This window comes from Triturus cristatus, chromosome 2_1 (genome assembly GCF_964204655.1).
Source record: "Triturus cristatus chromosome 2_1, aTriCri1.1, whole genome shotgun sequence".
In the NCBI taxonomy this organism is placed as follows: Eukaryota; Metazoa; Chordata; class Amphibia; order Caudata; family Salamandridae; genus Triturus; species Triturus cristatus.
Genome location: NC_140581.1, coordinates 1,132,820,325 through 1,132,892,413, shown reverse-complemented (window position 1 = coordinate 1,132,892,413; position 72,089 = coordinate 1,132,820,325). Strand labels below are relative to the sequence as shown.

Sequence of the window (72,089 nt, the reverse complement as noted above, 5' to 3'; positions counted from 1 at the left end):
CCCCGGAGTGAAACGTGTATTGACTCTGTGTGGGGTGCCGGAGCCTCCAGCAATCTATCAGACCAAATGTATCCAGGAAGTCTGGAAGCCATTTCTGAGCCCCCCCTGTGTCCCTGGGCGGGTATCTATCCAACAGTCCGGAACCCACAGCGTTGAAATCCCCTCCCACTACCAGCATTCCCCCCGGGAGAGTCAGCAAAGCCCTGCCCAGTTCAGCAAATGTGGAGGCCTGCAGGGCCGGCGGGACATAAACTGAAACCAAAACCAAAGTCCTTCCTTCCCACCGCCCCGCCACCGCCACAAACCTCCCCCTATCGTCAACAATGGTGGAGTCCACCTCAAAAGGCAGCGATGCTCTAACGAGGATGCCCACACCCCTGGACCCAGAAGAGAATCCCGAGTGTGCAATGAATTTATACCCCTTCCTATTCAGGGCATAGCACGTATTGCCTATGAGATGCGTCTCCTGCAGCAGGACAACGTCTGGCATTGAGCGTTTCAAAAATTGCAACACAATCCCCCTCTTGATGCGATCCCCCAAACCATTAACATTCCAGCTTATAACACTTAAGCCTCTACCCCCCATCCTCAAACGGAAAGAGGCCCACCCCACACCCGAGGCGCCACCATGGAACAGCCCTGAGGATAATCATCATGCCTTGCAGAAATAAACCCCCCAACAACAAACTCAAAATCCCAAAAACTCCCCCCACCCTGCACCCCTGCTGCAGCTTAAAAAGCCCCCCCAACTTGCAGTGTGCCTGTCGCCCTACAAAAACAAAAATCTACAAAAAGTACCCTAAGGGAGGAAAAGAGCACCCCTCGTCCTCCCGCAACCCTCCACAGTTACTGCACTCTGTTCAAATCTTCAAGTATGGTTAAATCAAGTCAGGTCGGCTTTGAGATATCAGCCCTGTCCATTCCGGCCGCTATCTCCATGCTCGGCTGTGTCGTCCCCGGTCCGTCGCCGGGGCAAAGCGTCCAGCCATTCGTCGGCCATAACAGGAGAGTCAAAAAAGAATGTCCGATCTTCATGCACCACCCGTAGTCTGGCGGGGAAAAGCATGGCATACTTCAGGTCCAGTTCCCGAAGTCTCCGCTTCACCCCCAGGAAGCTCTGCCTCTGTCTCTGCACATGCTGGGTGAAGTCCGGATAAAAATTCACCGACGCATTCTGGAAGGGGACTGGGCCCGTCACCCTCGAAGCTTGCAGGATAGCGTCCCGATCTCGAAAGTGAAAGAGCCGGGCGACAATCGGCCGCGGCGGGGCACCCGCCTTGGGCCGCCCGCCCGGCACCCTATGGGCCCTTTCCACCGCAAAAAACTTTCCAAGGCCCCTAGGCTTAAGATGATTGAGGACCAAATCTTCCACAAGCAGGTCCGTCGAAGCCTCATCCGAGGACTCCGGGACCCCGATGACGCGCACGTTATTGCGCCTGGACCGGCTCTCGAAGTCCTCCAGCCGGCGGGCGGCGAGGTCACTCTCAGCCCTCAGCTTCCGGACCTCGTTCTGCAAATCCGCGACATCATCAGCGAGGCCCGTGGTCTTGTGGTCCAGGTTCTTAACTCGTTCGTTTGTCTTGCCCAGGTCCGAGCGGATCAAATTGACATCCACCAGGATGGCATCCACCTTATGCGCCAGGGCCTCGAATTGCCTCCCCATCGAGGTCTGCATCCCGTCAAGCGCGCCCATGACATCCTGCAGGGATAGCTCCGGTGTCCCAGGCGAGTCCTCCTTCTGGGCATCCGGCGCCTGGCTCGGTCCACTCGGCGATGTTTTCAGGAGGGCGTAGCGGTCCATACTGTTGACTTGGGAATACGTTCCCCGCCTGGTGGACTTAGTCTTCAACCGATCCCCTTCTGCTTTGCCCGACATAATGGACTCCAGGCAATCCAATGCAGTGAAGACCGCTCCCTCTCAGAGAGAGGAATAAGGAGTGAGCAGGTCCGCCTTGTGCTGCCAGAGTAGCCCGCCGAGCGTCCCTGGGGTTATAAAGCCACCCAGAGCTCTACAGTGTCTGGGCAGACAAAGGGAACGAAACCGAAAGTGTAAGAGCGAGGGCCTCCGTCCGACAGTTCACACCTCACCAGGCCGTTGTTGATCAACTAGGAGTCGGGCATCCTGCCAACTCTAGCCCCTGGCATCTCCGGGAGTTAGGCCGCAATCTTTCGCCCGTCGTAAGTCCGGTTCCCGATGGGCGATCCGACCGCGGATAGTATCAATCGCCTCCCTGACAACTCAGCAACACGGTGCCATGCATACCGTCAGGATTAGAGACAGGATAGTCGACGGAGGGCGCGAGGGTCTCGGGAGCTCTAAGCTCACGCGGCCATCTTGGTCAAGCGCTAGGCTCCTCCACCCCATTCCCCCCTCTCTTGATCAGGCCCTTAACTATTTTGCACGCGCCTCGGGGTTGCGACTGAAACCAGCAAAATCCATACTATATCCATTCTTGGGGAACGTTCTTGATCCGGGCTACGCACTAGGGGGACTACCGGTGACCTGGCACATCGGCCCCTTTCGGTACTTGGGGGTCCGAGTTTATCACACTAAAGCCGATCTCTTTGATGGGAACGTGCTCCGGGCTGCCACGCGATCCGGTCTCAGATGGGTTTCTGGAAGACTCTCCCATTGGCGATCACTGGTAGGATCGCCCTGGTCAAAATGGTGGTACTTCCCCGCCTCCTATATTATTTTACCACTCTGCCTCTTGTCATCACTCCCCCCTTCTTCAAGCGATGGGAAAGGGTGGTGCGGGACTTCATATGGGGGCGTCACACCATAGAGTATCCATGGGAAAACTTTATCTGCCTACCGAGCTGGGTGGCCTTGCAGTACCCAACTTCGAGCATTATTACCTGGCCTCCAACCTGCAATGGATTGCCAGGTGGCTGTCCTCCCACTACTTACCAGACACAGCCTCTAGTCAGCCACCACTGCCGCTGAATACCCTTTTCAAATTTTCCATCCCTGCTCCAAACTCAGACATCCCGATACTCTTCTCCTTACTGTAGCGTACAAGTGCTTCTGTAGGTGCCATTTCCTAACTAGAACCACCGTCACATATGCGCCAGCTCTCCCACTACTGGGAACTCCACGGGGGACATCTACACGACGGCAGCTGAGCTACATCACTGGACCTCGGAGGGGATACAGAACGTGGGGGACCTCTTTCAGGAGGGTACTCTTATCCCATTCCGGGAATTCGTAGCGGAGGAGAACTTAAACCCTGGGCAGTTACTTTTACACAGAACACTCATAGCCTCATTGTCATCCATATGGGGTACACTTGATCAAGAACCTCCCATACACCACACATTACAATACCTTCATGTGATGGGGACGGGAGGGCATCTCACGCGCTGGTTCGCATCTTCACTTCGACAACACACTGAGGTGGACCTCACCTGACTTCGACTTCATTGGGAGGGAGCCTTGGGGAGGGCGTTCACAGATAGGGAGTGGGCGACCGCCCGGGGCAGCCCGACCCGCATCCCCCGCAATCAGCGTTTCAAGCAGATACAATTTTTTATACTACATCAGGCCTACCTTACCCCTGACCGAATCAACAGGTACTTCCTCCGCGTGGATGCGGCCTGTCCCCGCTGTCGACAATTAGATGCCGACATACTTCATATGCTGTGGAGTTGTTCGGTCCTGACTGACTACTGGAGCGATGTGACGGTCACCCTTACCTCCTGCACCTCCCGCACCATCCCCCAGACTTGGGAAGCTCATATATTACACCTTTTCAGCAGAATCAAGAAATATAGAGCTGCCACACGGTTCATGGACCTGGGTCTCATAACTGCCAAACGCTTGATCACCAAGCGTTGGAAATCCCCCCAATCGCCCTACCGACTTGCTTGGCATCGATCCTTGCTTAACTGGGCAAGAGCGGAGGGTGAGGCATTACGTAGGGAAGACCTGCTTGGCATTCGTATGTTCCCCCTGGCACCTCAATGGGACGCAATGGTCTCCACACTCCAAGGGATGGACACTGACACAGGGAACCCGACTACATCACAGAGGGCTATTACTCAGGGTATGTCTCCCACTAACATGACTGCAGACTGAAACCAACACCTGCACTGAGTTAGCCCCTCTGCCTCGGTACCCCACTGACACTGGCTCCTAGTGGCCCTAGGCCCCCCAAATACACTGGATACGGCAGCAGGTCTTGAAGCGACTCCCCCTTACCCTTCCTTTGCTTATGTTGTCCTCATTTTGTTGTACCTTATGTCCCTGGTTAGGTTTGAACTGCACCATATCTGCGCTACTCACATGCTACCCGATACTATGGACGTTGTCAGCACTGCTCTGCCTTTGTTGGGATATTGCCTTCCGGTCTGGTGTGCTCATCATGCCTTTTCATCCCTGTTTTCCGGATACTGTTGGATACTGTACACCATGTTACTGGCAATCTCTTTTCTCTCCTTCCATACCCGCTATATGAGCACTGGTCTGACTGTATGCGTTCCTAATGATGTGCAAAAGAAAAATGTTAATAAAAACGATTTAAACAAAAAACAGTCTGTTGCTTGTTGAAGTTCTTTGTACTGGCGTCGTTTCAGGCTCGCTGGGATCCTAAGAAAACGTATCAAAGTTCATGAACTAGCCAGAAGCAGGTCTGTCAATGGTTGGAATTGCATCAGGATTTGTTGAATTCACTGGAACCAGTTGATCACTTGTTACTTCGTGGTAGACAAGTGTATCTGGACTAACTGTTATTTGGGTCTCAAGAGGCAGAAGGTCCATAGCATTGTAGCTAAGTCCTCTATTTCTTACTGTCGAATCTTCAAAAGTGATGAGTCTCTCAGTTTGAACCTCTTGGATTGTAGCTAGAGGAGTATGTCTGCTACATTGGCAGAGTCCTCTTGGCCTACTATTTTGTATCGGCCACATAGTGTGGTTTGATCAGGTCGATGGACACAAATCTTTTCTCCTTTTAACCAGACAGGGGTGGCAAAGTACTGTTCTTGATCCGTGGTTTGCTAGGACAGTACTGGTTGTCTGTCAGAAGGCCCGAATTTCTTCTTTTCCGCGATCTTTTCTCTGACTAGATCCCCAAGCTTTGGGATCCAGACAGGCCTTGCTGGGACGGCCGGAGTTTTCTCAGTGGTGGTTGGCTTCAGGACCACGTTGCTTTGTTGTTTGTTGCATTTAAGTCCTGTGAAACAGCCAAACGATCTTTGATATCCAATTGTTTGTTTTCCATCACTGTGCCTTTCATATCTGGGTCCGGAACCAACATTCTAGTCCGAAACAGGACCTCATATGGAGTGACACCCCCTCGAGAACTTCTTGGCAAGTTGTTTAGTGCTCGCTGGACCCCATATAGATGTTTGACCCACCCATCACCCGAACATAATACCCTATCTGTTATAGATTGCTTTATGTCCTGGTTTTTTCTTTCCACAACAGAATTTCCCTCAGATGGAATGGAGAAGAATACCGCAATGCTACGCCCAGACTGGCCATGGCTTTTTTGTAAGCCCTAGAGCTAAACGCAGGACCCTGGTCAGAATGTAGTGTGCCTATTGCGTATGCACCGATAAAGACTCGCAAATCGTTTATAACAGTTTGAGCGTCAGCCGAGCGCTGAGACCACATCCATAGGAACCGAGAGCACGAATCTACTGCGACCATGATATATTTATAGTTCCCATCCCTTTGTAAGGGACCGCAGTGGTCCAGGTAAACACAAGCTAATGGTTTATCTGAAATTAACAGGGGCGTCTGCGCAGGACGTTTCACAGTAGAGACTTTCATCTTCTGGCATATCTCACAGTCCAAAACATAATTTTGAGTCTGTTTCCTAATGCCGGGCCACCAGTACCTTTGTTTTAATAATGCTACTGTGACGGAAACACCTGCATGGGCAGAGGCTATCCCTTCATGTGCTGCTAGGATTAGCCCTAGTCTATGTTCCATGTTTGGAATTACTCTATCCCCCACTCCAGGGATTCGAACAAACAGAACATTGTTCGCATCTATTATATATGAGTATTTGAGTGGAAACTTTATAGGTAATGCCGCACCGCTGCCTTTGCTTGTTGCATTGACAGCCAGCATTATTTCGCTGTCTATTTTCGTTTTTGAACGAGTGATTGCAGCTACGGAAGCCATTTGCACAGCCCCTTTCGCGGCTTCATCAGCCAATGAATTCCCTTCAACGTGAACGCCATCATGTTGGTGACTCAGCGTGTGTATCACGTGAGTGTTCTGTATTCCATTTCGCAACTGAACTACTTGTTCCCAAAGCAATTTGTGCTTGATTGTGCCACCTTTTGCATCTTTGAAACTGTTTTGAATTCAATTCTGTAAATATTCATTGTAAGATTGAACACAGTAAAAAGAATCGCACACTATTAGTGTGGGGAATTCGGGATCTGTATTTCAAGTGCCATCTTAAATTCTTGTAGTTCAGCTCGCTGAGCTGTACAATCTCCTAGAGATTGGGTGTTTGTGACCATTGGTCTGAATTTGCCATCTCGCATGCAACCTTTAACGATAGCACACGCTGCACTATAAGCTTGTTTACTCCCCGTAGCGGGTTGTGCAGATCCGTCAGTATAAATTATAAATTCGTACTGGTCAAGCGGCAGAATTTCAGTGGGCAGGGGACATTGGTGTTCATATTGCAGGATTGCTTGTGTTTTCAAATATGGATCAAACAACAGTTGCAGCAAGAGAATTAACCCATTGTATCCATCTCAGGTGTAAAGCTTTTGCATTTGGAATGCCAGCCTTTGTCACTGCCTCTAAGGCTGGTACAGGAGTCACGACCATAATGCGTTTCCCCTGTGCTAGGGCTCTTTCTTTTGCTACAGTGGTTTGAACTCCTGTCAGAATTTTTTCTGTAGAAGTGAATTTCATTTCTGCTTGTGTATACAAGTGTGATTTGTATGCAATAGGTACTTTTTCACCTTCGTTAAAAGTTAAGTAGATGAATCCGCACTGACTCGGAATTATTTGGATCACTAAGATGCATATGTTTACGCATGTTTGCAAGTGTTTCGTTGCTAACATATCTGTTTGTAGTGAACACAAAATTTCAGTGTGTTTTTGTGTCCAATGTGTGATTTTAAAATCAGGTTTGATTAATAATTCGTAGAGAGGTGTAACCCTTTCTGTGTAATTTAAAATGTAAGTTCTTCCAAAATTCAGGAAACCTAGAATCGACTGTAAATTCTTCATTGTTTTTGGAGGTTGGAGCAGCGCACACTTTTCTAAAAAGTTGCCTGCCAGGCTTTTGCCTTCACTTGATAGTTCATATCCTAGGAATAGGACATTGAGGTGGGCAATTCTTGACTTTTTAAAGTTGAATTTGTAACCCTCTGAGGCGAAGCCCAATATTATGGTGCTCACCCTGTTCAAGTGCCTGTCCAGGTCCTCGTCTGTTTGATATATGTCATCGACATACGACAATGCCTCGTCATCATAAGTTTGTAGTAACTCTGTTACCCTTGCTGAGAATAACCCCGGGCTGTTTTTGAACCCCTGGGGCAGTCGACAGAATTGACGCTGGGTCTCCATTATTGAGAAAGCGGTAAAATATCTGCTTTCTGGTGCAATATTTTGACAAAAGAAACCATTTGAAATGTTTAATGTAGTTTTATATTTTTTACGCACAATGTTATTCATTAATGCTGTACTGTGTGCATTTTGCACTGCAAATGTTTTGCAACAAGAATGTAAGTGTCTGTAATCCAAAACTGTACGATATGTATTGTCTGGTTTGGAGACAGGAAACAAAGGATTGTTCATTGATGAGGTGCATGTTTCAATCGCCCCCTGATATTCAAGTTGATCTAAATTCTCCCTGACCTGTTTTTTTTAGCTTCTTGTTTAACTGGGTACTGCCTTTGTGCAGTTGGTTGATTTTTTAACTGGATTTTATGGTGAGGTGAGTCCTCATCCCATCCTACATGATTTTTATACGGGGCTTGGGCTACTACCCATTTCCTGGCTAATGTATATTTTAAACGAACAGGAATATGGTTGGAGAAGGCAGGCATAATAATGGCCTCCCCATGTGGGCATTCCCTGACAAACTCTGGTAGCCAGTCCTTTACTGCTAGAAGTATATCATAACCCCTTGAAAGTTTCTCCCAAAAGAGTGCTTTCACTTTTCTTGGTATGTCTCCCTCCATCCGGAGTGTTATTTCATATAACCTATGTGGAGAACTAACCCTGGTGTCTACAGTCTCAACTTGTATGTCTTCACTCAAGTCCACTGTCTCCAGAAGTCCCTTCAGGTTCTGGTGAGCTATTGTAACTTCTGCTGCACTGTCCAGCATGGTCTGGGCCCACTCTCCATTCTGTAGTTGAGTTCTCAGTAATCTCGGCATGTCTGACCTTCAGACCTGCTACCTTTTTCTTGGAGAATTGAGGTTTTGCTTTATTCTTCTGAACGTGTTGATCGACTTTGGACTTCACACGTTCTTCCTTGTTTTCTGACTGTCCTCTTCTTTCAGATGTCTGTGAAGATATCTGAAAGGTACGAGAGGAACGTGTATCATTATCAGGTTTTCTCAAATTATCCCTATTCCTGAGGTTGTATCTCCTTTCAGCGGGCTCCTTCTGTGACGGAGACCTTCCTCGAGAATGAGAACGCTTCTCTTTGGAATGCTGTTTGCTATTTTCCCATTCCTTTTTAAAATTGGTAGAAGTGTTTTTAGGAAAGACCTTATCAGGACTTTCAGACTGTTGTGGTTTTACTGGTTTCCCTCCTAGACTGTCTCTGCCTAATTCCTCATAGGATTTTTCAATTATTCTGGCTAGTTCTTGAGGTTGTTCTGTTACATCATATTCCCTTAGTTTCTGGCGGATCGCCACTGATGCTGCTTCTCCTTTAATATTAGATAATATTATTGCTGACACCTGGTCGAAATTTTTAAGTAACTTCATACCTAAATTCAGAGCAGGCTCTGCCCCGTATTCGTTTTGAATCTGTTTCAGGACATCAGGTATTACCGCCATTGACGGAGCACCATGTGTTTTCGTGTAGATTGCAGCAAAGACTGTGCCCCAAGAGGTGCAGTCTTCCAGATGTGGTGTGATCCCCATTGGTAAACAAATTGTAAAAATTCAATGTTTTTCAAAAGGGGTAGTATTAGGAAATACTGCTTCGATTTGAGTAATTTTCTGAGCTAACCGGAATGGAATTTGTTCGCGTTTTGCGGGTAATTTACCCATGACTGAATGTAAAGTCTGTGGGGTATTTTTTAGTGTATTCCCCTGATAAGGGGCTGGATTTGGAATTGTTAATGGTTGTTGGACTGTGAAAGTCCGTATGACATATTGAACCAATTGTCTATATATTTTGATCAACTCCTTGAGTTGAGCAAGTAAATCTATGTCTGACATAGTTTCAATGTCAGGATGTGTAGCCGGCTAAAATCGTCCACGTTGCTCCTGGTCTACCTAGTGGACCGAGCCTGGTAATGTGATTGTAATGTTTTAGGGCGCCTTTAAACCAGAGCTCATGCTCCTAGTATGTGAATTTCAATATCCTCGAAAGGAATATATTCCTCAGGTGGTTCATCTTCTTTGTAGAAGTGAAACATATGTGTAACTGGATTTGATTCTGGGAATACTATCCATCAATAGAATACCTCTATCTGGTGAGATTCATGTGCCTCTATCACAAAAACTGTTCTACCACCTCTTGGAGTTAGACCATGTTTTACAAGTTTTAGAGTGATGGCTCTCCTTAAATTTGGTGGGATGTGTATAACACCCGCTTCGTTTTCATTTAAACCTGTAAGGTCCGCCGCAGCTGCATTGTTATCGACGACAGCATCTCTGGTGTCGGACATTGTTTAATGAAAAATTGCAGAGCAAGTTTCAAGGAAACAAAGATAAGGTGCACAATATTTTGCAACAACATATCCTTCAACGTTTAACAAAACCAAATAGCTAATACATAGGACTTTCGTTCTATTCAGCTATGGCGGATACTATCCCTACCCACTCCAGACGTCTTATGGAGTTTTATGAGTAGAGAGTCTCTGAGAAAAGCACGAGTGAGTTACTTCAGTATCAAACGTTAAATTAGTGCCTTACCAAACCGTTGGGCGCCATGTAGTGTAGTTCCTATATCCCTGATAGGCTCTGCGCATTGGAATAAAACACACTATAGATTTGACATAGGACTAAGGTCAGTATGACTCTATCGAGTATATTAAACTTAATTACTTGTGTGTGCCAGCTAACTCAGAGGTCACTAGAAACCTCTCGAAATTACAAGAAGGGCTTAGTCTCTGACAACCGCATAAACATGACAACTTTGTTTACCTTTAGAATCGGAACAGTCTCAGAATCGTGGAAACAATAGATAACAGTTTCACTCAGTCAATCGTGCATGCTTCGTTTCTACAGAGTTGCACAGAAATAGAGAGACGGGTGTTTTCAATAAAAAGGGTTTATTGAACAATCTTATTTCTCGTGCAAGAGATATGAATTGCTACAATCGTAAGACAGACTGCGGTGTACAATATGTTCGAGGTTAGCAGTAAGATAAAATAATACTGCAATAGCATGGTTTGTAGCTATGAAATATACTAATCAAAATACATACATAAATAACATAATGCTAAAATGTGATACTCATCTGATGCTTCTAAATTGTTCTACCCCAGTGTACCTAACCTAAGTGCAGTACGAGGTTTGAAGTAGTTAAAGTTTCTAAAGTATAGCTAGTCATATTTTAGTTTAGCTAAGAGTTGCCAAAAGTTTCTCTAAGTTCTAGTCAGCTCCATACCTGAGAATGAGAGAGGTTGGAATCTCTTTTCTGGACTCGAAAGTCTAACCCCCCGCAAGGGAAGTCAGAGAGCACTGGAGCTGGATTCTCTGCGAGGAGGATGACAGCATCAGATCAGTGCATCAGGCTGGAACTTGATCTCCTTCCGAACTTGCTGTGGCAAACCGCGTAGTCTGGGTCGGATCGAATCCGGACACTGCAATTTGCCAAGGCAAGTGCTGGTATATTTATACCTTGAAGGTGTCTAGGAATGCCAGTATTGACGTAAAAGTCGGGCAGAGGAACATCATGAATGAACCCCTAAGGAATAGATGTTCATGCATACTTAATGAGTTCATGGAGAATTCAATATTCAAGTTGGGGGAAATTCCTAAAGCTTAAGGGTCTGGTTTTCCAAGAAATCGTTGTGACGTGGATGGACGGATGTAGGTGGCCATGCCTGTATTTGGTTTGTACAGACAATGTCTAAATAAGAGCCGGCTTTCTATGGCCAAATAAGGGCAATGTGAATTGTACCTACATAAGGGCATAACTTGGGATACCTATAAACGGAATCTAAATCTACACACATTTATTGATTATTCTGTTAAATAGGCTGGATAGAGCGATTACAATGCTTTAGTGCTGGGTCTTTCTTATCAGACCCAGCACCCTCTTGTCTTATTGGCAACTCCTGAATCGCTGGCTGTCTCAAACCAAGGGAGATGGATTAGATGGGCAAAAATTGTTCCTGATGAGCACTTTTCAAGCATCATAGTTTAGAGTTGGAGAATTGTCTTAATCCCGATTTAAGTGCCAAAGATGTTATTTCAGCTTTTTTGGCCCTTTGTGCTGGGGTCAAATTTGCTCTTATGTCTGTCGGCCCAATATGCTCTACCCTCAACAATTCTCGGTGGTTCAACCAAGATTGTTCAAAGGCTTTAGGTGCTCTAAATGCAGAGCCTAAATCACGGCCAAGGAATAGGGCGATGATACAACACCAAAGAACCGTATATAAGAAGGCATCCTTCAAAGACCGCCTAGACAACAATGCACACAACAGCAAAGAGCTCTTCAACATCATAAAGGAACTCTCCAACCCCAGCTCCAACACCAACGACATCCCACCTTCGCAAGACCTGTGCGACTCCCTTGCCACCTTCTTCCATCGCAAGATCGCAGACATCCACGACAGCTTCAACACCCTAACCACCCTGACAGCCACTGAGACCCCGACCTCACGGCCACCATCCACACCGATCCACTGCTCACCTGGACCAACATAAACGACGAGGACGCCATCAAAGTCATGAACACCATCCACTCCGGCTCCCCGTCAGACCCATGCCCACACCACATCTTCAACAAAGCCAGCACCACCATTGCACCCCATCTCTGCAAGGCCATCAACATCTCCTTTGAGACCGTGACCTTACCGGAGAGCTGGAAGCACGCCGAGATCAATGCCTTATTCAAAAAACCCAAGGCTGACCCAAAGGACCTCAAGAACGTCCGACCCATCTCCCTGCTCCCGTTCCCGGCGAAGGTCATCGAGAAGACCGTCAACAGACAACTAACCTGCTACCTCGAGGAGAATAGCATCATGGACCCGTCCCAGTCCAGGTTCCGCAGCAACCACAGCACCGAAACTGCCCTCATCGCTGCCACCGATGACATCAGGGCCCTGCTGGACAACGGCGAAACCTCCGGGACCTGTCAGACATCTTCGACACTGTCTGCCACTGCACCATACACACATGCCTCCATAACGCAGGGATCCGAGACAAGGCACTGGAATGGACCACCTCCTTCCTCTCCGGCAGAACCCAGAGCATCCGCGTCCCCACTTTCCGATCCAAAGCCACCAAGATGATCTGCGGCGTACCCCAAGGTTCATCCCTCAGCCCAACATTGTTCAACATCTACATGGCACAGCTCGCTCATGTCACCCGACTGCACGACCTCAACATCATCTCCTACGCCGACGATACCCAGCTGATCCTCTCCCTCACCAAGGACCCACTCACCACCAAAACCAACCTCCACGAAGGAATGAAAGCCGTTGCAGAGTGGATGAAGAACAGCTGCCTGAAGCTGAACTCGGACAAGACAGAAGTCCTCATCCTCGGCTCCACCCCCTCAGCCTGGGAAGACTCCTAATAGCCGACTGCACTGGGAGCAGCACCAACACCCACCGACCAGGCACGCAACCTAGGGTTCATCCTCGACTCAACACTCTCCATTACCAAGCAAGTCAACGCCATCTCGTCCTCCTGCTTCAACACCCTCCGCATGCTCCGCAAGATCTACAGGTGGATCCCTACCGAAACAAGAAGAACGGTCACCCAGGCCTTCGTCAGCAGCAGGTTAGACTACGGAAACGCCCTCTATGCAGGAACATCGGCCAAACTCCTGTGAGGACTACAACGTATACAGAACGCCTCTGCACGCTTGATCCTCGACATCCTTCACCGCAGCCACATCACACCACACCTGAGAGACCTGCACTGGCTTCCCGTCAACAAGAGGATCACCTTCAAGCTCCTCACCTACACACACAAAGCACTCCACAACACCGGACCGGCATACCTCAACAGACGACTCACCTTCTACACTCCGAACCGCCAACTCCGCTCCACCGACCTCGCCCTCGCCACCATCCCCTGCACCTGAAGAACTATCCCCGGCGGCAGATCGTTCTCCCACCTCACCGCCAAGACCTCGAACACCCTCCCCATCCTCCTACGGCACACCCAGGACCTACTAACCTTCAGGAGGCTACTCAAGACCTGGCTATTCGAGCAGTAGCAGCACCCCTCCCCCCCAGCGCCTTGAGACCCTCACGGGTGAGTGGTACTTTACAAATGTTCTGATTGATTGATTGATTGAAAGATAGAAAGAAGTCCCTAAAGAGTGATATTTGGAAGGAATAGGTACACGCTACTGATAGCAATGATACAGTAGCATTGTGGAGAATCTTGAACCATCCCTTCCTGGCAGCAGACGTTTTAGTCGGTTTGGTTCCATTTATACCAGAAACCCAATGGTTTGCCCATTTTTCATCTATCTATTCATTGAATGACGGTCAGAGCCAACATTTAATGATAGCACTGAGGAGGCTCTATTGTTCTGTCTTTCTGTTTCGATTCCAGAAGTTATTGGTGCCAACAGCTGTCTGTCTTGTCATAAAGCTCCTGGCCCAGACGGTGTTCCTGTAGATCTTTTTAAGGTAGATAGCCCAATCAGGGCTTCCTTATTGACAAATATTTTAAACACCGTAGTTTCTTTTTGTCCTTTGCCCTCTTTGTCCCAGTCTATCATAGTCCTGGTTTTCAAAAAAGAAGATTGAGGGGATCCAAAATGTTATAGACCAATTTCACTTATTGACCCACAGTGGAGGTTTTGGGCCAGGTGGTGTTAAAAAGACTGACGGATTGGGCTGAGCAGAAATATCATTTCCAACTGTCAGTATGGGTTCAGACCCAGGTTAAGGACCATCTGGCAATGCCGAATCTCTATCTCTTGATTCAGAAATATATGGTGGCCAAGAAGGTGACTTTCAGGTTTTATGGACCTCTCAACAGCTTTTGATCGGGTGAACTGACCGAAGTTGTGGTTACTTTTATTGTCTTTGGGGGTGGAGTCAGCATTGGTCTCTTTTATGGCAGACCTTCACAGGGATATGTCGGGCACGGTTAGAGTTTCAAATGAGGGAGCCTGCACCAAGAGCTTTTCCATCACCTGTGGAGTGCGAAAGAGATGCATCCTGGCCCCATTTTAGTTTACCATCTATATTAATGGCCTGGACGTGGCACTTATTGAAGTACAGGGAGACCATACTAAGATAGGGTCGTGAGCAATTCCAGTCCTCCTAAATGTGGACTATGCCGTCCTTATGTCAAGGACAGCACTAAGAGTATGATTACGAGTTTGGTGGTCCATACAACAGCCAAAATCGCAGTGGTGTGCGGGAGTGGTGAGGAACTGCCTCACCAGTGGTCCAAATGCCATATTATGAGTATGAACTGGCGTTTGAACTGTGAAAGGACCGCCGCAGCCTCATCCACGATCCCTGGAGCGGCCGTATTGAGGCCGCAGAATGCTTGGTGGTGCCGCTGCGGCACCATCAAGCATATTTTAAGTTTCCTCACTGCAACCTTAACCATGGTGGTGAGACCACATTGGTAAGGGTGGCATTGAGGGAACAAAGGTGGCCCTTTGAGGGCCCCCTGGTGCTCCAGGCCCATGGAATGCATTCAGGGGGCACATGGAGTGCCCTACTGTGTACATGCACCGTCTTTCCTGTACGGCATGGACTTCACTGACCATGCTGTGCAGGAATGGGTTTCGACGTACCCATTGTGGTGCCTTTTTGAAAAGCACCTCTGTGGTGATGCCCACCAGACTATGAGGAAACTTTTAATCTGGCAGGAGGTCGAGTTTGGCACTGCAGGAGCAGGGCGGCGTGCGGCTCCACTCCTGCACCGCTGAATTCGTAATCAAGCCTTAGGTATTCAATGCCATTTATTCTCTTACGTAACTTTTATGGAGAGCATGAATTTGTCCATAAACTCTGCAAAATCATTCACAAGGATGCTGGGGGTCAAGTCTGTAAAACCGAGGAGTCACTTTTGTCAGAAAGTCAGAATTGCCCAGGTGGGTTCTTTTAACCCCTTCAGCGCTGCACGGATTCCCGCGCGGTGCTGAAGGTTCTGAGCGCGGGCGGGGCCATGACGGAACGGTTCTGTCATAAGCACAGCCCAACCGACGTGCATGACGGAACCGTTCCGTCACAAGCGTCGAAGGGGTTAACTACTTAGGCATTCTGTTTGATGACAAATCCTGCTGGGGACTTTCGTTTCTTTTGTAGAAGTCGGCCCTTGCCAGGCTGTGTGGAGCAGTTATGGATTTTAGCTCACGGGTGGGCAGGAAACCTGTAAAAGGCTTGGTTCATTAGTATAAAGGTAAATGTGATTCAGCGATTAGTTATGGCAGCAACCTCTGGGGGTATCAGGATTGTGATTTGATACAGCTGAAAGAAAACAAGTTTCTCAGGCAGCTCCTTGGTGTTCCATCGGTTACCTCTACCCTCGCGGTGCATGAGGAGCTTGGTATTAGTTATATCTCGGACCTTAACAAACCTAGACCTTTATTAAGCTGGATCTCGATTTGGATTCATAGTAAGCCCATACTTAGCAGAATGATTATTCTGGACTGCCTTTCCCTAGATAAACACAGGATTATTGCATAAATAAACTACATAAAACCTGCATTTTCAGCCTTCGTTCATTCCAGCCTTTTCAAACAGCTGGAAGGCATTATTGAAGAGGATTACCAGTGGGTTAAACATAATTTTCAAATGCGTTTTCCAGCCAAAAGTGAGGATACCAAGACACGTAATCCATCGGTTTGGGCTTCGTTTTTGATACGGACAGTCAACTCTTTGGAGCCTTACCTTACCTGTGTGAATAATATCTACCATCAACATCTTCTATCCAGGTTTCGGATGAACGCGTTTTTCCCACTGGTAAGTTTTCCTAAAGGTTGGGAGGCAGGTGGCCTTTAAGGCACCTTTGATGGTTTCTCAAGGCAGTCCTTGTTGCATGTCGTTATGTTTTGCAATTTTTACACTCAGCCTAGGAACAAGTACTTGATTCTGATCTTGAGGGAGACCAAGTTTTCCAAGTGAGACCGGCCATGCTTTTCCGTGCTATGCTGTTGAACGCTCGTACATGTGTATGTATGGGGCACATTTCAGGTAGTGTAGTAAAGATGTGCAATGCTTGCCCATAATGTATCATGCTTACATTGAATCAAGTAGTACCTGCGGATAGACCGCCTCACTTTTTATACATTGTGCTCTGTGAAATGGTACTTGCTGATAGATTGACTCACCTCCTACTTTTTTTGCACCCTGTCTGGTATGCAAAATGCATGCATTTGTTTAATTGTGTTTTATATCTTTTATGGTTATTTATTTAACTTAATAAATACATTTTCTTCTTCAGAGCCACCTCCAGTGGGGACACTTTGGTATGAAAAAAACTGAACAAGCTATTTTGGACAGATTCTATTGGCCTGGCATTCTTCAATAAGTACAGAAGAACTGCAGGGAATGTCCTATTTGCCCTACAAACAGCAGGCATAAAACCCCTAAAGTCCCCATGATGCCCTTGCCAGTCATAGAAGTGCCTTTTACTCGGGTGGGGATGGATATCATGAGCCCTCTATTACCCTCCAAAAGTGATTGTAGGTACATACTTGTTGATTATGCCACACATTTCCCCAAGGCTTATACTTTACGCCAATCCAAAACCATGAACGTAGCAAAGCAACCATTGTGTTTGCAAGGATAGGATTCCCAAAGGAAATCCTAACGGAAGTACAGCGTTTGTCTCCGGACTTATGCAACAAGAATGCCGCATGTTGGGAATAACCCAAATATGCACGGCGTTATTTCATCCCCAAACAGACAGTCTTGTCAAGGGATACAATGTTATGCTGAAGAGCACTCTTAAGAATCTACTGGATCTCGAGACAGGACAATGGTAAGACATTTTACCTTTGGCTGTGCTTGCTATATGGAGCAAAATCTAGAAGAGCACAGGCTATTCTCTCCTTTCGAGCTCTGTATGGTCGCCAACCTCGTTCTCTATTAGGCATGGCTAAGGAAGGATGGGAAAGCGAGGGGGATGGGACAAAACCCTGGCCAGAATATGTAGCCAGGTTAGAGACCTGTTAGAGCCAGTTTAGGAGTATTGTTAAGACAAACCTGGAACAAGCCCAAATGTTGCAAAAAGGGCAATGTGATAAAAAAGACTAAAGAAAGAGCTTTTAATGTAGGAGACCATGTTTTAAAAATGATGTCTTCGTTCAACCACAAGTTGCTAAGGCAATGGCAAGTCACTTACAAAGTACTTGGAAAAGTTGCCCATTACCTATTGCATGGAGGTGGACTGCAGTAGAAAAACCTCACAGATTTACCACATTTACCTCCTGAACAAAATGGGTAGAAACGATACCGGTGTTATCAGGAGTGACCCCAGAAGAAATCCCTAACTTTCTACAAAGACCAGTTAGTGGAATTCTCTGATTGAACTGGTGCCAAAACCGGATGTGTTTGTCTGGTTTTCCATCGATTTTAGAGAGGTGAATAAGATCTCCCAATTTGATTCCTACCCCTTTCCCCAAGTTGATGAGATGGTGGAGGTTAGGGGAGGCAAAGTACATCAGCACCTTTGTAAAGGGTATTGGCAGGTGCCCCTCAGGACTCAAGATAGAGAGAAAAACATGTTTTTAACACCGGGAGGATTGTATCATTTCAAGGTTTTACCTTTTGGGCTCCATGGCGCTACAGCCACGGTTCAGCATCTAATGAATACAATCCTTCAACCCCAAAGCCAGTACTCCGCTGCATATATAGATGATATCGTCATATACAGCAATACATGGAGTGAAAACCTGGAACACTTACAAGTGGTCCTACACACACTGGACTCCAGTAGACTGAAGGCCAATCTAAAAAAGAGTTTGTTGGCCATCAAAAATGGTGAAATATCTGGGATACTTCCTGGGAGGGGGACACATCAGACCTCAGGCAGAAAAGGTTACAGCCATTTCCAAGCTCCCCATACCTAGCACAAAATGTGAATTGCAAGCATTTTTAGGCCTCTTGGGCTATTACAGGCACTTTATACCTTGTTTTTCACAGATAACTTACCCTTTGACAGATCTGTAAAACATTCTCCAAAACGGAAATGGAGTTATGACATTTTTCACACCAGGTGTAGGTACATTCAATTCCCTTAAGTAGACCCTTTTATCTGAACCAGTTTTAATCAGTCCCAACTATACAAAACATTTTACAGTTTAAACGGATGCCTCGGATGTGGGCCTAGGAGCCGAGTTGTCCCAACGGTCATCAGTCGGAAACTGTTCCCTAGGGAAAATAATAATTACAAGTCCTTGAGAAAGAAGTCTTAGCCATGAAATGGGCCATTAATACTTTGTGTTATTACCTGGGGGGCCATGAGTTCACCCTCTCCACAGACCATGCCCAATTGGAATGGGGTTTCTTGCCTTACAACCATTCTGCTTCAATACCCTTCATCAAAACGGACTCAACAAACAAATGTGGACTATTTGTCCTAAAAACCCAACAACAGGTTCTTGGAGTCAAGAAAGTAAGGGAAGAGGGATGTGAGAGATTAAGCCTTTTAACCCTTCCCTTACCCATAGTTTGGCACACCGTCCTCGCGTTAAGCTCCCTCAATGCTAGGAACCATGCTAGAAAAGAGAAAAAAGGGTTAAAACATCCAATTCGACAGCGACAAAGGCATTAAAGGACTGCTGTCTCTTTAAACAGGAAGGCAGGGTTGTCATACTGAGGGACCAATCCAAACGACACTGGCACGACGAAAAGGAGGCTACAGACACGGAAGGGGAAGCAAGCTGGAAGGAGCAAAGGACTGAAAGCGTGGAGAACGATTCAGCCCTCGGAGAGAGCAACGCTAACTGGATGAGTGGGAGCACCGGAATCAATCGGCAAAGTGGGATGCAGCAGGAAAAGACGGCGAACAGAGAAGTAGAGACCGACCTGTCCCGGAGTGCGAGGAAGAAGAGACCTGGTGTGAAGACTTGTGGTCTGCTTTGAAGGATGCTGGGGAGCTGCTACAACTCTCCTGTAGCGGATGAGTGCCTGGGTTATTAGAAGCAGGGATTGTTACTGGGAAGGAGGAGGGAGGATGGGTTCCAGGGTTTTTTGTTTTTTTAAAAACAAATTTTATTATGTCACAGGTCAAGTACAGTGTAGAGCTCCTTAACCCAGGAAACATCTGCCATATTAGACATTGCAGATTATTGTCATTGACATGTAGTTTATAAATTATCATGATCATGGTTATGCAAAACAATACAACATAAACCTATTGAACCCCCCGTTGCACTATTCCACTAATGCATTTCATATGCCACCACATCACCCACCCCAACAAATAAATTCCATCACTATATAATTGGTCCCTCACCCAAGAGGCCCGCATGACAACATAGATACAGATGCATCCACTGGGGGAACTTGGTCCAGATAGAGACCCCAGTAGTCTGCCCATCTTTTCCAGATCTTGGGGTGCTTTTGCGGACATCCCCTGGACTTGAATATTGGGATCTCCAATCTCATACAAAAGTCCAGCTCATTTTTCCATGGCGAGAGAGAAGGTGGGGCCGATGCCTTCCACAGCCTTGCTATATCCCTTTTAGTCAATGTCAGCCCAAGCAGTAACAGGTGCCTCTTGTATATATTACCTCCTATATCCTCCATGATATGTAAAATTACTAATCTTGGTGAGGAGGGGAGCTCCCGCCCCAAAACTTCTGCAAGACAGGCCAGAACCCCTCGCCAGAATCTCGTGAGTGCTGTACAATGCCAGATTGTATGTATTAGGGAACCCTCCTTTAGGCCACACCGCAGGCATATCGGGGATGACACTAGCCCCACCCTCCACAACCTGAACCTGGTATAATAAACCCGGTGAAGGTATTTAAATGGGATAAGACGTAGCCGCGTTGCTATCGCTGCTCCCCTAGGGGAGGCCAGTGCATCCATCTAATCATCTCTGTCTTTTTGGCCAAGATCAGCCACCTATGCTTCTCTGTTTATCTAAAGTAGTAGGGCTGTTGGTCACCAGTGACTGATAGATTTTCGAGATTTTATGGTCCTGCAGATCGCCCATAAACACTTTGGCTTCAATAGAACTGAATTCAGGGAGAGACCGAAATGCTAGGGTAAATGGCGTGCCGAAATTAGAAGTATTTATAAAATTGACATTTCGGCATCTGATACTCTTGCTGAAGAACTTGGAATGATTTCAGAACAGAGCCTCGCATCACGTTTCCTAATGTAGGGATTCCTATATTATGCCACCCATGAAATCCGGGCAACGCAGCAAGCTGTGGCAATCGGCCATTGTGCCACAGTGGAGTTTCCCCAGTCAGCTTGTTCCACCACCCCATCCTGCAGAGGGACTGTTTCCACAACTGGAATACCACACAAGTGGCCGGGATAAAGAGTTGCGTAGGGGCACCGAATACAATATGGTATGAAGGGTAGACTCTCCCATACACCTTCATTCCACTGCATATGCGGGGTCCTTCCCATCCCCATACCACCATTCGTTCAGCACTAATAGGTGCGATGCCATATAATACGACTGGACATCCGACGTAGCCAACCCCCCGCAATACGTCGACTGAAAGCAAGTCTGCAGCGTGATTCTGGACGCCCCCCATGCCCACAGAAACTGACCCAGCACCGCGTTAACCTGGCGGAACCACGTTGGGAGTACCGGGTATGGATGGTTCTGCAGTTGGTAGAGCAGGCGCGGCAACAACACCATTTTAAAAATAGCTGATCTACCATAAATGGAGAGGGGCATGTGTGACCAGGTTTTCTGCTCCTCACAAACCCGTGCCCATATCGGGACAATATTTTTGTCCCATGCCTCCCTCGGCAGATCCGACAGGAAAACTCCCTGGTTATTTTACTCCCTCCGTCGTCACCTGCTCTGATGAAACCCAAGGCCCCAGTCCAGCAGTTCCCAGGGTTCCAGGTATTTTTTTAGGAGCTGGTTTGTTTTGGGTTATATTCACTGTGTTTGTCACGCATGGTCTATTGTTTTCTCACTATGATTGGTTGCAAGCCCTTAAACATTAGGGCGTGTCCCCTGGGCACTGGTATATCGATGTTGGATTGTTGTTATTCAATTGGATTCAATAAAGTTTCTTCAAAAGTTTTTTGTAGTTTATATTTCTTTAATCACGAAATTCATATATCATTTCGATGATGCATCGTATAATACGAGTTTACAATTCCCAATGCATTTCGGCGTGATGCCTTCTTCCGGGGAATATCTAAAAGTAAATGAATGAGGCGTTTGTAATACTATATCACCTTTTATCACTAAAGAAAAGTATTGCAGGCGTTCATTAGCGTTAATAGTGGTTAGTCTTTCTGTGCGTCTCAGTGGTGATTCATGTGGGGCGGTATTTAGTGGCTGTTAGTGTCGTAGTCTTAAAACTAGGTCCAAGATAATGTGACTATGGAGTTCAACAAAGGTGCTGCAAAAGAGAAATTTTGTGCGTGGATTTAAAAAGCTATGGGTGAGTGTTTAAAGAAACGAAGTGCAATCTTTATGCTAATGCGGGCGTGCGTCATAGTGGTGGTACAATCGAAAGTGTCTCCCATTATTTCGCGTGTGACATAAAGTAACGCTTGCTCTCTAAAGTTACTTACTTTCGACTTAGGAAGGTTTCTAGCGCATGCTGTGAACAGCCGTGCCGGGTGCCTCCGTCAGTGTGTGAACGCTGAGTCGAGTGTGGGTTAATGAGAGGTTGTGTGATAAAGATAGAGATGGGACTCGTTGTTTGAGAACTGAAAGTGAGAAAAGACTATGCGTGCAACATCAACCACATTTGACAGTCTGCAATGTAAAACATTCCAGGGGCGGCTGGTGCATAGGGGCGAATGGGGCGTTGCCCTACCAGCCTCCGGACGCATTGCCCCACCAGCTTCCGGACAAGGATCGGGGTCGGAGCGGGAAGACAATACAGACACCTTGAAACAGTGTTAGCAGTGCAGCCCAGCCTTGTACAAACACACACACCCTGCGCATGACGTGTGGTGGACGTTCGTTCGACTTCAATATCGCCCACGTCACGCATGTGCAGAGTGTGTCTGTGAGGCAGTGGTGAGGGCAAGCAGGCGCTACCTGAAGCAGCTGGTTTTCCAGGACTTCGGTCGAATTTTCGGCTCGCCCTGATCTGACGTAGTCACGTAGCTCAGCTCAGAACATTCTTCAAGTTCTAGGATCCCGCCTCCTCCCCTGACTGGATGACGTTGATACAGAGTCACCCTATGACAAGAGGCGGGATTTCAAGTACAGCTTCCTGCGCGGAGTTAGCATTTCCCTCCTTCCTTGAACCAGCTTCAACCCGGTCCGGGACTCCAAGAGAAACCCGCCGTGATCAAGCTGAAAACAGTGAGTACTACTTCGATCCGCCATGTATGACGTCACTGCACTATGATCAGTTCCACTCTTGAAGTTGTTACCAAGGACGTAAGTGATGGTGCATGTGTGATTTCACTGCACAAAGGACAGTTTTAAATGTGCATTTTTATAGGTTCATTTAGCTTGCGGTAGTGATGTGTGTCACTACAATGACGGATGTTCCACAATACGACGTCACCGCGGGAATGGCAGTTCTGATTGTACATTCCTATACGCTCACTTCATCTGCAAGAGTGATGTCACTGCAGTGTAGGACTTCCCATAGTACGACGTCACTGATCAAAGGAAATTGTTCAGTTTTCATTGTTGAGTTTAGTTCAGTCCCGTCCCCGTATGATGTTACGGTAGTAAGGGATATCTCACAGTACGATGTCAGCACACAAAGGGTATCTCACAGTGTAGTGTATATTGCTACACATCTAGTTCAGTTGCCTCTGTGACGTCATGGTAGAGAGACACATCCCACACAGGGGCGTATCTTTAAGGGGGGGGGGTGATTGGGGTGGAACACCCCCCTAATACCTACTCTGTGGGTCCCACGGCCTGCTGGTGGTCGGGCCAGATCATAAGGTACCTTCTGGTTGGAGTGTGAGGCGTATGATGTGTGTGACTGCTGTGCAGTAAGGACTAGGGCTACAGGCTCAGATCTGGGTATAAAGTGCACACCCCTGACTATAACACTAATACTACCGCATGACCCCGAGTGACTGGAAGCACGGCGGGTAAGTCGCGGTAGTGCGCCGAGTCACCCTTGTGAAGGGGTGTTCATTCTCCTTCAGAAAGCTGAAGTCGAGCTGTGTCACGCTGCAAGGCCTTGCAGCAGCACTCGGTTTCATCTCTGGCTTGCATGCATTTGTCACCTCATGGTGCCCGGGCCTGTCCCCACCCGAGTCCACCCCCATCGAGTATTGCGAGCCGCGACTGTAATAGTTACCGGTCCCAGCTTCTCTCCCTCATTAAACTGTGTGACCCTGGGCAAATCGTTTCATCTCCTCCTGCATCACTATTCCCATACGATACGGAGTGCACACACTACACCCTACAATAAAACCTCGGTAAATCTAGTTGGCGGCTCTTCGCACGCTAGGCTGAAGCAAGGAGTGACTCCGAGGTAGAGACGCTTTGTAGTTCTTCAAATGCAGCCGGCAGTCGCTCTGAGGTACTCCCCACAGCATCTTCCAGAAAATGCTATAATTCAGTCCCACCGATGCCATCTTTCACCAAAATAGATTATGTTTTGCCTTGTAGTGTGAGGTGAGGGAGGGAGGGCAAGACGAGGAGACGCACGTTACATGCATTTTTTTCTTGAATTAATGTCTATGAAAAGCAACAACATTACACCTGCCACACCCTTGCAACTCTCTTACGGAGGAAACATAATTTATGCTTTTTTATGGATAGGGCCACTGGAATTATGAAATTCTGCTGCTGCGTCGTTTTCCGCATAATGGCGACATAACTATTTTCTTGTCCCGCTCCGTGTAGTTGAAAACAATCGCCCCAGGATCACGGAGTTTAGTGACATAGTGAAGCCGGGATGAGAATTAAGCTATGATTGTTCCAAGGCTTAATGTGTCATCTCAGTTTGCTGTACTCAAATTAAGCACCCTGTACACAATATTTACTTAATGCTTTATTTAAATTTTATTTTTACCTTAAAACATTATTAGTAATGACGCATTTGTGATCCTCTAGTGCCTGCTGGTTCCACTCCTGGACATAATTTTAAAATATGCAAATCTGGTCACTTAAAATGCTATGAATGCCTTTTCTTTCACGATTCTGCTGCGATCACGCTGTTTAATGTATTGCTTTCTGCAGTTTGCTACTTTGCTGAGTGCTCCCCTATTTCCTCGTATGTCTCATCGACGTCAGTAAGCTGTTCTGTCCCTTCACTGACATCGGTGGGCTGGCCTTTACCCCTCGCTGGCGTCAGCAAGCTACCTGAATCTCTTTCGCTGACGCCACTAAAGAGAATTATTAATGCACCGGGAGAACACAGTAAAGGACACTTGTTCAGAGAAAAGGTGTTCAGACAAGGATGCCAAACAAAGATACATTGTGAGTGTGTCTGCAAGTGTGTGTGTGTGTGTGAGAGAAACCTCGAATGTGTGTGTGTGACTGTGTGTTGGTGCATGTGTGTGTGTTTAACCTCGAATGTGTGTATATTGGACTGTGCTTTTAGCTTTACACGTGTCTATATCTGCAGGTCTATATCGCTCGCCACGGTGCACTCCGACAGAAACTTTACGCCTCACCACTTTCAAATGTCACCAGCCACCACTGAAACATTCATCTGTGTAAGATAATTAATACACTTGTTAACTGTTCATGCAATTAGAGATAACATATAAATTCCATCCGGTCATTCATCCCATTTGGTTTCATGGAATTAAGTGTGCGAATCCAGTGATTTTCCCGTTGTAATAAAGTTTTGTGATTGTCTCTGCCTTCCGTTTTAGCAATGATTTCCAGGATGTTGAATTTGAGTTGGCTTATATGATGTCCAGCTTCTAGGAAATGGCTTGCCACTGTGGATTTGAGGTTCTGAGTCCTGATGTTGCTTTTGTGTTCATTTATACGTGTTTTAATTTTTCTTTCTGTTTGTCCCACGTATATTTTTCCACATGGGCATTTTAGTTGATATATAGTATTGGCTGTGTCGCATGTGGCTGTTACTTTAAGTTTGATGGTGTAACCTTTCATCGGATGTGTGATGTATGAAGCAGGAATGATATTGTTGCAATTGTTGCAATTCCAACATGCTAAAGTTCCTTTATGTTGGATTTGTTCGGTCTGATCTGTGGGGTTTTTTATAATCTCTCCCACATTTTTGGCTCTGGTGTTTGCGAAAGTTGGTTCCTGTTCAAAGATTTTATTAAAATCTGGTTCCACTTTCAATATGGGCCAATGTCTTTTAATAATTTTTTTGAAGCATTTGCTCATGGTAGAAAACTTGGAGACTATAGTAGTACGGTTATCTGAGGGTTTCCTTGAGGTTGACAAGGCAGTGGACCTGCTGATGGTGTTGCCTCTGTTTTCTGCTTCTTGTAGAATATTTTCTGGATATCCTCTTGTGCGAAAGCGTTTCAGCATTTCGTTAATGCGTGTTGTCCTGATGTTGGGGTCTGATACTATTCTTGTTATTCTGAGTATTTGCGTGAAAGGCATATTGTTTTTTAAGGAGCTGAGGTGAAAGCTGTCGTAGGACAGCATGTTGTTTTTGTCCGTAGGTTTTCTGAACAGATCTGTTTGGAAACCTTCACTGGTTTGTGTGATTTTTACATCCAAAAAGTTGATGGTGTTTAGTTGTGTCTCTGAAGTGAATTGTATTCTTTCATCTACCAAGTTAAGTTCACCCAGCAGTTTGTTTAGGGTGGATGTTGGTCCGTTCCATAGTATGAATATATCGTCTATGAATCTTACGAACATTTTTAGATGCTTTTGCCAAGTAGGATTGGTTAAGATGTGTTTTTCTTCAAACATTCCCATGAAGATATTCGCGTATGTTGGCGCGGCACAATTTCCCATTGATGTACCAGTCTTCTGCAAGAACCAGTCTGTCTTCCATTTAAAATAGCTGTGTTGTAATGTGAAAAACATTAGTTCCATCAAAAAGATTTGTAAGTTTGTGCTGTATTCACTTTGTAGAAGTGCTTGTTCTACTGCTTCCAGGCCACTCTGATGTGGGATGGACGTGTATAAAGATTTGACATCTATTGTACACATGAGGATAGGTTCATTTTTGTCTTTAGTGATCTTTTAAATTTATTGAGAAAATCCGTTGTGTCCTTGATGTACGTGGGTAGTTTAACAACGCTTGGTTGGAGATATTTGTCCAAGTATTTGCCCACCGGTTCGTGTAGGCTGTTTCTTGTGGACACTATTGGTCGGAAAGGTGGTTTGGTCAAATTTTTGTGTATTTTAGGTACCATGTATATGGTGGGACTTTTTGGGTTGGTTTGAATCAGAAATTTCTTGACTTTATCATTTATGGTGCCTGTTTCATTAGCTTTTTGAACGATGTTTTTAAGGACTTCATGGATTTGTTCCGTAGGATTGAAGTCGAGTTTCATGTAAGTGTATTCATCCGATAATTGGATTTCCACTTGTTCTTCATAATAGCTGGTGTTTAAGATTACCAATGCTCCACCCTTGTCGGCTTTCTGACATGTTATACTGGTTCTGTTAGCTATAGATCTTAATATGCCCCATTCCTTCTGTGTAAGGTTTTTGAATTTGTGACGTTTTTGAAAGTTACGTTTTTGGAGGTCCTGTTTCACTAAAGTTTCAAATGTGTCTAGACTTTTGTGGCTTATTGGTGCCATGTAAGTACTTTTAGTGGTTAGGCCCCTTAGTGGATCTTCCGGTGTAAAGGTAGTAGGTTCTACTATGTTTTCAAAATAGTGTCTTAATCGGAGTTTTCTCATCAATTTGAAGAAACTAATGTCTAATTCCAGACAGTTCGTGTGTGTTGTCGGAACGAAAGAGGTTCCTTTCTGTAACACTCTTGATTCAACATTAGATAAGTGGTAATCAGAAATGTTGATTACTAGGTCATCCTGTGTCCCCCTTTCTTCTGCTTGTTCTGTTTCGAGGTTGTCATTCGAGTTTGGGGGATTTCCTTTGTTTTTTCTGTTTCTTTGGCTCCTCCTGGGTCTTCCTCGTTGGTGGCACCTGCTTCTAAAAAAGAAACTGATGCGTTTGTTTCATTAGAAGAGGTAGCTGGGGTGGTCTTTGGTGATGTGTTTCTGGGTTGGTTTGAAATGTCGCTTTCTGACGAAGACGTGTCTGTGTTGAGGTTGTATGGTTTGTTTTGTCTTCGTTTGGCGTATATGTCTGCCCAGGTATACACTTCTCCTAATTTATAATCGATGGTGTCCCTTCTATATTTTCGAATTTTCCTTTCGTTGATTTCTTGGGTGTGTTTTGATAACTGGATGTTTATATCTTCTAGTACTTTATTCCAATCTTCTGGAGGGATAGTTGTTTGTAATTCAGATTTGACTGTTTCGATTTCTTTTGTTAGTTCCTCTAGTATGTTCGATAATTCTTCTATAATGAGGAGGATTAGGTCTAATGAACATTTGTTCAATATTGCGAACCAACGATCTTTAAACTGTTGGACGTTTTTGCATAATGATGGTTTCAATGGGATTCTTAATCCTCTCGGGATCCTTTGAGCTTTATGATATTTTATCATGGTACTTGCATGCAGTCTCTGATTGATTTCTTTTTTAGAAAGATACAGTAGTTGGCGTATGTTTTGTTCTTTAGTTCTCTTCGATGAGAATTCGGTGGCCTCTTCTTGTATTAGTGCGTATATTTTATTCGCAGCATCATCGGTGAATGCGAACGTTTCCGCTCTGAGGTCTGTTAGATTGGATATTTGTTCGTAGGCCATTTTGTATGGAGGCGTGCTCCGTACTCGGGTTCAGAATGGAGATATGTACTATAGGTGTGGTACGTGCACAGCTTATATGTTTGTGATCATATTTTATCAGGTTTTTGTAGAGGTAAGTCCGTGCTCCTAGGATGTCACTTCTCTGAACAAGGAGTGCGGGGATTCAGTATGATTGGTTGCAAGCCCTTAAACATTAGGGCGTGTCCCCTGGGCACTGGTATATCGATGTTGGATTGTTGTTATTCAATTGGATTCAATAAAGTTTCTTCAAAAGTTTTTTGTAGTTTATATTTCTTTAATCACGAAATTCATATATCATTTCGATGATGCATCGTATAATACGAGTTTACAATTCCCAATGCATTTCGGCGTGATGCCTTCTTCCGGGGAATATCTAAAAGTAAATGAATGAGGCATTTGTAATACTATATCACCTTTTATCACTAAAGAAAAGTATTGCAGGCGTTCATTAGCGTTAATAGTGGTTAGTCTTTCTGTGCGTCTCAGTGGTGATTCATGTGGGGCGGTATTTAGTGGCTGTTAGTGTCGTAGTCTTAAAACTAGGTCCAAGATTGTTTTCTCACACATGGCATATTATAGCGCACTACATTTCCCAGAAGTCATTGGGTATCATAAACTAAAACCCGGAGTAGGTTGTGAATACACAAAAACCAGGATACTAACAAATTATTTTTCCCCTTAGCCACAACCCGGAGAGCACCAAGAATTACCCTATAAATCTGATAGTGGGCGGTATAGCCCTTGAGAGACGACTGAGAGGTCATCTGTCTTTTTCTCTTATTTTTTTAAATATTTTCTTTTTCACCTTCCTTTACCTGTCACGAGCATCACAGGGTATTGTGAGAGGTTATCATCATTCCCACCCCATGTAAATACTTACCAGTGTTTTTCTTTCTCCGAGATTCCATGTCCCCATCACTCTCCGAAGACCTAAGAAAGAAGCACACAAGAAGATTAACCCATCATCAACTCTAGGAGGAGCCATTCCCACCGCATTCATATTTCTATCTGCAACAATTGAAATGAAAGACACCATTGCTAAACAAACCAAGCCTCCACGCTTACACATCCGCCCTGGTCTCTTACAAGTGGTGTCAGAAGTGGGATCAGGAAGTATGGAGGCTATGGTCAATAGAATGGCAAAAAGCCACAAGAAGCTGAAACGTGTGCCACGTGGCCGATAGGGACAATGTCGACATCACTAAGTTAGCATGAGCCCTGCTGCCATGATGCAGCTTTTGCGCACGTTACTACATGGCTTTCTTTTTGCAATACTCTTTTTTTTTTACATGAGAACCGTCTGCTGTGTTCGTTCTCTTCCTGGTCCTAGAGTTTAGTCTGAACATTGTGAGCAAGGTCGATTAACAATGCAACTTGTTATTCTGTACTTGTCCGGCTCTAGCACCTAGACAAAACATGCTAATGCAGCTGCCGCTGCTGGTAACTCGTACTTTGATATTATGGTGATGCATGGTTAGTAACACACCCTTGGAGAGGGACCTTTCCAGGGAGAAGAGCAACACGCACCTACGATGTAGAAATACCATCTATAGTCTAAGATATGGGGTCTGCTGACAAAGCCTAGAGATCTTCCATTATATTATAATTCTTCTTCTTGCCAAGGGGAGGGAGGTTGGGCACTGTAGTCCGTTGTCTTCATATGATGACATCTCCCTTTATGATATATGGCCTAGCTGCAATGCTTACTATATTAGCGTTATGCATTTTTCTGTTTGTTGTGGCACGTATACTTCATGTTAGAGCACATAGTTAAAATAAACATTTTAAACTATATTTGTGTCTCGGTGTCAGGGGTCGAGCTTCCTGCACCCTATTTATACGTAAAGCGGAGGATACTGTAGAAAACTCCAACTCCCAGAATACCTTGCTAGAGGGAGTATCTTGTATGCCTTCCCATGCTGCACCACAGTAGATCACATGACTGCTACCGGTGAACAACCTTTACAACGCAACTTTTACACCGCACTACCATTACAACGAAACTATTACAACGCGAAATCTGTTACAACGCATGCCATTACAACGCATGCTATTACAACGAAATGCACTAGATGGCGTGCTAACATTAGAAATAGTGTAGTTTTACTATCCAAACACCTTCCCTACTGCAACGTGGACTGGAGTTAGAATAGTAAATTATACATTTCTAATGTCAGCACTCCATCTAGTGTACGTCGTTGTAAAAGCATGCGTTGTAAAGGCTGGCGTTGTAACAGATCTTGCGGTGTAAAAAATGCGTTGTAACGGCATGCGGTGTAAAAGCATGCGTTGTAACGTCATACATCCCTGCTACCAGCATATAGGCTGCAGTCTTACAACCCCAATTGCTTGGCCTTGCTTCCTGCTTTTGGACCACGCCCCCTTGTCTGTTTGGATTCTACCCGGACCAGTTCCTCGTATTCTCCCCGTTTCCTGCATAGTAGAAGAATCACAAAACCAACGGATCATCACGTTTCCAGTCCCCGGTACCATGAGTTGGTTTGTGTGTTGAAATCCCTCATTGCGAGTCTTTGTATTGATTCGAGCGCTGGACGCGCACTGTGGAGAACATTCTTTGTAACGTGAGCGCGAGGAAGCGCTGTGAAGGTTTTTTTTTTTTTTTTTTTCTTTTTCATGCTGTTGTTTCTTTCAGCGCTGGACGCGCCCTGTGGAGAACATTCCTTGTAACGTGAGCGCGAGGAAGCGCTGTGAAGGTTTTGCCTACTTTCTGTTAATGCCGCGCTGGAAGCGCGTTTTTGAAAACTGAACCGGTGTAGCTAGCGCGAGTAAGCGCTGTTATAACCCTGATTGCTCCTGTTGATTTAGAGCGGTGTTCACGCTCTATTCCTTGCCAGTTGTGCTTCTCCCCACCCCGTGCTGAGACGCGTTTGTACCTCACAATGCCAGTGATCTAGGGATTGAAGGCTCAAAACTTTATTGGGACACTCAGTCTTCTTTTCTTAACCACGTCACGCACTGCATTCAATTTAACTGCATCAAGAAAGGACTATTGCTGCAAGCATCTACATTGCTCCCTGTGAATGATACAACTCTCTTTTTTCTATGGAGTCTGCTTGCCTTCCACTGGCGTTGTATTGAGACCCCATTCCTGTTTTATGAAGAGGCCTTAAGGCCACGTCCCCCGGTTTACTTACGTGAGTATGAGAAGGCATAGAAAATACTGAACTTAGTGGTGAAGTTTATGTGGTATTACTACTGACAGCTGCCTTGTTGTTTGTGTCTCCTTGTAGGAATCTTTACTTCCCTGCCTGATATCCCCGACAGAAAACCTAGTGGTCCTTTCCGTTCTCTTCGCCCTCTAGGGGGTCCATGTCTCCCTCTAGTGTGTGCACACCTATAGGGGTCTGGACCTTGTGAGAGCGTAGAGACATTATCTTCGCTCCCGTGGATCTTGGATTCTCTGTCGTCGGACCCAGAACCGGACAGAAAGGCCAAGCCCACGTAGTATAAACTTCCCCTGAGCGAAGATGGAACAGTCGCGCCTTGACAATTCTGACATCACTATGTCGGAGTTAGCGAATACTGTAGTCACATTGCAGACAGAGCTTAGCGAGTTAAGGAGAGAGAATCAGAGGCTGGTTACTGAATTAGGAATATTAAAAACACATACCTCATTAGAGACATCAGGAATAGGAACACTTCCCAAACAGAAGCGTAATTACATTCAGCCAAGTCATTTTCACATCCCATCCCCTCACCCGTCCGTACCTCTTGTATCCCCATCTGCCCCGGTTACTGTTTCTGTTGTCACACCACCCCACACTCCTCTGGCCATGCCTGAACGGTTCAATGGGGATAGCACTAAATATGCAGTCCTTATGAATCAGTGCCATCTTCAATTCTTATGTCGTGCAGCGGCGTTCCCTGATGATGCCGCTAAAACAGCTTTCATTATATCTTATTTGAGCGGGAACGCAGCCCTGTGGGCAGTCCCGTTGGTGGAGAACGACGATCCAGTACTCTATAATTTACATCAGTTCAAAGAACGGATGCGAGGTTTATTCGCCCGGCATTCCTACATGCAGGCCAGTGACAATGAGTTGCTGAACCTGAAACAAGGGTCAAAGGACCTTCTTACGTATATAACCACATTCAATCGGTTAGTCACTGAGACACAGTGGCCTGACGAGAAAAGAACATCCCTCTTTTATCGGGGGTTACGAGACGAATTAAAAGACATTCTGTCTCAGATTGTAGATCCTCCTGAAGACTGTGCAGCTTTTATTGATTTAGTGGTCAAATTGGACCATAGGCTGACGGAAAGGAAGGGTGAAAAGTCAAAAGGAGAATACTCCCGTCTTTTTCTTTCAAGGCCTGATAAAAAAAGAGACCAAAGATTCGAGTGAGCCTATGCAGATTGGTGGGGTCAGAGGCCCTTTAACTGTCGAAGAAAGAGAAAAAAGACGGCGTTTGAATCTATGCCTTTACTGCGGTAAGGGAGGGCATTTTGCCCGAGATTGTCCCGTGAAGCCTAAAAAAGTAGATAAACCAGTCAATAAATCAGGAGCAGTGTCGGTGTCGGAAAACTGAGAGACTTGGTAAGTTTGGAGATCGATTTCCCAAGTCCTTCAGTTTCCCAGATCTCGCAGTCTGTCTCTAACACGGTGTCTCCGGTCCCGAAACATTTTATCATTTCGGTGATCTTTATCCTGCCCTCTCAGCATAGAAAGTCTATGCCTATTCTACTGGATTCTGGGGCTACTGGGAATTTCTTGGATATAACCGTAGCCAAAGCATTGGGGTTACAATTCATCACAAAAGCCTGTCCTGAGAAGGTTCGAGCAGTGGATGGTTCCGAGTTGTCATCAGGGTTAATTAGACACCATACTCCTGATATTATCATGGTGTGTGATAATGGGCACTCAGAAATAATCTCTTTCGATCTCATTGATACACCCACGTTTGGAGCCATATTAGGAGTACCATGGTTGCAACAACACAACCCCCATATAGATTGGGTCTCGAGAACCGTAACATTACGGTCTTCCTATTGCATTTTACACTGTTACAAAGAAACGGCCTTATGGCAAACACCGGTCTGTTGTGCTACGACATCTGCTCTTTCCTTCAGTGCCTTCTGGTCACTCCTTAGTGGCATAGACTCTGTCCCCTCTGCTTACAGGTACCTCTCATCTTGAATACCCCTTTGGGTTCCACCGTACTCTTTTGCCTTCTTTTCCAGTGGCATCTTCACTGAAGTCCTCCATTGCGGTCTACGGCGGTTTCTGACATCACTTCGCACCTATGCACCCAGATTCCCTGGTGGAGGTATGCTGGTTCCTGGGGTATCGATGGGTGTGGTGACTCTCCAACCTTCCATCTTCCACTGGGTTTCTTCAGGGTCTGCTGGGAAGGGTCCTTCTTTAAAACTGCGACTTACTCATTGACTTGTATTGAGCATGCGGTCGTATTCCTACTCTGCACACGGCCTCTGTGGTGTTCCTGGGTACTTACCTTGGGTGGTTCCCTGGGTCTCTTTTCTACATCTTCTGTGCCCAGTCCGGACTTGAGTCATGGTTCGCATTCGCTATTTTAGTATGCAATTTGCTCTCCCACTGGAGACCACTGCGTATTTGTGCTACGTACGTATTCTTTTATCGAAGTATTGTATGTCAGGTGATTATATCTCTGGGTAGAAGATATTACAATGTGTTTATAATTAATGCATATTTTTATAACTACACTGTGAGGTTCTTTGCACTTAACCTACCCCAAAATGATTAAATACTGGTAAAATAAGCTGGTATACACTCCTTATGGACTAAGCCTGAAGGCTGCTCTCCACAGCTACCATTCCATTCCATTCCATTCTTTATTCTTTATTTCGGTTTGTACACCATAAAAGAACAAACACAGATATGTATAAACAATGCTAAAACAGTTAAAAAGGCTAAAAGTCATGATAAAAACAATTTTAAGTTAAAATAATTCTTAGGATTTAAACAATGATAAGGTCAATCTCATAGCCCAGTCCATGGATAAACTTTAAGAAAATTCATCCGAGCCCACCACATGGAACTTAAAAAACTGGATACCGCATAGACAATAAAAAGTTCAGTATTATATTTTGGAGCCTGAACGCTTCTTTGCAATGTGTTGTGCCAAGGTTCCTACACAACTGGATCAACCATCTGTGTCTGATTTTGTGATATGCCGGGCAAAAAAAGAAAACAAGGAGTTCAGACTCCTCTCCCTAGCTAAACGCTGAACACCCAAATGTAGTACCACTGGACCATTTATTGGTGAAGGAACCCTGGGAAGGCAGCCATGCCGAAATTGCACATACAGTTTCCTGGCTAATGCCGGTCGAATTTCATCTAGGCATGGCTCAATATTATACGTATCCTTCACGTCCAGAAAGTTTAATGTAAGAGATCCAATGGTAGACTCTTCATGGAGTTTATCAAGTTTGCCCACCCTAAAGCTGGTAATTAGTTGTTTACGTGGGATTGTCAAACAGGCTGAATCTGGATTATACCATAAATCGTCTCTGCCATAAGAACAGAGACCTTCCCTGATATGTGCAAACCATGGCAGCTTACCTATGCCGGGGAGTCTCAAAATTTCTAGGAGCTCAGACCTGTATTCGGCCAATTTAGGTGTCACCCAGAGGCGCCGCCAAAAGAGTAGAGGTCTGCAGCCAATTTCCTCTGCGATGGGTCTCACCCCTAGATCCACACGCAGTGGAACAAGTGGGGAACTCACTGGTAGGCCAAATAGCTGCCTAAGAAAGTTGTTCTCTGTTTTAACAATAGGTCTAAGGTGAGAGTGCCCCCAGAGTTCAGCCCCATATAGGGCAGCACTCCTAAGCTAGGTTTTATAAATCTCCATGACTGGACTTACTATCTTATGAAACGACTTTCTATAAAACTTGGCAGGCCACCTGCAGTCTGGGCCAGTTTAAAGATTGGACTTATCTATTTGGGGCCCCCAGCCATATTTTCAGTAAGTGTAAGGCCCAGGTAGTCAAATATAGATACCCGCTCCAGGGGAATAACGTTCATGCATGGGTTGGGGCGGGTTGATCTATTGGGGTTGAAGACCGTACATTTTGTTTTTTGGCTGTTGATTTCCAACCCCATTGACCTACAGAACTCACAAAACCTGTCTAAAATTCTCTGAATGCCCATAGCAGATTTGGAGAGGAGTAGAGTATTGTCTGCAAACATCATAGCCGGGATTGGCTTGTGCGCTAGTTTGAGGGCATCAATGTCCTTCAGTTCTCTCAGCGCACTGACCAGGGTAGGGGCAAGCACGCATCCCTGTCTGACTTTCCTGTTAATGGGGATGGACGACGTGAGTTCCCCATTCTTCCCATACCTGATTTGGGGGTAGTTACTAGTATGTAGCCTTCTCAGTATTTCTAAAAGATAGTAGGGTATTCCTAATTCACTCAAGACCCCCCACAATGCAACTCTGGGTACCAGGTCAAATGCACTCTTGAGGTACACAAAGACCAGATACAGGCTACCTCCTTCTAGATATACTGATTTCCAAGAAAGCAGTTGGAGCCTAAAAATCTGATCAATCGTTGATGTTTTTTCTCTGACACCGGCTTGCAAAGGGGTAATGGTCTTGTGTTCCTCCAGCCAGGATTGCAGGCGATCTTATAAAACCCTGGCAAATACTTTTTGTGATACATCGATCAAACTGATCGGTCTATAGTTTGTTGGTAATAGAGGTGATCCCTTTTTATATACCAAAAGGATCTCAGCACCTGGCCAAGTTGCAGAGAGGGCCATTCCCTGTAGGATGGCGTTATAGACCGCCCATAAATAAGGGCCCCAGATCTTGCGTTCAGCCCGGACAAAATCCCCTGGTATCTTGTCCAAACCTGCAGCTTTCCCTGGAACTATTCTACATAGGGTTTTTGTGACTTCTGCCAGAGTAATCTCGGGGATAGCTATTTCAGACATCGGGGGTGTAAGAATAGCTCAACAGCTACCACTTAAAGAGCTTTCTAAGGTTGTCTAAGACCACTAAAATCACCATAAGAGTTGCCTGGATCCGTGCAGGGGGCTACACTTACACAAGTGAGCACCATATACTAAGCCAGCCTCTTACATTGGTGTGCAGGGGTTGGGATTCAAAGACTGCATGGTTTTACCAGCTAATCTAGGTGTGGATTAATTGAAAAACCATCACTAGCATTTGGCACATATAATATTTTATAGACTAAGTAAGTTCTACTGAACTTGTAGATTGGTTGTTAAAGGCTTGGCACAACCCTTTCTCCAATCTTGGGAAGTTTAGTTTCCACTAGGGCACGGGTATTCATAGTTCGGCCCGGCAAGCCTTCCTTGGTGGCCCACGGACCTTGTAGACATCGTACCTGTGTTTTTTTATTTTTATTTAAAGAGTGTCAGCAAACACCACCGGTGAGGTGACAGAGGACAGCAGGGTGTGAGAGCCGGGTGAGGTGACGGAGGGCAGCAGGGAGTTAGAGCCAGGTGAGATGGCAGAGGGTGACAGAGGGCAGCAGGGACTGAGAGCCGGGTGAGGTGATAGAGGGCAGCAGGGAGTGAGAGCCAGGTGAGATGGCACAGGGTGACAGAGGGCAGCAGGGACTGAGAGCCGGGTGAGGTGACAGAGGGCAGTTGGGAGTGAGAGCCGGGTGAGGTGACAGAGGGCAGTTGGGAGTGAGAGCCGGGTGAGGTGTGCGTTAAGAGCCTGTGATGTGATGTTTCCCACCAGCCAGGGAGCTCAGGCCTGGTCTCTGCTCTCGCAGCACAGCGCACAAATGCTCGCCGCCACGTTGGCGCTATATATAATGGACGGGTGACTGGCACCAAAGGGGGGCTTTGATCTGACAGTTCGGGGGTGAGAGTCAGAATTAAAGCCGGCGACAGATGTGACCCCCCAGGCCCAGTGGTGGGACACAAACCCCGCGAAGCAGCAAATTCAGAGAGAAAACGAGCTGGCTTTTACATTACACAGGGAGTGGGTGGAGTGGGGGGCTGTCTCTGGGTTGGTGATGGAGACATGTAGACACAGTACGTGTGCACTGCCCGAGGCACAGAGACAGATAGAGATAGAAACAGATAGAGAGATAGAGACAGAGATAGACCTAGAGAGACAGATACAGGGACAGACTGACAGAGATACAGATAGAGGCAGAGACAGATAGAGGCAGAGACAGATAAGAGACAGACACAGATAGAGACACATAGAGACAGAGCCAGATAGAGGCATAGACAGATAGAGGCAGGGGCAGACAGAGCTAGATAGAGGCAGAGACAGGGACAGACTGACAGAGGCAGAGACAGATAGAGGCAGAGACAGATAGAGAGAGACAGAGACAGAGAGAGAGACAGAGCTAGAGGCAGGGACAGATAGAGGCAGGGACAGACAAAGGCAGAGACAGAAAGAGGCAGAGACAGACAGAGCTAGAGACAGAGATAGAGACAGGGACAGACAGAGACAGATAGAGACAGGGACAGGGGCAGACAGATAGAGGCAGAGACAGACAGAGACAGAGAGACGGAGAGGGAGACAGAGGGAGGGAGGCAGGGACAGAGAGACAGGGACAGACAGATAGAGGCAGAGACAGGGACAGGGACTGAGAGAAAGAGGCAGATCAGAGAGACAGAGAGGGAGACAGAGGGAGAGAGAGGGAGGGAGAGGGAGGGAGACAGAGGGAGGGACACAGAGGGTGCCAGAGGGAGGGAGACAGAGAGAGAGAGAGAGAGAGAGAGAGAGAGAGAGGGAGATAGAGAGAGAGGAAGACAGAGGGAGGGAGACAGAGGGAGGCAGAGGGAGACAGAGGGAGGGAGTCAGGGGGAGACAGAGGGAGACAGACAGAGGGAGAAAGAGGGAGATAGAGGGAGGGAGACAGAGGGTGGGAGACAGTGGGAGGAGACAGAGGGAGGGAGACAGAGACAGACAGAGGGAGACAGACAGAGGGAGACAGACAGGGGGAGGGAGACAGAGAGGGAGACAGAGAGAGAGGGAGACAGAGGGAGGGAGAGAGAGGGAGACAGAGGGAGGGAGACAGAGAGACACAGAGAGAGGGAGGCAGAGAGAGGGAGGGAGACAGAGGGAGAGAGAGAGAGAGAGAGGGAGACAGAGGGATGGGAGACAGAGGGCAACAGACAGAGGGAGACAGAGGGAGACAGACAGAGGGAGACGGACAGAGGGAGGAGGGCGACAGAGAGAGGGAGACAGAGAGAGGGAGACAGAGAAAGGCAGACAGAGGGAGAGAGAGGGATGGAGACAGAGAGAGAGGGGGAGGGAGACAGAGAGAGAGAGAGAGAGGGAGACAGACAGAGTGAGGGAGAAAGAGAGAGGGAGGTAGACAGAGAGCGAGACAGAGAGAGATAGTGAGAGAGAGAGAGAGAGAGAGATGTGTGTATGCCGGGTCTGGTGGCTCAGTAGATGAAGGTGTCCGCTGCAGGGGCCTGTGTTCAACCTCATGATCACAGTTTTTTTAGCTCTAGCACCGCCCCCATCCCCCACTGACCCCGCCCCCACCGGTGTGGCCCTCGGCCACAAACCACACTGAAAATTTGCCCACCGAGAAAAAGTTTGTGAGTACCCATGCACTAGGGTACGTGGGTGCAACACCACACTACACCTATCCCATGTCAGTGTTCCACCGTCTGCTAAGTACAGTGGACCCTATGTAGCCTTAGAAGGATAAAGGCAGGTAACAATCCCACAACAAAGCTCCTCTTAGAGCTACTTCACCAGGATGACAAGAATCCTGATAGGGTAGAAGAGCAAGACAATGTTGGCAGGGATGCTCCAGAAGAGGCGGTACCAGAGGTTCCCCCTAGTGACTTCGATTCAGATTATGACTAAGAGGAGTCTGGAAACTCCACACTGGCAAATTCCAATCCCCCAAGGAATATTCAGATGGCACTGATGGTATCCCCTTTATCCCTCCTGGGAGGGTTCTTAGTAGGCAGGGGAAGTCTAGGTCGCCCTCTGCCAAGTCCAATGCTTCACAATAATTCCATAGGGACCTCCATATCTAGCAAGAGGGAGGTCTCCTTGGAAAGGGAGTACCATCTGATGAAACTTGAGAGAGTTAGACTCAGGCAAGATCAGTTTCCCCTTGACAAGGAGACCCTGGAAGTACAGAAAGCTAGGGAGAAACTGGGACTACAGCAATAGTATACCTAGAATCAGGGAAACATCGTTTGACACTAGGAACCTGAACAGAACAGTTTCTCCTTACCAGGAGGGGGATAATATCCATAAATGGATCACTGCCTGGAGAGGGCCTGTAAAGTTCAGAAGGTCCCTCAAGGGCATGCGGCAGCTATCCTGTGGCTCTCCTTTGCTAAAATAACTAGAGACAAGCTCCTCACTGTTGGAGAAGAGGCTGCTGACAATTATTCAGTGCTGAAGACTGAACTCATAGACGGGTTTGCCCTAACCACTTAGCAATACAGAATTAGGTTTAGAGACACCCAGAAGGCACACACAAAGGACTGGGCACATTTCATTGACAGTGCTATCACAGCTTTTGAAGGCTGTCTTCATGGCAGCAAGGTACAGAACTATGATGGATTGTACAATTTGTTGATGAGGGAGCACATCCTTAATAACTGTCAGAACCAACTACTGAACAAGTACCTGGCCGACTCTGATCTGACCTCTCCCCATGAATTCGGAAAGAAGGCAGACAAATAGGTCCATACCAGGGTTAAGCAAAAAAAACAAGGTGGTGGATGTGACCAGAAGAAGCAAGAGTCTTCTAAACCCCAGGAGAAGGTTGGGTAGCAGGGCAAAGACAAAACTGAGTCTTCTCAAGGTTCTCAAAAACCTGCATCTGGGGGTGAGTCCCAAAACTCCAAGACGGGTAAAAAGAAACCTTGGTGTTATTCATGTACAGTAAAGACCCGTTGGACAACAGATGCAGATTGTCTAAAAGCCTAGGAACCTACTGCCACTGCCCATAATGCAACTGCTCCCCCTAGCACCAGTACAAGTGATAGTACAGCAACCAAGGAATTAGTAGGGCTAACATTGGGTTCTGAGGTGGATTCTGGATTAGTCAAAACTCCAACTCAGGCTGTTCTGGTCTATGATCGTGGCAAGGATCTTGCCACCTTATTGCTAAGTCCCACTAAGTTGGGCAAGTACACAAAACAGCCCATGACCAATGGCAAGGAAACTATGGTTTTCAGGGACACAGGGGCCAGTGTCACAATGGTGAGAGAGAAACTTGTGTCCCCTGAACAGATCATACTTGGACAGATGTACCATGTAACCAACACTAGCAATGTCAGGACTGATCATTCCTTGGCATTTGTGAATCTCAGCTGAGAAGGGGTAACTGGCCCTAAAAGAGTTGTGGTATCTCCAGATCTACCATTAGATTGTCTGTTGGGCAATGATGTCAAAACGTCAGCCTGGTCTGAAGTAGAGTTCAGGATTCTTGCAGAGATGATGGGGATCTCTGCCAGTGTCTTTGCTGTTACCAGGGCTCAGGCCAAACAGCTCAGCACTGGGGGATCACTGGATACTGAGAGAATGGACCAGATTGCTCATAAGAGAAGGAGCAGGAAGGGTAAAGAATTATTCTACTCCCAAACTCCCAGTGAGGATCACTTGTGGGCACAGGGGGCCCTTCCAGCACAGACTTGAGTTTGGAACAGCAATCCTGCCCCTCTCTTGAACAGCTCAGACAGCAAGATAAGGTAGCAGGGAATGCCAGTGCATCCCATAGGATCTAAGGGGAAGATGGGCTCCTTTTTTCTGAGGGTAGAGACTCCAAGCCTGGTGCCACCAGAAGTTTGGTAATACCCCAGAAGTTTAGAGGTTTTCTTCTCTGCCTGGCACATGCAATTTCCCTTGCAGGGCGTCTTGGGCAAAATAAGACTTGGGACAGGATTGTCCCTCATTTTCACTGGCCACATATGTCAGAAGACACCAAGGAGTTATGTCACTCATGTGCCACTTGCCAAGCCAGTGGGAAGTCATGTGGCACTACAAAAGCCCCCTTAATTCCACTCCCAGTGGTTTGGGTTCCCTTTGAGAGGGTAGGGATTGACATTGTTGGTCCATTGAACCCTCCAACTGCATCTGGACACAGTTACATACTACTGGTGGTGGACAATGCCACTAAGTCTCCAGAGAATATTCCCCTTAGAACCAAAACAGCTCCTTTAGTGGCCAGGGCCCTCCGGGGAATCTTCTCCAGAGTGGGCTTTCCTAAGGAGGTCTTAACAAACAGAGGTACCACCTTCATGTCTAGTTATGTCACAGCAATGTGGAAAGAGTGTGGAGTAAACTATAAGTTTACCACACCCTACCATCCACAGTGCAATGGGCTTGTTGAAAGGCTCAACAAGACCCTGAAGAGTTTGATGATGGGACTCCCAGAAAAGCTCAGGCTAAAATGGGATGCCTAACAATCCTGCCTTCTTTTTGCCTACAGAGAAGTTCCACAGAAGGAGGTTGGCTACAGCCCATTTGAACTTCTGTTTGGACATCCAGTTTGGGGTCCATTTTGTCTAGTTAAGGAGGGTTGGGACCAACCTCTCAAACCTCCTAAACGGGATACTGTGGACTATGTACTTGGCCTGTGTTCACGTACGGCTGAGTATATGAAGAAGGCAAGTAAAAATCTTGAGGCCAGCCCGGAGCTCCAGAAAGCTTGGTGTGACAAAAAGTATGTCCTGAATGTTTACCAACCAGGACAGAAAGTGTGGGCGTTGGAGCCTGTGGCCCCAGCTGCTCTCCATTACAAATTTAGTGGCCCCCACACCATCCTTGAAAAGAAAGGTGAGGTCACCTACTTGGTGGGCCTAGGTACTTCCAGAAGTCTCCACAGGGTACTCCATGTGAATCACCTGAAACCTTTTGTGGACTGGGCCTACATGAGCTTGCTCATTGCCACTGATGAGGGACTGGAGGAAGAGAGTGGCCCTCCCCCTGATGTCCTCTCTCAGAACCCTGTTGATGGGTCAGTTGAAGAAGTAGCCTTGGCAGGCAGCCTCACTGATCAGCAGCAAGCTGATTGCAGAAAAGTCCTCAATCAGTACCAACACATGTTCTCTCTGACACCCAGTGAAACCACCTAGTGTACCCATGAAGTGGACACAGGTGACAGTATGCCTGTAACGAACAACATTTACAGACAGCCTGACCATGCCAGAGAATGCATCAGGACAGAGGTCCAAAAGATGCTGGAATTGGGGGTCACTGAGCCTTCAGATAGCCCTTGGGCTAGTCCAGTAGTCATTGTGCAAAAACCTCACACCAAGGGTGGGAATAGAGGGAGGAGGTTTTGTGTGAACTATAAAGCCTTCAATGCAGTCAATAGGACTGATTCCCAACCTATTTCTAGGGGAGATGAGCTCATAGATACTTTGTCCACAGGCAAATATCTGAGTAGATTTGGCCTGACTGCTGGCTACTGGCAAATCAGACTAGCAGAGGATGCCAAGCCAAAAACAGCATTTTCAACCCCTGCTGGGCATTATCAATTTATTGTGATACCTTTTGGTCTGATAAATGCACCTGCCACATTTTAGAGGCTGGTGAACAAAGTCTTAACAGGTCTGGAAGCCTACAGTGCAGCATATCTAGGTGATATTGCTGTCTTTAGCTCCACCTGGGAGGATCACCCAGTTCACCTCAGAAATGTTCTGGAGACCCTGCATGTCGTGCTGCGCTGCCCATAGCAGCGCTTCAGGTCCCGCCCGTAGCTTCTTGCGCAAGCCCCGCCCACAGACTCCTGTCAGCTGGCGAAGGCGGCGCTTGAGGACAACATAAATGAGGGGTCCGTGAGGGAAACGCTCTTCGCGTTCCTTCACGGACTCCCGCCAGGCCTCACTTGCATTCCCCACTTACCTGCTTTCTTGATTCAGCGTCAGAGAAAGAAGACGTCTTTGGCGTTCCTCTTCTGGCGTTCCTCTGTGTGTTGCTGTTTCTGGGTTGCCGCTTCTTCTTCCAGGGCATAGTCCAGCCTCGGAGCTCCCTCGTTGACCAGCCTCAGTGTTTCTCTTGGAGCAGCATTTCCTAATGCTGCAAAGTTCCTAGTACCTGCATTGTTGAGCACTAAGGAGGTATTTAAAGAATCTTAGTTCTCGGCCAAAGGTAGGATACAAGCTATTTTAGTATTCCGTGGCAGTCCTTATACTTATCTGATTCTGTGCTCCTTTACTTGTGGTGGAGTGTATTCTCAGCCCTGAACTTGCTTTGCTTCACGATTGCTTCATATCTCGTGTTACAAAATAAATAGGAGATTGTTTTTTAACCACTTATCCCTGAACGTAAATACGCACTCCGACCCTGCACCGTTATGTGCCATTTGCTCCCCCTTCTTGGCTCTCCTGATTGGGAAAATAAGTTTTTAGTTTTTTTCCTAGTTTTCAGGCGATGGTATATTTTTTCTTATGGATCTGTTGAATTCCACTAGTGGTTTACGTTAAGGTTGGTATGTTTCACCCTTATTGTTTAAAGCTTAAATTCTGCAGTCCTTATGAATAATGAGTGTATGTTTGCTTTTTAGATACACTGCATGAGTTCACACTCTATTCGTTCGATACTCCTAGATACACCTGGCAGAGCTTTTAACAGGTAGAATACTAGGTTCAGTCTCCTAGTTCAATATATTATACTTACGCCTGTGTCTTTTCCTATTTGAAAACCTTCCGACACCACATCGGACAGACCTGTGAACTCGACTACTTTTCCCTTTCCTTGTTTTGTTTCCCCCTCTTCCCCAACTCTTCTCTTTTGCTTTGACTTTGTTGGGCGGAGGAGGTGGGTCCATTTCGCCTCTGCGTTAAACCAGGTGAGCCTCACAAAACGCAAAACCCTTTGTTTTATATTTCTGCCTGGGCGAAATGGCAGAACGCCAAATAACATTGGCTAATGTGGCACATATGATACGGAATTTGCAAAAAGAAACCCAAGCTTTGACACTTAGAATGGATGCCCTACAACACGCCTCTCAAACATCTACACCACCAAATCCGGTGCCAGGAACCCATGGTACTTTTTTCACATCAGACTCTTCTTCTTCTGGTGGTACGTCTCCAGTATATCATACTACAAACCCCTCCTCTATACCCTTAGCACCCTCAGAAAGCTTCCTAGGTGACTCTACAGAATTTGAAACTTTCAACAATCAATGCAAACTGCACTTCATGTGTAAAGCCTATTGTTTCCCTACAGAGCAATCAAAAGTTGCTCTTTTCTTGTCCTATTTGGGAGGTACAGTAGCTACATGGTCACTCCCTTTAGTGAATAGGAATGATCCCTTATTGTATGATTATAGGGGTTTTACGGAAGAATTACGTGGTCTGTTAGACAGGGATTCAGTTTTAGCAGTCTGTTGACACTGAATTATTGAATCTTAAGCAAGGAATCAAGGATCTTATGACCTACATCTCCTGTTTCAACAGGCTAGTTGCTGAAGCCCGATGGCCTGAAGCCAAGCGTAGTGCTCTATTTTACAAAAGTTTAAGGGATGACTTGAAATACATTGTTTTTTTTTCTGAAGATCATATTCAGAAACTTATTTCAGCACCGTCCCTTTTCCCTAATATTAACTTGAGTACAACCGCTAAAACACAGAATGAGTCTGAAAAACTCATAAGACTCCAGAAAAAATTGATCAGAACTGAATTACATGGTTATTTCCTTTTGGAAAATCTAGAAGCGGGCACCATCCCGTGGGGTCTCCAGGTAAAGAACGTCACAGTTATTTTTACTGAAGACCCAGAATACAAGGGCTTCATTTGTATTAGCACCAAATGCAGCGGAGATTTAATGGTACACTCTATTGAGACTGCTCAAAGGCTTTGCCGTACACAAGCAGATGAAATAGAACAACTGATACAATCAATCAAAGACAATTATACAGTCTCTGAGGCCAAGACACTCTTAGAGAAAATAGAAAAGGATATCGCCACGTTTAAAGACAACACCATAAATTTCAAAAAATCAAAATTTGAGCGTGACAAGAAATCCTTTAACCTAGAGACTGTTTACCCCTACTTGAGGAAAGACTTCTACACAAGAGAGGAATCTCGCAGGTTCCTTCCAGAATTTAGGGGTGGATCCAGACGCAAGTTTCTAATCTTCTCTGAAATGTCATCTGAGTCCACAGGAGAATTGGATGAAAGTGCAGGACCCTCAAACTCCAATCAGCAAAGAATAAACAATAATAATTTTTTAGGAGGAGGCCAAGAACAGAAGGGTAACCGATACAAACCCCAACCATGGGAAATGAGCACGAGACGCCAATACTACAAATCGTGAATACATCAACCATCGTCAACTTATCAACAAAAACATTGACACGTGACCAAGAAACTGTTTTAGAATTTGGCCTCAAATTCATCCCCAGCCAAAAGGAAGACCTAACTCACCTTAAAATGGAAGCGATGGAACTGTTTAGAAAAATCAGGCTCCATACATTTTTTAATGACAAAGAACAGTAATCCACTGGAGAAGTTTCTGGTCTCCACAACAAATCAACCTTCTGTCCTCCTCCCCACACCATTCCAAAGAACATCATTGCATTCAAACAAACAGTTCTATTATCTCTCAACCAATTGAATCATCAAAAAATCTTCGTCAAAAGCAACATGAAGTTGCCGCAAAGACTGGCCATTAAGGAATTGAAAGAGGATAAAGACATAATAATTAAACCCGCCGATAAAGGCGGAGCGACAGTGGTTTGGTCCAGAGAGGCTTATTCAGCTGAGGGACAGAAACATGTTTCAATCAAATGTGGTACAGAAGGATCCCCTCTGACCCGGTCAAGCAAATCCAGAGTGCGATTAAAATCATTGTGGACGAAGGCTTTCAGAATGGCATTCTGGGTCCCAAGGAACATGAATATCTCCTCAAAAAACATCCAAGGACACCTGTAATTTATTTTCTCCCAAAGATCCATAAGAGTGCCACTGCTCCTCCAGGCCGCCCGATGGTTTCGGGATGTGACTCCGTCCTAGAGCCTATTGCCAACTATGTCGATCTATTCCTCAAAGAATTTCTGAAAGAGGTTTCATCATACTTGAGGGACACTACACACTTTATATACAAAATTGAAGGTTTAGAATTTAACCCTGTATACCACAGAACGGTTACATTTGACGTTGTGTCCCTATACACGCAGATACCTCAAGAGGAGCCCCTTGAAGTGTTGGAATTCTATCTAGAGGGCAAGGAGCGACCCAGGTACCGACCCAATTTATCTTAGATCAGGCATCATTGGCACTGAAAAAGAATTATTTCAAGTTTGAAATGATTTTTTCCTCCACGTGAAAGGGACCGCCATGGGATGTCCCTTCGCACTGGAGATGGTGGTACTCTATATGGCAAGGTACGAGGAGCGGCACATATACAACAACAATCCATATAAAGATCATGTGATACAATGGCAATGATATATAGATGACGTGTGGTGTATTTGGGCAGGTACTGAGGATGATCTCCTCAAGTTCCATGTATGGCTGAATGATAGGAATCCGGATATTCAATTCAGTTTGGCACACAACACAACTAGCCTCACATTCTTGGACGTGGAAATACGACCTACGGAAGCAGGACTAATAACCACATTGTATACCAAGCCTACAGACAAGAACACTGCATTGGGCTTCAACAGCTTCCATCCCAAAAGTCTGAAATACAACTTACCGTATGGTCAATTCTTGCGGGTGCGACGGAATTGTTCGTGTAGTGAGGATTGAGATCCATTCTCAAGCCTTGACTGAAAAATTAAAGGCCAAAGGATATCCTTCAAAACTGCGAAAACACTCACGTAAGCGCGCGTGGTTTACACCACGAGAAGTCTTGCTTGAAAAGAATGTAAAAAAACAATGAACCGCCAAGCATGTGTTTCTACATTTGGGCCCCTCACTAATTCCTTTAAAAAAATTGTTAGCCAAAACTGGCACCTGATAAAAGATGTGGACAAAGACCTTCAAATACCTCTTTTTGCTCTAAAAAAGAATGCCAGTATTGACCAACGCATCATTCGAGCATCAGACGAACCTCAGAAAAAAGTGAAATCGATATGCCCCTTCTTCAATCTTCAACCAATTTCGGGACATCACAAGTGCGGCAACTGCCAGGCCTGTGGCTTGACACTAGAGGGGTCCGAATTCATTAATAAGATGCAACGATGGAAACATTCTGAATTCTCCACCTGCAAGACCAAAAACATAGTCTACACAACTGTGTGTCCGTGCGAGTCAGTCTACATAGGCAAAACCACAGAAGAAATCAGACAACGCATAACCCAAACATTGATCCAGATTAAAGAACAAAGTACCAAATGCTCCTCTTGTCAATCGTTTTCAAAATCTGGGCCATTCAGAAAAAGATCTTCGCTGTACAGTATTAAGTGTCATTAAACCTACTCATCGGGGTGGCGACCTTGAAATAATTCTTCTCCAGAGAGAGGTATACTTAATTATGAAATTTAATACTGCCTCTTCAGGCTTCAATGAAATGTCAGAGATAAACAGACTGTAAATTTATTTAATACAGCTAAGAAACAGTTTGCTTTTTCCCCAGACCACAAGTACCATAATGCAATGCGATATCCACATGACCAGAATCTACAAGTTAGGTCTCTTGAGACCTGTGTCCTACTTCCTGAGAAGTTTGTTTGACCCGGACACATCGGAGAGAGGCTGCAGCAGCTGAATCTTTCAAGCTCAGGCAAGTGACAAGAGTCTCCCTGGCCATGCTAGTGAGAGCGTTTTTCAGCATGCACACCCATTTGCTGATACATAGTTGCTATTTATCTAGGAATCAACCAAAATTGTTTAACTTACGAATTGCCATGTGTCCTCCATCGATGTTTCTGAATAAGAAGTAAGTGCAACATTGTTTCCACTGGCACGGACCACAGCGGTTTAAGTAACATTGTTAAAAATCGCCCAACTCCCTGCTCAGACTAGAACCTTGAATGCTTGCTTTTACAGGGTCATCACGGTGTGAAAGCTTCCCTTGCTATTACTTCCAATGAACTAGCAAACTTCGTACTTGGAGGCAAGTTTCAGTATTTCACATTTTTATCTTGCTTTTTAGTCTGCGAAAAATGGTAATTTACTTGTGAACACTCTCACATGAGCGTTTCTTTAACGGCACAGCCATTTGTGCGCAGTCAGCAGCATGGAGTTCATTTACTTCAATATCTGTTTTTCACACAACGCGCAGTCTGCATTTTATAATAAACGCGCAGTCTCAATAGAGTCTACTTATATCAGCAGTAGTCTTTCATACCACACTATCAAACTCTAATTCTGCTATTTACTACTTTCAGAAACACCAAAAAAGAGGATACAAGTTACCTTGCTGGTTCCATATTTTGCTGTTCAAATTACTTCCTAAACGGTAAGGAGAGACCTGCAATTATCTTCTTAACAAATATATATATATTTTTTTAACTGCTGCTCAATCACCTTTTTTGTAATTGTTCATGTCTTTCACAGTGTTTTACACAGTCCCGGTCCTGAGGATGAACCCCTAAAGAAATTCCGGGTTCTGAAACGCGTTGACTCCAGCACAGCTCGTCATAACCTTAAATTTGAGCTATTCAATCATATAGCACGCAAACAGGGCAATTCGCCTGTTGCGATCGGTTTAGACGGTTAGCTGTTTTTGGCAGGCTTCAGCTCTTGAAATTGATATCTGTTTTTACCGCCACATTTCTTGTATAATTTAAGGACTGGTTACACCAATTTGTTTGTAATATTAAGCATTGTGTTTGCAATTTCTTTTGTTTGTTCATTTGATATTTATGCTGTATGTACTGTTATAAATTGTTGTTCTCCTTGGCTTGATTTAAAATATTGAATTTTCATGTTAAAAAAATCAATGGACAAAAGTGTAATAAATACACCAAACCACTCTATTAGTCAAGGTGGTTCTTGCGAAATTGTCACTTATTGAAAGCACACACCTATACATCTTGTGGTTTATAATTATTGAAAGACATTTTAGTACAAGTCGTAGACCCTCCAGAATCCTGTGATGCTTTAATTGATTTAGTGATTAAATTAGATCACTGTTTGCATGAGCGGAAACGTGAGAAGGGACGATCAGAGACCAAGTTCTCTGCCTTTAGAGAAAAGAAGCCAGAGTCTGACAAACCTGTTGAAGACCCTGAACCTATGCAGATAGGTAGCATTAAAGGGTCCTTGAGTGATAAAGGCAAAGATGAAGGGATAATAAATTATGCCTATCCTGTGGTAAATCTGGACACTTCTTACGAGACTGCCCTGTCAAACCCAAAAGATGTCGAATCGGTAAACTAACCAACCCGAGCAGGGTGGAGACAGGTTGCTCGGGTAGGTCAGGTTTAATGGTCTCCAAATTTGTAACCCCTTCCATACTCATGATGGAATGGTTCCGTCAAGAGCACAAGTTCTAGTGTGCTCATGACGGAACAATTCTGTCATGAGCACATGCTCAGGAAATCCCTCTGCTGCAGACAGCAGAGGGATTTCCCTTTTTTTTGCCTGGGGAGGTGGGGAAGAGCTTCCCCAAACTCCCCAGGCCTATTTTTGTATTCCTTTGTAATGACAATCGCGCATGGCGCGCTATCATCATTGCAACGAAATCGAAACTGAAACTTAGTTTCAGTTTCTCAGTTTCGGTGCTTGTGGGGCTATCTCAGCCCTCCGAGCACCAAAAAAGATGGGAGGGATATCGTTGGAAAGGGGAGAATCTCCCCTTTCCAATGGTACCCTTCTATATATTTTTTTTTTTTGTAAAACCTTTATTGTTCACAGTTTCATCGTCTCACAGTGTACATTCACCTTCCAGGGTGTCGAGTCAGTTAGATATTGAGCACATTGTTCCAATCAGTATGACACAGCCATTTAGCCGGCAACCCGGGGGTCCGGCGGTGTTACTCATGGTGACATTCTTACAGGAAATTGGGTGTGTACACTGTTGAACGGCAGGTCCCTGTCGCTTTTTGGTGTTTGTCTATTGTTTTTTTATTTTATGTGGTGTTCCTTATTCGTGGTATCAGCGGCAGAGGGTGGCGCTGTGTTCCAGCCCGCGCCGCAGCCATCGCAGTCGCTGCCCAGGTCCCCATCCGGTGTCGTGCAGGACACCGCAGTTAGCCGCAATCGTAAGGGTCTCCGGTCAGCACAGCGTCAGTGGCGTGCTCGTAATGCGGGCCGGAGCGCGGCAAGGAGGTTTCGGTATAGCTCACAGAGACATAGGCGCTAACGTTTAAGTCCAGCGGCTCCAGTCTGCAGTTTCGCAATTCGAGTCTGTGTGTAGGCTACGTGGCGCATGTCCGTCCCCCCCATCGCTTCGCCCCTCAAGCTGTTGATTATCGGGGTACGTCTGGCATTCCATACAGTGCGCCCTTGGCAAGGTCTTGCTGCGTGCTCCAGATGCACCCGTCCCTGGCAAGGTGTGTGTGTCATCGCCGCTCCGCTGTCAGCGGGCGGGGCACACTGAATAGGGTAGCGCTTCGGGGACGCCGGACGGCGCATCCACTGTCTGTTATCTGCGATTAGGTATGGATCCGGTCAGGGAACTTGACTTGTAAACAAACTGTTCCCTACGCTTATGCGGCGATAGGGATAATAGGGGTTAGGGTCATATATTCAGGTGGGGTCAAGGGGGGGGGAGGAGATCATCCTGCGCATGAGCGGGGGGGGGGGGGGGCTAGCAGCTGGCGGGTGGGGCACAGCGGGGCCGCGCGGGGAGCAGCAGGCCGGGGGAGGGAGGGGAGGCGGCCTCCAGGTAGGTTGGGATCCCAAAGCGCCGACGCCTACCCCCTTTTTTTTTTTTTTTTTCTGGGTGCGCAGACTGCTCCGCGGCATTGAAGGGGGAACAGCAGGGTGGGGTGAAATGGTCGTTACTTCCCGTCGGGGCCCTCAGCCAGGCATGGTGCGCGCTGCTTCAGATCTCGGCAGCAGCGTGCTCTGGGCACGCGTGATATCCGTACTGCAATAAATCCCCGGCAGTAGTCTCACTTAGGGCGGAAGTAGGGCCCACCAGGGGCGGTCAGGGAGGGGGCGGGAGCTAGCCCCGCCGCAGTTTTAGGGCTGTCGTTGCCAATCAGCAAGGGAGCGGCAGGTGCAATAGACTCAGGTTATCCCTCGATCTCGGCAGGCCATCTGGAATGCTTTGAGGAGGTCATCCCAATGCTGGGCGATAGGTAACTTCCGGAGCCCCGCTGTTTCCTCACGAGAGAGCACCGCACTCTCCGCCAATGCCCAGTTAACGAAGGAAGCTTTCCAGTGTCTGATGTGTGGAGGGGTCGTGGCCTTCCAGTGTTTAGTGAGCAAGCGTTTGGCCGTGATAAGTCCCATGTCCCAGAAGCGTGCCTGTACTTTGGTATCTTTTGTACGCTTATACAACCCTAGTATGCTTGCTTCCCATGTACGCGGCAGTTGCCCTTCAGCGCCGCGCGCGAGTAATGTCAATACGTCGTCCCAGTATGTCCGTATTTCAGGGCAGTGCCACAGCATGTGTAGGAGGTCCGCTCCCGGTAGCGAGCAGCGCTGGCAGGCTGCGTCCGTTCGCGAGAAGTATCTATTAATCTTGTCGGGCGTGAGGTATGCGCGTTGCAGTATGTGGTATTGTATAATTTTAAAACGGGGGTTTCGTGGGATGTTAGTTGGGCCAGCCAGTATCAGTGCCCATTCTTTATCTGTCCAGTCTCTTCCCCGGTCGGTTGCCCAGCGTTCCCTCAGTGGTAATGTGGATGGTTGCGGATGTGCCTGCAGTGCTTGCGCTAGCCAGTGTATGAGGTGTGAGCCATTGCACATAATATGCAAGTGTTGTATGAAGCTGTGCATCGGGGGCTCTACTGCCATGTCGCCCCAGGAAGCAGTGAGCGTGCGCAAGAGGGAGGCATGCAGCAGGAACTGCCCCGCCGGGAGGGCCGTGTCCTCAGCCAGGTTGGCGAATGTGAGTAACTCGCCGTCTGCGTAGAGGTCACTCAGCGTATCTACCCCTGCGCATTCCCAGCCAGCCGAGCAGACTTCTGTAAGGGGCCCCGTCGGACCAGGCGTGCCCAAGAGTGGTAAACTCGGGGCATATGGCGTGGTCGCGCGTGTGATACGAAGGCACCGTAGGAAGCACCTATGCGCCACCGCCAGATATATCTGGGAAGGGCATAGCGTGCGGGTTAGCGGGTGGAACAGCGTATTTATTTGCGTTCGTGTCCAGGCAGCTGCGTTCGAGGCGGTATCCTCGAGTTGCTTGCCGCTCAGCCATCCCGCCACCCACTGCATCTGCGCCGCGAGGTAGTATAGTTCCATATTAGGGACCGCCAAGCCCCCGAGTCCGTAGGCATGTACAGCTTGATCAGCGCCACACGCGGCCTCCCCTTGTTCCAGATCAGGCCGCGTAGCAGCGCTTCTAAGTCGCGGAATAGCTTGGTGGGAACATACACGGGCATGTTCGCAAAATAATAGAGTAGCCGAGGTAGCACAATCATCTTGGTCAATGCTACGCGGCTAGGCACGTTGAGGGGTAAAGTGTTCCAGAAGCCAATTTGCGCTTGGATAGAAGCTATCGCTCGGAGGAGGTTTCCCTCCAAGACGTCCGCTGGGGTTCTGTATATTCTTATCCCCAATTAGCGGAAGGTGGTGGGGTACCACTGCAGCCTATCTCCGCCCAGGCGGATGTCACACTCAGGCGTGTCCGGACCGAAGGGGTAGGCCCCCGACTTGGACCAATTAACTCTCAGGCCCGACATCTCCTCAAAGGTGTGGAAAATGCCGGCGAGGGGGGCGGGGATGGCAGTTATGTCTCTGACGTATAGCAGTAAGTCATCTGCGTACAGTGACACCGCATGCAGACCATCCGCCAATGGGATTCCCCACTCCAGCCCGTGCGTCCTTAGAGTCGCGGCCAGGGGTTCCATGGCCAAAGAGAACAGCAATGGCGACAGCGGGCAGCCCTGCCGAGTGCCTCTGCGGACCCGGATGGCAGCTGAGAGAAGGTGACCCGTGCAGACTCGGACTGTCGGTCTGCCATAAAGCAGGTCGACCATGGCTCTGTACCCTCCCCCTAGTTGGTACTTCTCCGCAACTGCTGTCAGGTATGGCCACTCGACCGAATCAAAGGCCTTCTCCAGGTCCAGTATCAGGCATCCCGCTCTGGGCCATTGTTGAGTGGCGTATTCCTGCACCCGAAAGAGGCGTCGGATGTTGTAGGAAGTGTGGCGTGTGGGGACAAAGCCATTTTGGTCGCGGTGCACCAGGTTGGGCACGTGGGGGGCCAGCCTTCTGGCTAACACGGAAGCCAAGATCTTATAGTCCGTGTTTAACAGCGCCAAAGGGCGGTAAGAGCCCACCTGTGTGTTATCCTTGCCAGGTTTAGGAATAGAGACCAGCGTGGCCTCATGGAGCGTTGGGGGTAGTGCGGCGTCTTCCGCTGCCGCATTGTGCATTCTCAGCAGTTCCGGGACGATGATATCCGAGCCGGCCTTGTAGAGCTCAGCTGGAAGCCCATCCGGGCCCGGGGTTTTGCAATTTGACAGGTTAAATATGGCTTCTCGGAGCTCATCCGACACGAGCGGGGCTCCCAACTCATCCTGCTGCGCAATAGTCAGTTGTGGCAGTTGTAGGGGGGAGAGGTAGCCGGTTATATCAGGATGAGGGACTGGTAGGCGGGAGCGATATAATGCTTCATAGTGGGCGATAAAGGCGTCGTGTATACTAAGTTGCGTGTATACTAAGTCCCCCCCTGCCGTCTGTATGGCCTTTCCAATGGTACCCTTCCATAGTGGATCCCTGCTTGCTTGGGGATCACCACAGGAGGGTGATCCCCAAGCAGGGATCCACCCACTAGCACCAGGGAGGGGGCAGCGGTCCCTTGGGCAAGGGCCTTTGCTTCTCCCATTTTCTTTTGGGCACAACAGTCTTTCTGCCCCCCCTGTGGGGCAGAAAGCCCACTAGACACCAGGGATTTGTTTTATTGACGTTGGGGTGGGGGCTGCTCAAAAAGGACATGGCAATGCCCCCCCCCACACACAAATGTCAGTCTTTCTGTCCCCCAGGTGAGCAGAAAGCCCATTAAAAACCAGGGATTTGTTTTCATTGATGTTGGGTTGGGGGCTACCCAAAAAGGGCATGCCAATGCCCCCCTTCAGAGAAATGTCAGTCTTTCTGCCCCCCCCAGGGATCAGACGGGGGCAGTAGCCCCCAATCCGCCCCCAGGGGGGGAGCAGAAAGCCCACTAGACACCAGGGATTTTTTTATTGACGTGGGGTGGGGGCTGCGCAAAAAGGGCATGGCAATGCCCCCCCCACCACAGAAATGTAAGTCTTTGCAGTTAGCAAAAAAAGGGTCTGTTTTCACTGTGAAAATGTGGTGTGTCCATGTTGCGTTTTGGGCCGTTTCCTGTCACGGACACTAGGCCTACCCACACGAGTGAGGTACCGTTTTTCCCGGAAGACTTTGGGGAACACGGGGTGGGGGGAATTTTGTGGATCCACGCAGATTCCAGAACTTTTCACCACAGAAATGTGAGGAAAATGTGTTTTTTTAAAAAAATGTTTAGGTTTGCAAGAGATTCTGGGTAATAGAACCTGGCAACAGCCAGTCAAGTCACCCCATCCTGTATTCCCCTGGGTGTCTAGTTTTCAAAAATGTATTGGTTGGCTAGGTTTCCCTAGGTTTCAGAGCTAGGGTGAAAAATCTACAGCTAGGCACTTTACAAAAAAGGGTCAGTTTTCACAGTAAAATTAAATTGTGTGTCCACAATGCGTTTTTAGCTCTTTCCTGTCGCGGGCCCTAGGCCTACCCACACAAGTGAGGTACCATTTTTATCGAACGACTTAGGGTAACACAGAATTGTAGAGCAACTGTTATTACCTATTGACTTTCGATGCATTTCTGCCTTCCAAACGAAAGACAATGTGTAAAAAAGAAGTCAATTTGAAAAATGACCGATAATTCTCATGCTAGTATGGGTACTCCCAATTTTGGAAATGTGCAAATATCTACTGTTTATAAACTCTATATTTTGTTCCGATTTCAGAAATACATAGGTGTCTTTCATACCGATTTTTCCATGTATATATTTTCCCAAATTAATTGCTATATACCCGGTACATAATAAAAAACAATTGGAGGACGCTGCTCAGTTATTGGCTCTGGGTTCGTCGTTCTATATATCCCCACAACCAGAAAGGTCGAGTGGATGTAACGGTATATTGCTTTCAAACAGCTGTCCTATTTAGAAGAAGTTAAAGGTGAAAATGTTGACACAAATGGCTGTTTTTTTCAACTAATTTTCAATTTTCCCTATATTCAACGGTTAGTTTCTATAAAGAAACCTTGAAGGATCTACACAAATGACCCCTTGCTGAATTTAGAATTTCGTCTACTTTACTAAAATTTATAGCTTCCCAGGATCCATTATTGCTTTCATACCCATTTCTACCATTTACTGGAAAGAGGTTGAAAGCACAAAAAATAGCAAAAATAGTCCCAGAAAAATGCCAAAACTGTGTAACATTTTTTGGTTTTCTGACAAAAGACTGCTTGTCCCTGAAAGCTGGGAAGATGGTGATTTCAGCACCACAACCCCTTTTTTGATACAATTTGCAGGGAAAATCACCAGACACTTTCATCTGTAGCCCTTTTTTCCCATTTTTCAAAAACAAAACTAAATTTACCTGTATTTTGGCTAATTTCTTGGTCCCCTCCAGGGGAATCCACAAACCCTAAGTACCTTTAGAATCCCCATGATGTTGGAAAAAAAGGATGCAAATTTGGCGTGGATACCTTATGTGGTCAAACAGTTACAGGGGCCTAAGCGCGAACTAACACAAATAACCACAAAAGGGCTTAGCACAGGGGGGGGAAAAGGCCTAGCAGCGAAGGGGTTAAGTCATAATCAGATACCCTTTCCAATGCACCATTGTTTCTTTACAGCTCAGTTGAGCTGGGCAATAATTCTGTAGAAGTGCAAATTATGCTTGATTCAGGAGCAACAGGTAACTTCATAGATTCTACATGGGTTGAGTATGGAGATCTCAATCGAACCAAAAAAGACAGTGGAAGTTGTTAAAACTATTGATGGAAGTCACATGAAATCAGGACCTGTTACTCAATCTACGAAAAAATTAGGCCTCTGCATACATAACAGACACTTTGAAACCATCCAATTTGATGTAATTTCTTCACCGCAATTTCACACAATTGTAGGTCTCCCTTGGTTGATGAAACATGACCCTGATATCAAATGGCGAGACCATACCATGGCTTTTGCCTCTGATTATTGTAAAGTCCATTGTCTAGAGAACAACGCCCCATTACAACACATAGCAGGAATTATTGATTCTTGTTTACCTGAATTGCCTGCCTGTTATGGTTCACTAAGAGAGGTGTTCGATAAAGAAAAAGTCTCTGTCCTATCACCCCATTGTCCATACAACTGTCGCATTGATCTAGTACCTGGAGCAAAAATTCTGTGCATTCGTATATATGCCTTGACCAGTGCTTAATTTGTAAAAAATGAAGTACAGGTGCTCAAATGTTTGTCAGAGGTCACACCCACTTTCCTCAGCTCCACCAACTTCCTCTGGAATTTTGTGTGAAGAAAGGGCCAAATTATGCGGCACAATCGAGCAAATTATGTGGGAAGAAAAGGCATTGACTGCACCTTATTAGTACCAGTTTAACACAAAAATATAGCAATAAGCAAAAGAAAGGTGGCCAGTCAAACTTTGCAAAGCGCCTTCAACTGCTCAGCAACGTGTTGTTTGCATGTTTGATAACTTGTGAACCAATTGCACTATGAATATTTTTTTGTGGAAATAGGCAAATTATGAAGCAGATAACCAATACATTATGTGGCAAAGGCAGCAAATCTATACATAGGTGAAAATCTCTGCTTCCTCACAATTGCATAATTCCAGTAGCCCTGCCTTCAGGTAGGTTAATATGTACTAAACAGTACTGTAATTGGAAGGCTTTCCAAAGTCAACCTGGGAAACCGTTATTAAATTTCAATTTAAACCACACCATAACCTTTTGGAAGTTGCCTAGTAGACACTCTTTGTCCATGATAAATACAGAAAATAACATAAGGAGCAAAATATCAGCAAGATGTCTATATCTGTATTTGCCGACTTTGTTGCACCAACATTAGAACGACTTTAATCACTCACTGAGCCTCAGACACCGCTTCTGGATTCTTGAAGGAAATATGCAAATGCACCTGCACCGGGAGAGCCCTGGCCGAGTCAGTAGAACAACAGAAAGAATTTGATCATCTGAATTTGCCATACATGCTTGCAATATTACGGCACATTGGATTCGGTGGGGGGATGTCACAGGATCTTCCTATTTAACACTATACCATCAGCAAGAGTTAAGACAGGTAAAATAATATCACTTTTGCAGTGTCCCGTGGCACCGCACAGGTATGCCAGTTATCAAAAATGCTAATTGCACTCGTCTGGAACCCCCTGTCAACAGGCTGAGAAACAAAGGGGCAGTGAGAGGGTTACAATACTCAGATGCAAGCAGGCCTAGTCTCAAATGCGAAACACGCTCATTTAGGTATGTGTATGTATGCATTTACAATAACATCGAGCGAAGAATACGAACCGAAAAAACGGGGAGTAAGACTGCTCTGCACTCGCTGAAAACTTGTTTTAAGTGCAGGAACAAAACAAAAGAGTGACGTGACAGTCACCTTCCGGAGTGCTTTGCCAGGATGAACGTATGAATTAGATGGCTTCCTGGTATATCTGAACTGGGGAGCGTGAAGACATCGAATCTTCCTTAATAAACTGACATTTTTGATCACTCAAGGGCCTAGGGGGATTTATTCATAAAGATTTTGAACACTTTTAGGCAGCAGCACTGTAACATTGGACGTCTGATTTTGTTGCTGTGGGCCGATTTTGGTTAAAAATAAATAGGCCCAGTAACAAAACCAGCCTATTTCAAAACCAGCCCAGCTCCCGCCCTCCAGGCTCCCGGGGTTGGTAACGGGTTACTACTTACTCGGTTTTGTAACATTACTGCAGTTACAGACTGGTCACTGCCTTACTGGAGGCCTGCTGCTCTGCTGCACACTGCATACTACACAACGACTCATAGTGCATTCCCTCCCAACTGCAGTGTGCTCATGATGTTAAGGCAGGCGGGGGCGGCGTGGATTCTAGAAAGGGTACGGCTTTACGCACGCTGTCACGGCAGCCCCAGAGGGCCAAATCCAGACAAATCAGCGTCCCGCCCACAAACACTGACTGAAAGCATGAATTTTATTTGTTATTGCCGAATGCCGAAGCACATTTCACTGGGGAGACAGAGCATGAGTGAACAACAGTTGATTAGATTTGCGTGTCACAATGACACACGTGCAGTCAGTCAGTCATTGATGTGAGTTAGCAGTGGCAGGCACTCCGTCTAGACCCGGACCTGATAAATATGTGCCGGTGCTAAGCACCGGAAAGCACCGGCACAAATTAAGCACTGGCCTTGACAGAGAAAGAAAATCTCTCTTTGAGAGAATACTTGGATGACATGTTTCAGAAGGGATTCATTAGGCCATCTAGATCAGCAGCATTGTCTCCTCTTTTCCTTATACCCAAACGAGAAGGAGGTCTTTGGTGTTGTATAGACTACAGAACCCTTAACTGTATGACGATGAAGAATAGATAACCTCTGCCTCGGATTCAACACTTACTCAATCAGGTAAAACAGGCTACCACTTTCACCAAGCTTGATTCGAGAGGTGCCTATCATTTAGTTAGAGTAAGAGAGGGAGACAAATGGAAAACTACCTTTCGTACTAAGTTCGGGCTTTGTGAGTATTTGGTTATGCCATTTGGGCTGTGTAATGCCCCTGCAGCATTTCAATTCTTTATTGATGAAGTATTAAGGGAGACATTGGATGTTAACATCATTACCTACATAGATGACATTCTAATCTATTCTTCATCATCCGAAGAACACATCGGACACGTGAAGAGTGCATTAGAACGCCTCAGAGATAACAACCTGTAATTGAAATTAGACAAATGCGAGTTGCATTTTTCAGGAGTCACTATTTTGGGCTTCGTGTTTTCAGCAAAAGGAGTGACCATGGATCCTCAAAAAGTTGATGCCGTCACAAATTGGCTATCTCCTTGCTCTGTGAAGGAAGTGCAGAGTTTTTCTGAGCTTTGCTAATTTTTGTAGACGTTTCATAAAAGGATTTGTGTCTTTGACATCCCCTATCACCAAATTCCTGAAAAAAGGGGTACCTTTTTTGTGGACACCAGCTGCAGAAAAAACCTTTTCCTGCCTAAAAACTCCTTTGTTCAGTGGGAGACAGGGAATTATTGGCAATAAAACAAGTCTCTGAAGAATGGCGTTAATACTTATTAGGAGCCTTACACACAGTTACTGTTATCACAGGTCATAGAAATCTACAGTACCTGAAAGCAGCCAAGGCATAATCCATGAGGCAGTTATGATGGACCCATTATTTCAGAAAATTTTGACTATATCATACAGTTCCAGGCGGGCACCAAGCATGGCAAAGCAGACGCCCTATCCCGATATGGTTACAACGTGTCTGAAGATCTGATTACACATGACCAACCCTTCATCTTGAGTCCTGAATGCATACTGGGAGGTACCTTTTCGTAGGAATCATTTCTGAAAGAAGTGCTTCAGGCACATAAATATGAGGAAATTAAAGACCTTGAATTCAGACACAAGGGAATTAGAAACCACAATCTTTTGTACATTGAAGGAGACCTAGTCCTCCCTACTAAGGTTGTACAGTTACAAGCACTCGAACTGTGTCAAGGACACCCAGGTCATAAAAAGACCCTTGCCCTGCTCAAAAGATACTTTTGGTGGCCATCTATGACTCAAGACACACATTTGTACGTTCAACAATGCTATGTCTGTGCTCAGAGTAAAAGTTCAAATCAGGTCTCGGCGGGGCTTTTAACTCCCATGCCCACGCCGCCTTCACTTTGGCATTCCATCTCCATGGATTTTATTGTAGAGCTGCCACCCACTAAGCAAGGGCATACTGTCATAATTGTGGTTGTTGACATGCTATCTAAGATGGCATACTGCATACCTTTGAAAGACTTAAATCCAAAAGGTCGCACACTGCTAACCTACCTGCGTGTTACCCCAAAGAACTGTGGTCCCTGTAGTCAGCGTCGGCGGATACACCTATGCTCGTGTCGTGAGTGCAAGTGTGAATAGCGTTAGCCATCCCTGGACACGTGTTTCGAGGTAGTTGCCTCTCGTCAGCAGGGAGTAGGAAAGAGTGCAGGGTTGCTGTGTAGGCTGCTAAAATCATTATCAGGTATGTACCTCTCGTAGCAACGCAGGTGCGTAACCTGAGCCCGTCGACTCCCCGGCTCAAAGAGCCACTAAATAATTAAATCTAAAAGGTCGCACACTGCTAACCTACCTGCGTGTTACCCCAAAGAACTGTGGTCCCTGTAGTCAGCGTCGGCGGATACACCTATGCTCGTGTCGTGAGTGCAAGTGTGAATAGCGTTAGCCATCCCTGGACACGTGTTTCGAGGTAGTTGCCTCTCGTCAGCAGGGAGTTTGAAAGACTTACCTGACTCTAAAGAACTTGCTCTTATTTTTCTCAAACACGTGGTACGTATTCATGGTCTTCCTTCTGTTATTATATCAGATAGAGGCACCCAATTCTTGTCAAAATTTTGGGAAGGGTTAAACACTTAGTTACAAATAGATGTACGACTCTCTTCTGCTCATCACCCCCAAACAGATTGTCAAACTGAAAGGGTCAATCAGTGCATTGAACAATACCTAAGGTGCCAATTATTGCACATAGATAGTGACTGGGACACTTTTCTTTGGACGGCAGAGTTTGCATATTACAATGGTGATCATACCTCCATAGGTGTATCCCCTTTTGTTTGTAACTACGGTTTCACCCCTGTTGTGGCCTGGTATTTCATCAGGTTCCTACTGCCACTCCTGCTGCCTTAGACCTTGCAATTCGGCTCCAAGATATCCATACTGAGGCCAAACAGAATCTGGAGGAGGCAAAAAGTAGGTATAAGGACGATGCTGATCACCATCGGAGACCACCTCCTTATTATTCAGTTGGTGACAAAGCCTGGTTGTCTACTAGAAACATTAAAGTCAAAGGGATGAACAAATTTAAACCCCGCTTTATTGGTCCCTATGCTATTTCTAAAGTAGTAAACACTGTTGCTATGAAGCTTGACTTGCCTGACTTCTCAAGAATCCATCGCGTATTCCATGTGTCTTTGCTGAAGCCTGTAGCCCCTGGTACTGTTGTTCCTGCTCAAATCCCCCCCCCATTCTGGTGGACGATGAACCTGAGTACGAGGTTGCCTATATTGTGGACTCTTGTAGATTAAGGTGTAGGCTACAGTATTTGATACATTGGAAGGGCTGTGGGCCTAATGAACAGACTTGGGAACGTGCTTCTCATGTTCATGCTCCTTGATTAGTGCGATTGTTTCACAGACGCTATCCCAATAAGCCTAAGCCTGATCGTGGGGGGGGGGGTGCACTGTTGTGCTGCGCTGCCCGTAGCAGCGCTCCCGTTCCCGCCCGCAGCCTCTTGCACAAGCCCGCCTGCCAACTCCCATCAGCTGGCGAAGGCGGCGCTTGAGGACAACATAAGGGAGGGGTCCGCGAGGGAAACGCGCTTTTCGTTCCTTCACAGACTCCCACCAGGCCTCCCTTGCATTTCCCGCTTTCTTGATTCTTCGTCGGAGAGGGAAGACGTCTTTGGCGTTCCTCTCCCAGCATTCCTCTGTGTACTGTTGTTTCCGGGTTGCTGCTTCTTCTTTCAGGCAAAGTCCAGCCTCGGAGCTTCCTTGTCGGCCGGCCTCAGTGTTACTCTTGGAGCAGCATTTTCTAACGCTGCAAAATTCCTAGTACCTGCATTGTTGGGAACAAAGGAGGTATTTAAAGAATCTTAGTTCTCAGCTAAAGGTAGAATACAAGCTATTTCAGTATTCAGTGGCAATCCTTATACTTATCTGATTCTGTGCTCCTTCGCTTGTTGTGGAGTGTATTCTCAGCCCTGAACTTGCTTTGCTTCATGATTGCTTCATATCTCTTGCTACAAAATAAATAAAAGATTGATTTTTAACCACTTAGCCCTGAACTTAATTACGCACTCCGACCCTGCACCTTTTTGTGCCACATTTTTTCCCTTCTTGGCCTTCCTGATTAGGAATTTTTTTGTTTGTTTTTTTCCTAGTTTTCAGGCGATGTTATAGTTTTTCTTATGGGTCTGTTAAATTCCACTAGTGGTTTACGTTAAGGTTGGTATGTTTCACCCTTATCATTGTTTAAAGCTTAAATTCTGCAATCCTTATGAATAATAAGCGTAGGTTTGCTTTTTAGATGCACTGCATTAGTTCACGCTCTCTTCGTGCGATACCTCCTAGATACACCTGGCAGGGCTTTCAACAGGTAGAATACTAAAGTAACCAAACATCTATACAGCAGTCTCCTAGTTCAAAAAATCATACTTAATCTTGTGTCTTTTCCCATCAGGAAACCTTGCGGCACCACATCGGACAGACCAGCGAACTCTACTCCTTTTCCCTTTCCTTGTTTTGTTTCCCCCTCTTCCCCACCTCTTCTCTTTTGCTTTGACTTTGTTGGGTGAAGGAGGTGGGTGAGGGAAGTTGGTACCTAGCCTCTGTTCCGTCCATTTCGACTCTGCGAAAACCAGGTGAGCCTCACACTGCAAAAGGAAGGCCTCACAATCAAGGCCACCAAGTGCCAGATAGAGCAGAGCAAGGTTGTATACTTGGGTCACCTGGCACCTGGAAGGTGGAGGCCAAGTACAGCCATTGGAGAGCAAAATCCGGACCATCATGGACTGGGTTGTTCCTACTACTGAGACTCAGGTCAGAGCTTTATTGGGCCTGACTGGGTACTACAAGAGGTATGTTAAGGGATATGGGTCCATTGTGTCTCCCCTTGATGATCTCACCTCCAAGAGAAAGCCTAAGAAAGTTAATTGGACAGTTAGCTGTCAAAAGGCATTTGATGATCTGAAGCAGGCCTTGTTCACTGCTCCCATTCTGCAAAGTCCTGTTTACTCCACAACCTTCATCGAGGGCCAGGACTAACCAGTAGCTTTTATAAGCAGAAGGTTGATCCCCAGGGAGAAACGTTGGTCAGCTATAGAGAGGGAGGCCTTTGCTGTGGTCCCGGCCTTGAAGAAGTTGAGGCCCTACCTGTTTGGTACTTCCTTGTTCAGACAGATCATAAGCCCCTCTTATTGCTTAACAAATGAAGGTAAAAATATCAAAGTTTTGAGGTGGCCCATTTCCCTACAGGGGATGGACTTTGCAGTGGAACATAGGACTGGGAGTAATCCTGCCAAAGCAGATTGACTCTCCAGATATTTCTGCTTAGAAAATGAAGACTCAACTGGACAAGTTTAGTCTTAACTCCTTACCTTTTTTGGGGGTGGGGGGTGGGGGTGTGCGTAGGACAGTAGGATCTGCTTTCATGGTCACCCCCACTTTTTGCTGTTGTCATGTTTACTGACTAGTCTGACTGGAATCCTGCTAATCAGGACCCCAGTCTTTGTGCTTCTTCCTTAAATTTGACATGGTGAGTTCTTAGGTATTCCCTCCCAGATTGACTACTGGTGTACCCATGTAAGTCCTTAGTATATGGTACTAAGGTACCCAGGGCATAGGTACACGAGGGGTCCCCCATGGGCTGAAGCATGTATTATGCCACCCATGAGGGGCCACTCAAATTGTGACTACAGGCCTGCCAGTGCAGCCTGTGTAAGTTGGTGCTAGCATCACTTATGACAGATATAAGTTTCCTTATATCTGAGTTCACTGTAATTAAAACCTGTAAGTCCCCCCTACGGCATGCCTTTCAATCCTGAAGGCAGGGTGCTTGGTTAGAAGTGTGAGGGTTCCCCTGCATGAGCAGGACACCCCTACAATCCACAGAGTCCATTCTTCCTGGGTTGCAAGTGCATCAGCCACTACGATACATAGAGTGGCCATGCGTCATTATGCAATGGGTATGTCTAAACTGGTTGTAACAAACCCTGTCGTGTTTGGTATCAAACATGTTGAATTAAAACCCCAACATCGTAAACGGTGTTGGAGGTATGATTCAATGCACTGTAAAGCTCCTCCAGGAGGGCTTAAGTGCTCCCAGTACCAGTCATCTAGACCCGGACAGCAAACTATGGCTGCTGACGACCAGAGAGACGATTCTGCCATCGTACTGCTGAGTCAAGCTCGAGCAGGGGTAGGCAGGACAATGGGTTTCCTGTCACAGGGAGGTGTGACCACCTCCCAGACAGGAGTTAGTTTATTGTGACAGGGTGGGGGCCCTTGCCAGAACCACTAGACTGCTTTGAAGGACACATTTGGTGCTCTCCTTGCATACTCCAGTTGAACCATTTCAGGGAGCTGTTGGCTCCCGCTCTGGTGTGAAACTGGACAAAGGTTATGGGAGTATCCTCCCCACTGTCCAGCCCCTCCTCTGGGAGGGACCCCTGAATCATCCCAACCCTTTTCTTAGGGTATTTAAGGGCTTACCTGTGGGTGGGTCCCTAGATTCGTGGGTGGGACAAAATTCAGATTTGAAACAACTTCATCTTCATCCATCTGGGCACTTTGGACTTCTCTTTGGGAACCGAGACTGCAACTGGGAAGACTCCTGCTGCTCCTGGTCTTGTCGTCCTGCCACAGTGGTTAATTTGTAAAAATAATAAGTGCCTGGGCTCTCGTCAGGAGGCAGCTGCTACCAGCCCATTTCTCCTGTTAGCGCCACCTAAAACAGACGCCATGAAACCCTACAAGTGGGGAGAGGATGAGGTGTAATGGCCAGAGCTGCCGAGCTGTGGAACCAGGCTATTTTTTTTCTTCGTTGATGCGTCACTGAAGGCGCCCTGTGTGTTTAGGTTAATTCTCGACTATCACGACATGACTATACAGCATTAGTGAACTTCGATCACACCCTAAGAAAGGTTTCATTTGTAAACAGGTTTCCAATGTACACAAATTCACAACATCAACACTCGTTTTAAATTTCAGAAGTTAAAAAACTCTCCCCTAAAAGTCACTGTTTCATATGTACAGTAATGTTACTGATGCCTCTATGCATCCACCCCTTATAAACTTACAAACAGAAAAAAACCATAAGATGTATACACCGGTTTAAAACATGCGGTTTCCAAATAAGCATCTGGCCACCAGTGCTGAGACTGGGGAAATCAGTAGGGTTAGAGACGCCACAACTTCTGCTAAGAACAGAGACAGACTCGAGATTACCCTTCTTAACCTTTTTCTGATGGGGTCGGTCAACGATGCTGTGGTCCTTTTGCTTTGAAGAACACTTTCAGGAGAGGAATGGGCTTTGAATTGGTTTATTTTACTGTCTCAAATAATGAGAGATTAAATTCAAGTATTTCCCAGTTGTGCTAGCTTGGGACAGCAAAATGGTGTTCAGTTACCTGAAGTATTCTGTTATTTTACTCAGTGTCAGCCTGATAATGTGTTTTAGGTTTCCTTAGATTTCAATTTGGGCGTCTGCTACCAAACCCGTTTCAGGTGTCCATGTCTCAGCGCACAGGCAAATTTTCTGTGGGATTCCTAATTTCTCCAAGGAAGCTGTTTTGGCACGATAGGATATCATTTTTAGTACAATCTTTCCCATTTTGGGGAACTAGGTTTGAGTCTCGGCGTCTACAACATTTTGTGATTCTCGGTGAATCACTTTATCGCTCTGTGCCTACTGAAAATGAATGTGTCCTTAACTGGTGCTCAAGCACCGGTGTTGATGATTAAGTGCCGGTGCTGAGCACCGGAAAGCACCGGCTCAAATTAAGCACTGTCCTGCCAGTCTTCTGAGTCGCCAGTGCCTGTGCCCCATACAGATTCTTCTACATGCCGGTGGACACCCAAGTCACTCGAAGGAATCTCCCTTGAAGTGAAGTAGTCACTTCCCTGCATCTGCAGGCAATGCAACAAAGCTGACTGGTCTGCTGTTCCTGAGCTCCTACGAACTCCAAAAGATTCAGCAACACAGGTGGCGGTTCTGGAACTCTCTCGAGGCCTGCACTGTCTTCACAGCAAGTTTGAAGCCAGTATCCTTCGTTGGAACCGCTGGAACAGTACCCCTGTGCACCGCATCGACCTACTGTTGCCAAGGCTTGTTGACTCTCTTCAGCAGAGATCTTCGGGATCCAAGAATCTCCAGCCTCAAGTATCTCCTGCAGCCAAGATCTTTGCCTGCACCACATCCTCGGCACAGTTGGCCTTCATCCTTTAGTGAGCTGCACAAGGTCCTCTTGTGACTCCTGTGACCTCAGCCCTTGGGTCCCCTTGAGGGTCTTTTTTGGGTCCAATGGACTCCCCTCCTTGCTCGGGCCTGCTCTGACTTACCTGGTTGTGGTGAGTCACTTGGACCTTGTTGGTCCTGGCAGTGCACCTTTTTCGACTACTATGTTGGTTGCCGTTGCCAAGGCTTGTTGGTGCCTCTGCCGGGCACTGATGCCCTGGCTCTTGACATCCGACATGGGACTACTTGTGAACAGCCCCTGGTCTTCCACAGTGTTGCCTAGTCCGCACAGCTGCAACTTCAATGGCACCGTCAACTCTCCTGCATCTCCAACATCGGTGAGCATTCGTCTTCCGTGCCTCCTGGTCTCTCCTGAGTGGCATGGGCTCTGTCCCCTCTGCTTGCAGGTACCTCTCATCTTGAATCCACCTTTGGGTTCCACCGGACTCTTTCGCCTTCTTCTCCAGCGGCATCTTCACAAAAGTCCTCCATTGTGGTCTACAGCGGTTTCCGACGTCACATCACACCTATGCACCCAGCTTCCCTGGTGTAGCTAATTTTGGTTCCTGGGGTATCCACAGGTGGGGTGACTCCCCAAACTTCCATCTTCCACAGGGTTACTTCAGGGTCCGTTGGGAAGGGTCCCTCTTTAAAACTGCAACTGCGACTTAACCATTGACTTGTATTGAGTTTGCGGTCGTGTTCCCACTCTGCACACAGCATCTGTGGGGTTCCTGGGTACTTACCTTGGGTGGTTCCCTGTGTCCCCGACTCTTCTACATCTTCTGGGTCCAGTCCTAACTTAAGTCGTGGTTCGCATTCCATTATTTTAGTATATGGTTTGGTCTCCCCCTGGAGACCACTGTGTATTTGTGCTACTTACGTGTTCTATTATCAAAGTACTGTGTGTATTGTGGTTCTATCTCCAGGTAGGAGATATTGCAATGTGTTAGTGAGTGTTTATAATAAATACATATTTTTATAACTACACTGTGTGGTTCTTTTTCACTTAACCTAACCCATAAAACCTAACCCATAAGATTAAGTACTGGTAAAAGAAGCTGCTTTATACTCTTCCTGAACTAAGCCTGAAGGCTGCTCTCCACAGCCACTACTTAGGGAGCTTTCTAAGGTAGACTAAGACCACTAAATTCACCGTAAGAGTTGTCTGGATTAGTGCAGGGTGCTACACTTACATAAGTGAGCACCATATACTAAGCCAGCCTCCTACGGGGTGGCATAATAGGAGGTATACTCACCCCAAGGAAGGGACCTATTGATCTGACCTGCACACCCATTTAACACCCCTAAATCTAGTATTTAGAGGCGACCTTGAACCTTGCTTTCTCAGATTTGAGGAAGAAACTGCCTTGTCCCCAGCCCTACTGGCTTGTTTGGTCTATGACCTGCCTACAGCAAGAACACCGGTGAGTCCAGCAGCCAGACACCCACAGAGCCCGAAGGACTTGCCCTGCGACCTTCCCACGGACTCTGTCTCCAGTGAGCACCACATTTGCTCAACCAAAGACTCGCCTCCAGAATCTGGTTTCCGTTGACTCCATGATTCTGCACCACTCTGCACCCAATGCCCTCGGCCCGAGTGGCCCAACACCCCAAGGAGATCTCCCCAGTGATCCTGATGTGGGATCTGGCAATCCCAACCTCCCTCAAGGCTCCCGACGATGCCTGCAGACTCAACCTGAAGGGTCCCCACCGACTGCGATGGGAGCTAGGAAGACACCCCTGCACCTGATGCCCCATAGCCTTGGGTGGTACAACTGTTGGTGTACAGGCATCCCCCAAGATCCCAACTTACCTCTCTAGCCAGTGGTCGCCTTCAGGAAGTGTCCCTCCCTGAGCCTGCAGCATCTTTCCAAGACCGAAGGTCTCCATTGGAAAGCACATGGTCCCCGATGTCTGTTTTGTACCCTGCACCCGGCCGCCCGAGGGCCACTGGTGGTGCAGCTCCTGTGCTGGTCGTTGGCCCCTGCAGTGCTGACATTAACCCCAGGAGCTTGGCTCCCACACCCGAGTGGCCTGCTCGTCAGCAGTCCCTAAACAAAGGCCCTCATTGGCTGACCTTAAGCCCCTGCACTCTGCACCCGGCCGCCCCAGTGCCGCTGGTGGTGCAACTTTAGTGCCCATTTAGATGTTGGGGAACCTTGGTCCTAATCCCCGAAGCTCACCCTCGTGAGCCGATTACCTACCTTTAAAACCGATAACCATTTTTCTTACATATGATCCAATGTTATATGATTTTGTGCCTAAAAAGTATGGAACTGCTAATGTATGGAGAAAATTGAACTCAATTGCAAAGTATAAAAAGTCGTAATTACCTTGTATGTAGAGATCCTAAGGCAGGGGTCTTCAAACTGTGGGGCGCGACCCCCAGGGGGGCCGTGGAGTGATGCAAAGGGGGTCGCGCCTTCCCAGTCACACTTCTGCTCAGGCCCAAGGGCTTCAGCCCCCCCCCCCCACACTTCCCCCGTACTGTGTCTCAGCCCGGCCTGCTGCAGTGAAACTTGAGCTGCTGGGGGCTCAGGTGGGCAGTGTCTGGATTCCTATCTCCGGCACCCCCGTGTTTTTTCACAGGTCTTTAAAGACCATTTAACATGCCTTTGTAAACTGCTTACAGAGGCTTAGGTTTTTTTGCTGGTTCCAGTACCCCCTGGGTCCCCACTGTGCCTATTCCTTACATTTGGATATACATTCACTGCCGTAGTGTGAGAATGCATTTCATGGAAAGGAATACAAAGTTGGCTTCCTGGGGGCGCCGTGAGTGAAAGTTTATTGTGCTTTTGAAGCACCTGCTGCAGCGTTTCTTTCCCCAGCAATGACCAGGCCTCACAGAAATGTCAAGATAACTCGTGTGATTAATTATCTCCCTGGAGAGAGGTCAGCATTTTGTATAGTTGAGGTTTGGACTTAGGTGAAGTTAGTGCAGAGGGTTAATATGCCTGCTGCAAAGAACGTGTACCAAGTAGATTACAGAGTGCGTATGATGTGAAGAGATCAGCAGGTTACTGCTTTCAAAAGAGACATCCTTTTGTTACTTGCAATTTATAACTTAAAGTCCTAATAGAGAATAGTGAGCTATTAACTTTCATCCTAGAACAGCATGCACACTACAAAGAATACATTATTAGACCATTGATTAATGTTGCAAAAAGGGTTAATTTGGCTAGAAATCAATTCTTATTATTAAAGGAAACTCCCAACTATGCTGTTTCTTTTTCGACTCTGCGTTTGTGCTTCTCCACACCAAGCACTCTTGAACTATACTGCCTACCAGTATGGATGACATGTGACTCCTATACTTTTAGTCCTTTGGCTTATGTAACATTTCCTATACACTGATTTACACACTTATGATTGATTGTCTCTGTGTAATGTGTGTGTGATGCAAAGTGCTCGGACACCCTACACTGGTATGAGTGGCACTATATAACTAATTCAATGCATCTGAGAGTGTGGGGTTATGGAGACTTGGTCACTGTTAAAGGGTGCTAGTGAGAGAATCCGTGGTGGGGGTGGTCATTGTGGGGGGCACCAACAAACATTGTCGCACAGGGCACCACCAGCACTAAAGCCGGCCCTGGGAAGTATGCACAGATAAGCGCTGAAAATACCGCTTTAGGTGACTGCTTTTTTTTGTACCGACTGGGCCACCAAAATAATCTGCTGGCAACCCTAACCATAGGACTGGAAGTTTGTTGCAGGATCAGCACATTATTTATTTCCTTCACCCTCGATCCCCGATTAATGCCGCAATAGTTTAACTTAGATATTAAAGTCTACGCCCCCGTCAATAACATGCTGAGTTACTTCATGGGTCTGGGAATGCACTTAACACAAAGCACCACCACGGCTGACCACCGGTTCTGCACCTCAGTCTTATTGTATACAAAAATATATAGGTCCTGTGCACAATTCTTCCAAAAGTCCGCCGCAGAAGGACTTTACTGATTTACAGATATAAAGACTTTAACGAAAGAGGAAGGTGCACCAGTAAGAAGTCCAAAACAATATGAAGAGTCCTTATTATGTTTCTTTAATCCTTGTATATTTTCTTAAAAACAGACATCAGCCAACGCGTTTCGTTCTACAAGACAAGAACTTCTTCAGGGCTGAAACAAGTAACAAACAAATATACAGACATAACTACATTGATATAAAAATATATATAGTCATACATTATGTTGTAAACAACAAAGAAGCACATAGGACCATACAAAACGACATAGATATATACACAAATATTCATACAGTACATATATATATGGGTCTGGGAATGCACCCTGCATTCAGACAACTCATTCCTCATTCTCGCCCTTCATTGTCACGCTCACCTTGCACTCACAGCGATCACAATGCACTCACACTGATCACCATGCACTTGCACCATTCACCCGCTCACCTTGCACTCACAGTGATCACAATGCACTCACACTGATCACCATGCACTTGCACCATTCACCCGCTCACCTTGCACTCACAGTGATCACTCTGCTCTCAAAATGCACTTGTCCTGCTCACACTATACCTCAACCTGCAGTCACACGAGTACACTACTCATCCTGCACTTATGTGACACTTCACTCACCTGTCCCCCTCACTACTCAATATGCAACTCACTCAAACAAGCCCATCAGTAATCATACATTCATTCATCCCATTCTGAACTTGCATCCGCACCCAAAATGAGAGAGGACAGCAAGGGAGTGAGAGAATTTGATTGAAGAGGTCAGGGATGAGGAGAAATGTGAATTGCCGCAGAGAAGTGTGGACACGCAAGAAGTGAGTGTGATCCAAAGGTGAGGGCTTCTGTTAGAACAAATGGGAGATGTGGAAGAGGAATGGGGGGACTGGAGAGGTGTAAGATACAAATAGACAAAAATTTGAATGAAGGGACGAGGTGAATGAGAAGTGCTGAGGGGCACGGGAGGTGACAGGGCCAGAGAGGCCATGAGATACATGTGAGAGACTGTTAGAGATGAGGGCAGTGAAAGGACAGAATGGCAAGAGGTGATTAAAGGTGAAGTGAGAGGTTGAATGGGGAGAGTTCAGAAGTTGTAAAAAGGGGTGAAAGAAAATGACCTGCAAAGTGAGAGAGGGATCCGGGGTTAGGAGAGGAGAGAGGGATGGAAGGGAGGGGGTGAGAGGAAAGCTGCATGGGTAAAAGGCTTAACTCTACACAAAACCGCCAGGGTTTTAAGGGACCCCTGCTTCTTCCGGTCAGGGCCAGGTGAGCTTCTAATGTGGCAGCACGTATTGCTGCAGAGTGGAAGGCCCTTCACAAAGGTTGACTTGAAATCTTTCTGATGATAATTGCTGTATTTTGGTTATAAATGGGTACTGATTGGGTGAAATCTTTCCTCAGCGTTACTGTGTGTAACAAATATCAAAATAATGAAGCAATGCTATCCCAAAATACGCGGCATCACATAACCTTATTTACATTTTCATCCCACGCAATTTAGTCAACAGGTTTAGACATTTTTGTCAAGAGGGGGTCCTTACGCCTCAAAATGTTGACAGGGGGGTCTCGGCATCCAAAAGTTTGAAGACCTCTGTCCTAAGGTGTGGTATCTAGGCATACCACCCCCAG

The 72,089-nt window shown here is 46.5% G+C and overlaps 1 long non-coding RNA gene across 1 annotated transcript; it reads left to right on the top strand.

The window, feature by feature from the left end:
- Nucleotides 1-22,502: 22,502 nt before the first annotated feature.
- Nucleotides 22,503-49,046, top strand: LOC146866468 (uncharacterized). The gene is made up of 3 exons (XR_014976811.1): nt 22,503-22,783; nt 48,505-48,575; nt 48,674-49,046. It is a non-coding gene; the product is annotated as an uncharacterized LOC146866468 (long non-coding RNA).
- The last annotated feature ends 23,043 nt before the right edge of the window (nt 49,047-72,089 follow it).